This window comes from Schistosoma haematobium, chromosome 3 (assembly GCF_000699445.3).
Source record: "Schistosoma haematobium chromosome 3, whole genome shotgun sequence".
Classification (NCBI taxonomy): Eukaryota; Metazoa; Platyhelminthes; class Trematoda; order Strigeidida; family Schistosomatidae; genus Schistosoma; species Schistosoma haematobium.
Genome location: NC_067198.1, coordinates 41,950,451 through 42,022,539, shown reverse-complemented (window position 1 = coordinate 42,022,539; position 72,089 = coordinate 41,950,451). Strand labels below are relative to the sequence as shown.

Below are 72,089 nucleotides of genomic sequence, written 5' to 3'. Positions count from 1 at the left end.
TGGATATATATATTTTCCCCTCGTTCATTATCGTACTTCATACTTCATCATGACTGAACAGATACCTAAAGTGCTCAAGCTTAAGACTTTGTCCCCACCTTCGTTTCAACTGATGCCTTTCTGGCCCGACAGCACCAAAGCCTGGTTCTGCTACGCAGAAGCCGACTTCCACGAGCACGGCGTGATCGACACACGTGCACAATTCCTCGCAGTAGTCAAGGCACTACCGCGCGAATTCAACAGGTACGTAACACCTAGTATGTTTACTAGTGATGTTTCCGATCCTTACGAAATCTTAAAACGCTCGATTCTTAAACGAGGAGACCTAACCGATCGACAAAGGTTAGATCAACTCTTCAATAACATCGACCTGCAACACGGTTCTGCGACGGACATGTTGCAACGGATGAGAGAGGTAATAGGCCCAAGAACTTTCGACGAAGGTCTATTCAAACAACTCTTCTTGTCAAAACTTCCCCAACAGGTGCAAGCAGTTCTGGTCTCGTTTCAGAACAACGCCTTAGACGAGCTAGCTGCATCTGCCGACCGCATTTTAGAAATTACGAAACCTTCTACTACCGAGGTATTTTCAGTCAAAGAAAAACCTCAAACGACTCAGAATGACATAACCGACTTATGTCATTCACTCACGCGTTGTCTTAATCTTCGTACCGACCGTAAGAGATCGCGCACTCCACGTAGAACCATTTCACGTAAGCGATCTGTCTCTAGACCACGAGAGACAGATAACCCCGACTGGTGCTGGTATCATAACCAGTATGGAAAGTTTTCCAGAAATTGCAGAAAACCCTGCAATTTTCCCAACACGAAACCGACTGATTCGAAAAGCAATTCGGGAAACTTCCAAGCCGGCACGCGTTAACGGCAACCGTAGCCGGCGAACATAGCCATCTGTTATACGTCACAGATGTGACAACGAGAGTTCGCTACCTCGTCGACACTGGCGCAGAAGTTAGCGTTCTCCCAGCAAATCCTAACGACCGACTTCACGAATCGACCCTAAACTTACAGGCGGCAAACGGAAAACCGATCGCTACGTATGGCAAAAGGTACGTTTACCTTAACGTGGGTTTACGCAAACCCATTCACTGGAGTTTCGTTGTTGCAGATGTTTCTATGCCAGTCATTGGTATGGACCTTCCACAACATCACAATCTGATCATCGATACGCGCAAACGGAGGCTAGTAGACGGAAACACTAATTTATCCGTTTGCGTAACTTCCTTCTCTGGTTGCAGATTATCCCCAGTCACAATTAAGCATATGATAGACCCACTCTATCAACCACTACTCGATAAGTACCCTGGGATACAACAAACTCAACCGAAACTACCGTGTGTAACCAGCAATGTTACACATCACATCACGACTACAGGACCACCTGTATTCTCTAAAGCATGACGACTAGCTCCTGAAAAGCTAAGGCTAGCGAAAAACGAATTCGAACACATGATAGACTTAGGGATCATACGACCATCAAATAGTCCATATGCATCTCCGTTGCACATGGTCCCTAAAAAGGACAGCAACGATTGGCGTCCAACCGGTGACTATCGGCGATTGAACGCGAAAACCATTCCCGATCGTTACCCGTTGCCTCACATTCACGATTTGACAGCTACCTTGAAAGGTACAACTGTCTTTTCGAAAATCGACTTGGTTAAAGCGTATAACCAAATCCCTATGGCTACTGACGACATACCGAAAACAGCTATCATAACTCCCTTCGGACTCTATGAATTTTCGCGAATACCTTTCGGTCTAAGGAACGCTGCTCAAACATTCCAAAGATTCATAGACGACGTTTTTCGAGGTCTCAAGTTCGTACATGCGTATGTTGATGACTGCCTAATCGCAAGTCCGGACAGAGAAACATATCTCAAGCATCTGGATCTTGTTTTCGAACGATTACAAAAACATGGCATTACTGTAAACGTTCAGAAATGCCAAATTGGAATCGACTCATTAGACTTTCTGGGACACACTATCGATGCTCAAGGTATCCGACCCCTTAGAACCAAAGTGGCGGCCATTCTGGATTACCCAGAACCGACCACCGTCAAGCAATTACGCACGTTTAACGGCCTCGTAAGTTTCTATAGACGTTTCATACCGAAATGCGCATTACTTATGAAACCTCTGACCGACCAACTTCGTGGAAATGCGAAATCCATTAACTTGGACGACACTACACGAAAAGCATTCTCCACAGTTAAGGAACTGATTGCTCAAACAACAATGCTCGCACATCAGGACACCGAAGCACCCATTAGTATCGCAGTAGACGCATCCGGCTCGGCAATCGGTGGCGTCTTACAACAATGGGTTAACAACTCCTGGCAACCCTTGGCATTTTTCTCTAGAAGGTTGCTAGACACCGAATCGAGGTACAGCACATTCGGTAGGGAACTCCTAGCTATGTATTTTGCTGTACGGCATTTCCAACACTATATCGAAGGCCGTGAATTCACTCTTTTCACGGACCATAAACCGCTCACTTTCTCGTTAAGCTCTCCTTCTGACAAGTACTCTCCCCGTGAGTCTCGACAACTGGACTACATTTCGCAGTCTACTTCAGATATTCAACACATCTCTGGAGCAAACAATGTAGTTGCAGACGCCTTATGTCGCATAACTTCCTTGAACAGTTTCCAAGGAATCGACCTTCTTAAACTCGTCGAGCTTCAAAAAGAAGACACTGATCTTCAGCACGAGTTATCGTCCACAACACTTAAACTACGCATCAAACAGATGGGAACAGGTAAGGAAACCTTACTTTGTGACACATCTACAGGTAGGGATCGCCCAATCGTACCGAAACATTATCGACGCAATGTCTTCAATACATTGCACAAACTTTCTCATCCAGGTGTTCGTGCAACCATCAAGCTTATAGCAGAACGGTTTTGCTGGCCTGGCATGAATAAAGACATGAGGGAGTGGGCACGCTCCTGTGTAAGCTGCCAAAAATCTAAGGTTATCAGACACAATAAATGTCCCTTAGGCTCATTTAAAACTCCCGATGCTCGTTTCGACCATGTTCATCTGGATTTGGTAGGACCTTTACCAGATTCAAATGGATACTCTTAACCTGCGTTGGCCGTTTCACTCGATGGCCAGAAGCAGTACCTATCAAGGACATCACTGCTGAAACAGTGGCTCGCGCCTTCGTCGAATGATGGGTAGCAAACTTCGTCTGCCCTTCAACCATCACTACAGACCGCGGACGTCAGTTTGAATCTGAACTTTTCCGTCGTCTGACCACACTTTTAGGAATCACTCGCTTCCGAATGACTGCCTACCACCCACAAGCAAACGGGTTGGTAGAACGTTTTCACCGACAACTAAAAGCTTTACTATCAGCTGCAAACGTTTCACAGTGGACGGATGCTCTTCCACTCGTCCTATTAGGTATCCGCAATGCAGTGAAAGCTGACATTGGATACACTGCGGCTCAACTCGTTTATGGAACGACACTTCGACTTCCAGGAGAATTCGTGGATCCTTCATCCTTTTCAATGAACATGGATCCAACCTCCTACACGAACAGGCTTACAAACTCAATGCGTTCAGTTAAACCTGCTTTCACTCGACCTCAATCAACTGATGTTTTCGTCCAACCTGACTTACGATGTAGTACACACGTTTTCGTTCGTCCAGACTCGTATCGACGACCATTCGAATCAGCATACGAAGGACCCTTCAAAGTTCTTCAACGTGAATCTAAGTACTATATAGTCGATAAGAACGGAACAAACGATAGCATCAGCATCGATCGCTTAAAAGCAGCGTATTTAGAAGGAAATCCTATTCACGTCGATTTTCCTTCGGTACAATCGCACAACACGACTCCTACACTCATAATTCCTCAACCGACAACCAACACTAGCGATGATACTCCAAATGTATCTGAAAATAAACCTAAAACGACGCGTTCTGGAAGGAGAGTAAGATTTCCAGAACATTTAAACGACTACTGCACGTAAGGCACTACTCGATATTTTATATTATCTCGATTTTTCTTTTTACGATATATAATATTTAGAAAAAAACAATTTTAATATGCCTATATATTTATATTTTTATTTAAAAGAAAACAAAAAACAAAAAAAATTATTTTTTTAACGCTATTACGTGTGCTTGAGTTTATTTTCCATCTGTGTCACAGCTAGAGTAGGGCTTCAAAATCGGAAAACCTGTGAAAACCTGTATATCATGCATATTTTGTTCGTTCTTGGATTTTCTACTCGCCTGCGATGTCCTCTGAGTTGTTCCGATCTGATAAGAAAACAATAGAGGATATATTATTTCCAAAGTCATTTCTGTACATGATCTATACATCTATACATAGTAAAGAGGTCTAGCTATTCAAGCCGCCCTTTGTATGGTAAACCTCATGGTTCTGAAATTGCACAGGTAGCTGCCCTCTGAACTTTTTCCAGGACATTCGGGTCACCTCTTAAACGGGGGCTTGCAGTCTGAACGCAGTTCTGAAGCTTAGTTCTCATTAAGGTTGTGTATACTGTAGTGAATATGGTAGTATCCAACTTAGTGAATGTCCTTTTTAGAGCCCAGAGTGTTCTAAACCACTTAGCTGCGACCTCTCAGCAGTCGGCCGTGATCTTAACATCGTGACCCACTATTCCCACAAGGTCCTTGTGAGACCAGGCTATAGCTACAGGCACTTCCCCTATGTTGTACTTATTCAACATGTATCCCCAAGGTGCACGCAGGCACACGGCTGCGTTGATAGGCAACAGTCACTCTTTATACCAGCTAATCACAATATTTAAGTCTGAAGTGGGCATGCATCTGTCTCCGGTTTTTTTCTCTCCAGAGTTTTGCATTATCACCGTATATTGACATTGGGGACTGAACTATACTCAAAACTTCGTTCAAGTACACTATAAAAAGTAAATTACCTAAAACAGAACCTCGCGCTACTCCGCAAAGTACTGGTTTCCAGGATTAACACTTGGAATTTATTCTTACTTTCTGTCTACGACCTACCAAGAAATACTGAAGGCGTTTTAGGGGAGGTCCGGCAATGCCTAGATTTTCCAGCTCGAAGAGCATTCTATTTGTTGTTACCATGTCAAATGTTTTGCTGAAGTCTATGTAGACAACATCTACTGATTTTTCATTGTCTATAGTCTCCATTCATCACTCCCTTACTATAACGAGATTTTTTGTGCAAGGTAACTTCTTCCTGGGACCATGTTGTTTGCTGTTTGATAAGCTGTTGGTTTCCATTAATGTCAATAGGTTTTTTTGATTATTCTTTCCAGAATCTTTACTACGACACCGGTAAGACTGACAGGTATGTAGTTTGATGCAAATTGTCTTGATCCTGCTTTGTGTATTACAGTGACGACTACATCCTTCCAGTTCGTGGGTAACTCGCCTTAGTTAAGTGATGTGTTGAATATCACAGTTGGTGAGGCTGCAATATATTTTGCAATTTGTCCCAGGATTTTTGGATGTAGTTCATCCGTTCCTGTTGAGTACATCGTTTCGATCGAAGCTCACAGTGAGCAGACGATTTTTGACTTTGTAGTTGGGTCGAGCTCTTCGTCTAGAAGAGGCTCCTGAATGGAAACTGTCCCAAATAGTTTGCGATAGCCTCTGCTTTTTCCTGATAATCCTCTATCATTTCAAATCCACTCTCTCCCGTTATTAGATTGAGAATCCAGTCCTGCGTCCTGGTTGTGTAATTTGTGTACGAGCACAGTTTCTTAGGCTGCTTGATTATAGATTGGGTCCACTGCATTCCACATCGTTGCTGAGCTTCCCGGATTTTCATTATACACTTATTTCTGACCGACCTTCAGCGTTCCATAGTGTTTGCTGTGCTAAGGCTGATGGTGATGTTCCAATATTTTTTCCTTTGTCTTGGTGAACGTCGAATATCGCCGTCTATCCAGGGATGGTCGTGCTTCTCCTTCTTCTTCTTTGGGATTGTTCAGGGTACAAATGGTTGAGTTACTTGGTTGTTTATTTGTCCGAAATGAGTTCATGTCTTTTCTACTGATGCCTGTGAGTCAATTATCCAGTTTTCAGATCAGGCTGTAGAGTTGATCGCCTTTATGTCTAACCTCCTTATGTTAGGACGGGTCCGAGCAACTATTTGATAGGCTCTCTCAGCTATGAACTTGAATAAGACGACTGCATAATCATTTCTTCCTAGACACGGGAAGAACGTTTTTTAACTGACATCATCACTGTGTGCGAGGACTAAATCTAAGAGAGAAGAGGAGTTTCGTAAGTCATTTCTGGTGAGATCTTTAATGTGCTGGAATAAGGTCAGTGCAGTTGTGGTTTCTAACAATTTGCAGTCAGATGATGTTGTCGATGTCCCTACTTCTAAGTTTCACCAGTTTATATACGGCGCATTAAAGGCACCTACTATAGGGCTTTTGCCCTTATCATACTAGGACTTAAGTTTGCTTAGGAGTAAGTCATCAACTACGCATTCTGGACTTTGGTATACTACAAATAATTCAATATCTAGCCGTCTACATTTCAACCTGCAACGCACCAGTTCACATATCTCTGAATCATGTGTGACTGTTTTGACACCTCATATGGTCAAGGTACGTTTTGTGTTCAGGATAACCCCACATCCCCTATGGTCTAGTCTATCAGCCCTGTTGGATAAAATATCAGTCAACTGAATTTCACTATCAAACACTTCTGGAGTTAACTATGTTTCTGAGACAGAAACATAATTCGGGTTCTCTATATCCACCACTGTCTTGAGCTCTGCCATTTTATTTTGTAGGCTACCAGTATTTGTGTAACATAACTTTCATTTTTTGTAGAACTCCATTACCATCCAAAGTGGTTTGGGAATAGTTTTGCTCCGAACTTTTACAATTTGAAAACCATCAAGTACAAGTTTTTTCACCGTTTAGGCGGCGCTCATTTATTTCTACTTCTACCGACTGTCTCTTAATAGAGTCAACCAGGCTGAGATCCTAACGGATGTATATTCCGGATCCAATCAGCTTACGTGAGTTTCCCGGCATTAGGTCTCTTATTCAGCCAAAGCAAAGGTAGCCTTTAGGAGACGGATTTTCTGAGTTCTTTCAAAATCCTCTTTTTTCCTGTCCTATAAGGCTTATAGATGCTAACTTCTGAAACTGTTTCTGGGAGCAGCTTGCTTGTGGGAGACCTAATGTGGTTGAGGTTATGCTCAGATCTATCATTTTGTTCCTTTTCGGAAGATTCTCTTAACTTATGGAAAACGACTGACCTGTCAGGGAGATCCTTCTAAACACATTGTAGAGTTTTCGTTATGAAATCTCCTCCCTGAAGTCTGATTTGGCGTCGAACACAGAGGTCTCAATGTTTTCTTACTTTTTTTCTGGGTGTGACTGTAAGCCAACGATTTACCTATATACGCCTCTTGATCACATCATCAACACCTCTCAGGCTTTTCTCCCCCATAGCCTATTTTGCGTTTATATGTGAATCCGGAACTGAGACCGTAGATTCACATACCGTAGAGCTGCCTGTGATTTGTTTCTTCGCACTGTACTTTCTTTTTCATTATGACAATGTCTGTCCAGCTATGTTTAGCAGCTTGAAGATGCCACAGGCATTTGGAGGTTGACAACGCTCTAAACACTAAAACTTACTATGAATCGTACTAACCAAGGGAAATCAAAAGATAGAAGCGAGTAGGTTTTAAGATATATTTGACAGACTATCAATATATCAAGGACTAACTGATCTAGACTGACTAGCGATTGAAGGGGACGTTGAGCACGGCGTTCTCATTCGTAATCTGGTGCGGATGCATGACCAAGCTCCTTCAGCTAGGTGAGTCTGTAGAATTATGGTCTACTATGATATTAGTACCGCTGTAATAATAGACTTAGTATTAAAAATGTAGATCTGTCATGATGTAACTGCCTAATCTATAAGATCTGACGTAGACGTCATATTATTATCTACACCAGCTCTTCTTGTCGTAACAACCACCAATATATGATGAAGAACATACTTGGGCTAGTGATAGAACAATATATTTAATATGAACAAAATGCATATGTTAACACTCAGTAATGATCACGCCAGCAAGGCCGAGCCATGCCATCCGATGAATTCGAACTAACTCACTTCCTTTTTCTGTCTTCTCCATCTTATGGTTTTTCTCTGCTTTAAATGTTAAATATCTATTTTCCCAGTTATCTCATGTCCAGATTTTAGGATTGTGTGGTTAGGTCCTAAGACCGCTACTAGTTCAATAAAACCAGTGTGGTCAGCATCCAATGTCAAAGACATACAGAGCTATTTATTTTGGGGATTTATTTACAAGATCAATCGCCCCGAAAACCAGCAGATACTTTGTCGAACAGCATGCTTTTTATAGGCAACATTTTAGTGGCTCTCTGCACCCATTATATGCAGCCGATGTGAGTCCGGTGGACACATTGTGATACCATTTATTGTAGTTGTCACATTTCATTCCATCATCGATCGAAAAATAGCATTCAGGTCTGACACAGAGATGTTTTGCTTGCGATATAAAATCGTTTAGTGATCATGTGTAGGGGACAATAACGAAAACTGATCTATAGAATTCGTGTCTTTTAAGGCTTTACAGGTGATGGACACTGAATACACAAAAAACAGAGGTTTGTATATTACTGTAAATAACAACAATCCGACTTCACTAGTTACAAGAAGACCTTGGCATGTTTGGATACAAACGATACCGAGATATACTCGATGGGGAGAAAAAATACCACTTCCCTTCTTTGTATCTGTACTCAAAAAGTATATATGATAATTTACGATACTTTTGAAGATTAATTTAACCGAGATAACTTCAAACAAAACAAAAACAGTAGTCTCGATGACGAATTAAACGATCAATACCATAAAATATATTCAGAAGAAAAATACCACTGTCCCTTTCGAATAGCACGCTCATAGTGTGCATATTTCTCTTACTCTTATTTACATATAGTATTGAACTGTTCATTTAATCATTCAAATGATTACTGTCAAGTTTACTACACTACTTTAGAACAACTACAGTTGAGTTTCGAACGGCGGTCAATTCAAACCCAGACAATGGTGGAATTTTAAAGGTATGAGGCCACAGATAAACCACAAATCCAATGTTTTGGATATCAAATCGGAACTTTTTGACCTCTTACGACAACGAAAAAGCCTGACAGTAAGTGAAATTTCTATCACGAACATAAAATGGAATATTAGGAGACACTAGAGGCATTAGAACGTCAAATATATCTGTTTGAAGGCAGCTATCTTGATGACACGGCTCCTTATGGGAACATTATCAAGGGCTGGGATAGATATTTGATGGCCAGCTCAAACCCCTTGGTCACTGGTAACTCCAACTTGTCATTTTCCAGGACCGTTGGGGATAAACGCGCTCGGAAATTCCGAGATTCCGATCGTCTTTTCTCAAGGTCTTCAGTCACTTCAGTTTCAGTAAGACTAATTCCTAACGAGCTTTTGTTCTAGTCTTTAAATTCACAGAATGAAAATAATTCAGGCAAGTGTGCTTGGTGTTTATACGTCAAATTCTAACATGTCGAAATGTGATGTGTCTTTGTAAGCTGTAATGCATTGAAACTGCATAATAGGGTCGACATTTTTTGTTTATGAATGACTGTTTTTCAACTCTTTTTTCGGTATTTGCATTTTTTTGCAGTTAGGTTAGCTAAAATGTGTCTAGTTTCTCTTACCTACACAGGGACTTCTAGAACAGTATTCAAGAGTTCATGTCATACTTCAACAAAGATTCAGAGAAATCGTTCCATGCCTATGAGAAATTCCTTTGGGATCGCCTTTATGTCAAATAGTTAGACATCAGCTGATACGTTCTTTCTGTTAAAACGCGACTATTAACCGTATTGTTATTTTTCACCTTGGTTTTCAACAGTCTGTTGGTCAGTAACGGTGCTTAAGTTGCCATAATTAGCTTCTTAATAAGTTTTAAGCTCTTTACGTCTTGAACAAATATTTTGGGTTCAATGCTCCCCCGTATTATTTCCTCTCTAATCATTCTCATTGTTTAGTACTTCCACCGTCATTGGTTCCATAATTATTCCAAATCCTTTACTATTTATTACTTGATCCAGATATTCAGGTGTTATGTTTTTGGAACTTGTGGGCTCTTTTTCTATTCAATATGGTCTGTTATTTAGCTTTTCTCATTCACTCTACTATCGCACTATACAACACATTGTATAAACAGATTTAGTGTGTTCAAAAATTTTGTCACTCATCTCAGTCAATAATAATGTGCTTAGAGGGCTAGTTTACATTGTGATTTATCCATAATCTTTTTCGCGATTTACTTATGAAGTATTAGTGCATGCGTACCTACACTTAGTATTCAAGTCCCTTTCCATTGTTGACTAACCTTGTATCAAGGTTAATGTAATTACTGTGAAGATAGCATAAATAAAAGTTTCTCTGCTTCACTTTGAATGCTACAGTAATTAATAAGTAACACTACGTTCTGTTCATTTTGCAAGTTTCTCAAAGTAAATGTTGAGCAGTTAAATCTTATTAATACTACTTTAGTTTACTTCTCAAGTATCCAAATGATTTTGCATTCTAAATTTCCTAGGAGTTCCTCCCAATCTACCTCCAGTCAACCAGCTTATTTCAGGACACTACAAACAACCTTCTCCTAATTTCATGTCCAATGGGTTTTCAGGAAATCAGTTCTCCCAAATTGGCAAGAGTTTTTCGGGTTTCAGTAACGCATCACAATCTGGTAAAAAGAAAAAATCTAGACAGCGATAGACTCTACTGAAACGACTCATAAATTGGTTTCAGAAATCTATGATATGGACAGATGAATAACAGTATTATAGAACTATATGGATTCCTCATCTTTTTTGAGTACAGTCACACTCAAAAATTACAATATTACTAGTATTCTGTTGTTTGATTACATTATGTAAAAGTATCTCATCAACATTGATATCTTTCTAACCTTTATAGTCAACTAATATACGTCGAACCACTATGGATTTTTTAAAGAATAGCCTTGGGATTAACTATAGTCGGGTGCGTATCACATTCTGTCATAGACACCATTTTTTCACTGTCTACACCAGTAAGGCAAGTCAAACTTGGACAAAGATGGACGCCTAAACTCTTGTTTTGGTTAATAAGTAAAGTTATGTCGTTCTCCAGGTTGTGATAATTTCCAACTGCTTAACCTTTCTCATACTTGTTCACAATGGCTTTACAGTGGTGTGGTAACTCGAACTGATATACGTACGTACCAAGTTCTACGTTGTTACTGACAGTGGGTTAGAGTCTTTATTTTTCTATTAAGAATTCAGACATGCTCCATGCAAAACGAATTGCATATGAGGTAGCTGCTTGTAAAGATAATTTTGTGCATACTTGCGATATGCATTAACACAGAACTCATGTTCCAGACGATATTTGACTCGAAATAGACTGGACATTATTACAATTTTCGACTTGGGTCACTTATGTTTAACCTTGGGTTTTCAATAGTATTATACATGTTACAAATGTAGACATTCTGTTCAGGGTATTTAGACTTACATAACAGGCACGAGGACCATTCAAAATGGAAGTCTTTTGTTAAGAGAATAGTCGAACAGTCAAATGCAACATGGTACACATATACATCAGTTCAAGCTTTCACAACCGAGATAAAAAAATTTTAGCGACACGCAGAGTGGAGGTAGCGATAGTATTAGTGGTGATAAAAAAGACTAGGTATCGAAAGCTCGACTCAAGGAAACAACTAGTGAAAGAAAAAGGATTACGAAAAATTTAGGAACTAGAGGAAGATAGAGTGGAGACACTCGCGTCACTGCAAATGACTTCTCACGATTGATCATTATGACGCGGACCCTAAGCACCTGTAGGCCGATTGTCACTGACCTCAAGCTGGTGCCACGCTTTGGTTCGGGCGTCCCTAGCTCTCTTCCAACCTAGAAAGGAGTAAACACAAGAAATCTAAAAGGAAGAATCCAGTTTGTCAAGCTTATTTGAAATATCCTAGAATAATGGTTAAAACTGATTACCGGCTTGAAAAATAATAAGCAACCGTGTGACCTAATTTACCCTTATCTTTGGTGACTTTAAAATTGAGGTAATATAAACGTCGAAGCATTAAGTAAATGTTCGTAGGTAAACAAAAAGATGTATCTCACTAAGGCAAGTCGGTGTGTTCCGAAGCTTTCTATATGGAGGGTTTACAAAAACAATGGCAGCCTCAGTTCGCACAAGAAGTAAAATGAGTTACGAGGTGAATTTGTTCCATCAACATAATAAATACTTGTCTGGTTTTCGGATCAGAAGATGACCACTTCGTAAATGAATGAAATGTTGTCCAATCAGTTTGCATTTAGTTAGGATGGGAGATTCATGGTGATCATATAACTGTCAGCCAACTCGAGGTTTAAATACATTTCAGACGACAGGGATCAATAGACAAGATTTTCTAGGTACTCTTGATTGCTGTCCAGGTTTAGCGGCTAGATTGTTTGAGACATTAGTTTAGCTTTGGAAACTGAATTGATGCCACCATAATGATGGCCACCGATTTTTCCAGTTTACAAGGATGAAATCCTCTTGTAATCAGCATAGAACAATGTACCTGTCTAACAGTTTTTCAGGTTTCCACATAGTTACGTCACAATGTCTTACGGTGTTTTTCACCATGTATTTACTGGTTAATGCCAGTAGAAGTAACTGTCATAAAAAACGTACAACTAAATGAAGGCGAGAATGAATAACTACAGATAAGGGTATGAGGTTAACAGTTGGTTTACTAGGTCCGACTGCCATTGTCGTTACATTTCATTAGATAATTCCGAGATGGTAAGAAGTCGAAAAATCTAAGTCCGTATGAAACCACAGCGGAACACACGATCAGCACAATAGAGGCGCGAACGAAACTACTACGATTGTTGGTTACAGACACAACCAAACAGATGGTCGACCACATGGCAATCAAGAGCCAAAAACTTCGGGTCTCCAGTCTTGATTTTCTGCCTTTATTCATTTGCCTATCAGTGAAACAAGTTTTTTTAAGTATGTCCATGTAAATAACCCTTTCAAGATTGAGAGTCTTAACTTTCACTGTCATCCTCTTCTCACTAGTATCCTACCACCAATCAGAACAATGGTACTGAGAAATGAAGGCATCTTACATATTAAATTCTACAGCTTACGGTCTATAAATTGGAGAAATGGTATACTGACGTAGATTGTGCGTTTTCTCGAACCGTTATAAGGACCTAGTTAGGTTTTTCTAGTCCCACAAAGTCTTAAGCTAGGTGCTAGGTATCAGGCCGCTTTTTGATTAGCTCTTCCATAAAATCTAATGCCACAAGGTTAGGGTTTGTTTCAGGATTAAGTGAGGGTTTAAAGAAATTGTCGAATCAATCATTGCATGCAACGCATATGAGGTGTTAATCATAACCAGTTTGCTCTGTTGTGGTAAGAAGTGGCTTTTTTTTAACCATTCTAAACGTTTAGAGTATACTAAGGTATTTCTAATGCTGATTGTATATGGCATTCTGTTTTTGCGCAAAAGCCTGAGAATCGCGTTCTTCGTCCCGATTAGTTGGTTTCAATATTATGCTTTTACCAAGAATCCTATTTTTACAGTTCACTTTTAATATTGACACATCGACATGTTCAAGGCAATCGTAACTAAAAACTGACGCTTAACTGCCTAAGTTAGTAGTTTACGGTAATCTACCTTATGGTCTGTAGTAGTTACGGGAAAATCAGAATAGTACGCACATTCAGTTCATTGATGAAGATATTGAACGACGATTATCAAATAAATATCTAGAACTGTTATTTAAGAAAAAAAAGTTTGAAGAGACGCATAAAAAACTCGGTACACATTACTGACAATATGTAGTTGGTTAATTTTCTTTTATTTTAAGAAAAGAACACAAGACCAAGAAAGAGAACAATACCGACATAAAACTATTGGAAAAAATCATCCATAATAGATGAGAATGTGAATAATGAACAAAAGAAGGGAAAAATGGACAAATAGTTATGAAAAATAGTAATAGACTGACCCTATATGAATAGAAATGAGTTCTGAGTAATGTTCTTGATATATAAATGTATGTATGTATAGTCTTATATTTCAATCAATCTCCCATCTCCAAATTATTTACCTTCCATTAAAATTCTAACCGTCTAATTACTATTACATGTAAGGAGAAATGTAAAAAAAAACCCAGCTTTACAAGATGATAAACAATACAGATACGAATTGGTTCAAGGTAAGAGTAGAGGGGAATAGTGTGCATACTACACACATACTGACAAAACTAGTTTATGGTAGAAATATGGAAAATTAAACTGTATCCTGTGTAAATAAATGTGTATTTTTTTTTTAATGAAAAAATGAGCATATTTCATACATATATGTATATATAAAACCAGTTGATTTCAATTGAATAGAAATAAGAATTTCAACAAAGTTAATGAATAAATCTAAGCACAGTACAGAAACAAAGATAGATAGAAGAAAGAAGAAAAGATAGATGGATAGACAGAACACAAAAAAAACCCAACATGATTGCTTATATTATTCTGCAATATCAGCATTCATATGCACATATAATTCCACATCATAATGATATCACATCACAGTAAAAAGCCAGGCAGCTGCCGGTATTATTTATTTTTGGGATAAAGACAAAGAGAAGAGAAGATAAACAAAAAAGGAAGGACATAAATGTTGAACACATGATACAATCATAAGATTATATCTTATGAGTTGATCATAATATGCGAATTAAGCCATTCCATAACCCTCACTACATTCACGTATAGCCATCAAAAGTCTTGATCGTAGCTGCTCGTAGCTTTCATATGCTGGCAATACAAGTGTGTTAAAACTGTAAAAGGTTAAGAAAATATACAACAGATGAGCGCATATATATATATTAAGGAGAAATACATAAGTTTCTAAAACAATTCATAATATAGGGCTGAGTAAATTATAATTACTTGTTCTTCATTAGAAATTCTTAACTACTTGAGTATAACTCTGCTTTGGCACTGAAACACAGATAAGTTGTTTTCACTAGAGGGATTATCCTCTAGGGATTCCGATCTATAAATTCAATCCACAAGCAAATGGGGAATCGTTGGAGATGGTAGTTTGTAACAAGAGTAGGATTGTATGTCATTTGATCACTTAGGAACTTTGAGTTTATGCGAAGCATTAGTTTGAAACCAAGGCTTCCCGGTTTCCTTAATTGAGATCTACGTATTCGACAGATATGTTCAAATATCAAGTGAATGCTTTTATCGTCTTACTTTTAGACAGTGAAGATTGTAAACGTGCGACTGTGTAAGTGCATTTCGCTGAAGTAGATGAACTCTCTCAGGCTATACTATGTAATTCGAACAAAGTAGTGAATAATAAGTATATTCAACCAGTTATCCCCGACCGAAATCTCAGCACGGATACAGAAGGTTCGACTAGCTTTTACCAACTTGCGTCATTTATGGCGTAGGCGAGATATCCGTCTATCAACCAAAGGATGAGTTTACTGAGCAGCAGTTCGTTCCGTCCTACTTTATGGCAGTGAAACATGACCGGTAAGAGTAGAGAGTATTCGTAGGTTACTAGTATTTGACCACAGGTGTCTTCGAAATATTGCTCGTATATCCTGGGACCACCGAGTAAGTAACGCACTTGTCAGGAAACGGGTACTACGTAAGGATGGCAAATCAATTGATGACGTAGTGAAACTTCATCAGTTGAGATGGCTGGGACACGTGTTACGTATGCCCAACAACCGACTGCCTCGACGTGCGATGTTCAGTGGTATAGGAGTAGGTTGGAAGAAAGTAGGGGCGGCCAGACCAAAACATGGCACAGATCCATGAAGTCACTGACAAGTAGACTGAGTCATATTGGTAGGCGTAGACTACCTGGTTGGGGACCGCGAGATCATAGCAACCGATGGTTAGAGACCCTGAATGACATGGCTCAAAATCGTTTGCAATGGCGCAGGTGCATACACTCTTTGTGTTCTCCCGAATTTTGATCTCCTTGTCTCCTTTTTTTCTCTTCCCAAATTTACTTCACTGTATTATACTCTTTAAATAACATCTCCAAACACTAATTTTCCTGATTACTGCTTATACTCTTATTACCTCTACCACTACAGGATTTGAATCGACCACTGCATCTCTGTGCTAATGTGGTGTGGCAACTCGAACTGATGTACGTACGTACGAAGTTCTACGTTGTTACTGACTGACTGACTCAACCAATTATCTATCTTGTTAATTCGATAGGCAGAGATGAAACATATTTAGTCATGTTGTGATTGTATGAACATTAATCTTTTGTATCATATGAGTCTAGAAAATTTCAACCAGCATTCAGCAAAGACGTTCTAAAAAACTTTCAAAAAATAGTATTACTATAAAAACAATTTTCGTAATGTGCTTCGTAACTCATAAATATATGAAGCAATGATTTACTGTTTAAATCTCTATCACTTTGTTTCCATTTCCAAGTTCAGTATGAAGAGCTGAGTGGTATTACGACCCATTCAAAAATGTGTTAAGATTGTTGAGTTACATTAACGCATGTTAACTGTAAAGTTAAACTTATCTTCTTGTTAATAACTGTTTGTCAAGTTGAAAAGGTCAGCTATAAACTGAAAGGATATAACTGTGTGAATAACTAAAGTAAGTTGGAATGAATCAACTCTAACCATATGCTATTATCATGTAAAAATTTCGCTGAATAGTTGTTAAAGTCTAGATAATAACCAACAGAACAAATATCTTTTGAAAAGAATACATTCATTAATTTTTATGACAGAAATCACAAATTAGAGACCAATAGACACTTACCAAGTATGTGCAGACGGTAAATAATTAGTACTTGAAACAGATGAACGACTAATTTGAAATTTAGTAGGACCATGCATTCCTTCTAAATTCATAAATCCACCTAACGGTACTTTACTAGTACCAGTAACAAATTGTAGAAAACGTGCTAAATCTTCTTGATCAAATGATTCTAATGCTTGCCAAAACCATTCAATTTGTGGTGAATTCGGTTGATATTTTGAATAAGTTGTATTAGCCTTCAAATCAACTAAATCAATGTTAGGCAAACCACTAATCAATAATTCTAGTTCTTGTTCATTGAATATACTAATCATACGTTTAGGAATGATATCATAGAAACCTCTTAAGAAAGCATCAAGTTGTTGACGTATAGCACCAGTCATACGTTCTTGACAAACTAAACGAACATATTCTTTTTTGTTATTCTCAGTAACTGCTACATTTCGACCGTTTTCAATCAGGTCACGAGTTTCTGTTTTGCCAAATTCATTTATCTAAAGAAGAAAAAAAACATACGTGGAAAAACAAAGCTGAAATTAATAAACAAAAGAGTAGTAAATAGCTAAGAATAACCTAAAGTAATTGGAATGTTACGGATACATGTTTCACATGACATTTGAAGGTTTACATCACAGACGATTATTGGATCAAGGAAAAGCTTCTATGTAACATATCCAGGATGGCCTGTACAACATTCTAGTGAACTTATTACCTAAAAATGTGTTATTTGACTATTATCAATTTAACTGTCTTTCATTATAACCTCGTTAAAAAGATTAATCTTCTATCTTTTTATCGCCATTGTGAAAGTGTCGCTATGCTGTGTAATGGTTGATCAGCTTGTTCATAATGACAGGGAGTGAAGGAGTTGAGCGTTTCAACCATTTCACATATGTCTTCGAAGCATCATTAGCCATGATGAGTTAGTGAATTTTCATTGAATGTAAGGTGACTGGGATATAAATTACGTATCCCTGACCATCTGGTAACTCGATGGGTGATGATGGCTTAAGAGTAGATTGGGGAAAAATTAAAAACAACCAAGCATAACATTAAACTGGGCCATGTAGGCAAATTCAAACTACCTGGTCCGGGTCCGTACAATTATCGTAGCCAATGATTAGAGAATTTGGGTGACAAGGTTGAGAACGCTTCAAAATAGTTCAGGTGTATTCACTTTGTCTTTCCTTTGATCCTACATTTTTAAACTATTTTACAGATCTTATTCTATGAGCATGAAAACTATAACCTGGAAGCACTAGACGGCCGTTTCGTCCTAGTATGGGACCCCTCCCATACGAAACGACCGTCCAGTGCTTCCAGGTTTTCCATAGTGGTCCAGCTTCAATTGACTCATGATTTCAACCTGTGAAATTTCTAAAACTCTCCACAAAACCCATTCTGAAAACTATAACCACTTATACTATTCTGGTATCTCGCTATGTTGGTGTGAATCGATGCATGTATTTGTCACGTATTATATCGTGTTTGACATGACAAAACAATAGTCATATTAGCAGTATTTTATCAGCCATATTACAATCAGCACAAATAAGTCAATTTTGATGATGAATTCAGTAGAAATTAAAAACAAACCAACTGTTTGATATACTAAATCCCTATGATGTAATAGATATACACAACTGAACATTCTATACACAGTATAATTCGAAAACAACATTATTATATCCCTACAAATAAATGTACATCTTACAATGATATCGGCTTTAATATTATATTATTTATTTTAACACATATATATTGGTACAGGAGTGCGCCAAATATATATGCGCCACACAAAACAATGAGAATTTAAAAAGAAAAAATGAGGAACGTAAAAAAAACAATAATGAAGAGATTGGTGTAAGGGAGTGTAGTAATAATCATAGTCATAATGGGAGAACGGAAAGGTACAATCAGAACAAATCTTTCAGTTAAGGAAGAAACAACCACTTTTTATGAAGAAAGTAAAAGGTTACAACAGGATCGCCACTGGCTTCTATTCTGAGCCATATCTGATAACGTCTCTAACCACACTGTCGCACAATCTCTCGGACCCCAACGAGGGGGTCGTGAAGGTCCAACACAAGCCAGCTTTTTGCAGCTTCCTTTCATATCACGACACCATGTCATGCACTGACCACCTCTCTTCTTTCTCCAACCAGTTCCAGAGTCGGCAAATAATGCACGACGTGGGATTCTCTGGGACGACATTCGTAGAACATGTCCAAGCCACTGAAGTCGGTGTTTCAAGATGGTGACACCAATTGAATTATCATCTCTGTGCCCGAACCTCTGCATTACTAACATGATGTTGCCACTGGATGTCAGCAATCCTTCGGAGACAACGATGATCGGACACAGAAAGTCGTCTAATATTATATTACACACTCACAAATATAATAAAGGAATACAATTTAAAATATACACATACCTCAGTACTAAATGTTAGTTCATAACCTAAATCAGATACATCGTGACTTAAAAGAAATTCTAATCCTTTGAAAAACTCATAATCTTCACTTTCTAAATCAGAGCACCTGTAGATGAGTGAAAATAATAAAATGAAAAAAATAATTATTAAATAGGAGATAAATTTTCTTGATATCGACAACGTCGCATTGCCCGTAAACTTAACACATACGACATAATGCATAGGCAATAATGAGAAATTGCCACACATAAAAAAAAACACTACATGTGATGAGTACGGACATAAAATGACACTAAATGTAACAGATTAACCGATTCGATACAGCCATCTTGACTAAGAAAGCCAAATTGAAATGGAGACATTGGAAAACGAGGTAACTATCTCTTAATCAATATCTGATGTAAACAAGCAGTTGACTTTCATTAAATAATCAACTATAAAACTAATTTCAAGGTTGTTTATAGAATCTGTTCAAATCAAACAAGAACCTAAAACAATAGAAAATTTAGCTATTCATAGGAGGAGACCTGACTTCTGTATACAATGAAATATATTCTATCTTTGCCTATGCGAATGTACAGTTTGGTAATATATACATCAAAGAGATCTTAGGCGTGGACCAAAAAAACACAAACAAAACAAATCGCGATCATGATTATAACTCACACAAGCACAAATGAATGTTTAATCTTACCTGACAGGTACTCCTAAGATATGTTTGTAAAACGCTCGTGTGAAATAGCATTCCAGAAGTTTATTATCATTAATAGCTTTAGCGATAAAACGTCCGACAAATTTGAAATAAGACAAATGATTACTATTAATGTAAGAGCTTGGATTAATTGTGTATGTAACCCGATCTGCGGGAGAGACGCGGAAAAGGCAGTAGTTTGGATTGAAAATTTCTCGACTCATTAATAAAAACCATTCTCTCAATGGACCGCCAGCATCTTGACCTTCTTCGTCTAACAGGTATGAAAGAATAAAGATGTAATTACTAGTTTGATGAATGAACGTGTTGAAATATAAAGTCTTTGAAGTAGACATAATGAAAATTGGGTAACGATGACTAATATGAAAGTATCTAAGCGTACTCTTGAAAGCTACAAATTATAGTTGTAGGTTAAAAAAATGGTGAAATGCAATGCATTAGAGTGACCTAAAATGTTTTGTTTCAAAATGGAGAAGTATCGCTAACAGAAAACCAATTATTAATTGAAAAATAATGTCTGGCATTGACCAAAGAGAGAGAACGAGCTCTGGAATGTCTGGATAATTACGCAATAAAATCATACATAGGCTATACATCTGACAAGCATAACAAAACAACAAAACTCACTTTGGAAGCGAATCACAAACTTATGTTTCCATTCACTCACGGATCTTCTGTGTAGTCTGGCATAACTATCTTCGAATATTCGATCCCTTGAGACAGTTATTGGGTCATCGTCGTAACGATTACTGGATGTTGAACGATTAGATAATGATTGTAGTTGTTGTCGGAAAAAGCGACGTTTGACGTCAAAATCAAGCACTCGGGGATAAGCCAAAAATACAGCGAAAGGTGATTCACCTATATTTGCTCCATGATGGCGAAGAACTTGACTTAATCCACGACGATATTTATCTGCAAATTCAATTATAGGATTTTTAGAAAATGGACTTTGAGATGTGGTTGCCGAATTAGTTGAAGTACATGCTGTAACTGTTAAATCCTCTCCTGTAGTAGAGACATCAGGTGATTGAGGTCCACCAAGATCAAAATACAAGTGTGAGAGATGATCAGTCGTTGATGATCTATTAGTATCAAGTTCTGAATGAGATGTAGAATCAACACACATATGTAAAAGTGGCACCATGTCGATAAGGCTTAGTGTACCTGAAGAACACGAATTAGTACGACTAGATCGACTGTTTGTGGAACGTTGTCGAAGCAGAATAGTGTCTTTCACCAAATGGACATGAGCCAAACAAAACACTTCTAGAAGAGGTTGCAATAGTAGAACAGCATTTTGATCATTTAATGCCTGAAGTTTTTCAAATGCTTGGCACAAATGGTCCCAGAATTCGTTCACACCAGGTACAGAAGTTAACAGATCATCAGACGATACAGGGATTAGATTCGAACCAACTAGTGAACTGTCTCCAGCAGCAATACGTAACATTAAACCCAAAATACCACGAAGACGACATTGATCATTGTTAGGACATGTGAAAACTTCAGAAGAATTCAACTGTAGGTCAGAAAACTTGGTAGCAGTCTGAGAACGTGAATCACTCGATACAACTACCATTTGTCCGGGTATACCAAAGCGATCAGGGAGAACATCATAAGAAGAAATACGACTTATCTCTGAAGGATAACGAGATGAAGACGGTTTGGATGAATCGTGTGTTGGAAGAGAGTCTAATGCTTTACCTTTCAGTCGCTTATCAACTTCAGACACAAGACACTGAAAAGAAATACGATAATAGCATTAACAGAGAATTGAAAATACGGGGGATTTTAATATATTATATTTGATAAATGAAGTAAGGATTGACTAAATAATTGAACAGAGGTTAACTATTGACTCAATTAAGTTGACAAGAGTTTATGAATTGACAAATGCTACTGACAGAAATTTATTGATAATTGTGAAAAAAACTGAAGATAACAAAACAGATGTATCTACAGACAATAGAAAACCAATATTTATAAATCTCGACTTCAAAGGTGATAATGTCACAAGCACAATCGATAGGAGGCTTAACAATCCAATAACCAGAATTTGCCCAGGGCCAAACTATTAGCTCTGTATAAAGCATGTTCAATGACCCAACCAAAAAATGAAAGTACTCATGTCATGTAACCGCCAACTATATCTATAAATCAACATGTACCTATCAGAACGGTCACAACTTTAGATGTAAAAACGTAAAAGTCAGCTGTTTTAGTCAATTTAAAGTGAAATAGTAAAACGTGAAAAGACAGATTTGCGCAAGTTCCTATTGATAAAAAATCAATATCAGTGACCCATGCAAGCTATGTTACAACACTAAGTTTATAGTGCAGTTAGAATTCATTTGGTCTCAAATACAATTTGGAGTATGGAGTTCACTAATTATCGTTAAAAGTTATATATGAGTACAAGAAAGTAAATTTCTCATTAGATGCTTTTACTGACTGTTTTGAGAGGAGAGTGATTTCATAAAAGTGAGTAGTTGTTAAATTTGGACACGTCTGAATAAGGATGTTGAAATACTTTAATTTCAAGTAGGGAGTGTAGACAGGTTCGGGAGTCCCGAACAGACGGATCCTAGTAATGTTTCTTCGTTTATTACTATCTACGTTATTAGTCATCGATAAACAATGATTAATACCTGCAACTGATCGGATATATTTGAGATCAATTGACCCGCTGTAATTGACAATAAACGAAGAATTAATTCCTTCATATTTTGATTTGCTTGAGCCAAATCAGTAATCAATTGTGTGGTCATTATACGAGCAGTTTCAGAAAATTTAGGAGCTAATACAAGTTGACATAAAGTTTCAATGACTTGTGGTCTTAGTGGATTCATTAAATTATTCGATGAATTGGATACTGGTGGCTGTGTAGAAGATGATTGGTCTTCTGGAATAGAAGTGGGGACACTTTCTGCAACATGTGAAGATTGTATATCAGTAGTAGATTGATGTGATGATATATCTGTTGGATTCTAAGTGAAAATAAACAAATAAATTAGGATTAATAAAAATTGTCAAAAAAGTTTAACATGAATGGATAGTGATTTGACGTTTAAAATTCGATTTTCATGATATAAATCAAACACTAAAACATAACATTTCAGAGCCGCGTAGACTAAATTTACTAGTCAATTGAAACATGAAATTGCGGTGTTGAGCTTTCATCACTCGTTCATAACTTCTACAACAGTGAAAATAAAATAAAGTAACAGTATAAAAGTATACCTGGTCTGCGGCCTATGCTCCATTAGGAGTAACAGGCGTAAGTAATAAAAGTATACAGTGCATCAATATGCTATATCCATCATAGATTTTCTATAGTGTGGATGCTGATTTGAGACATGCTTCACTTACTTTCGTTCGGATAATCAGATAGTATTACTAACCCCAACGCTAAAGGAGTAATCCAAAGTAGTGTGCACAAGATATTCGTTGAGTTATATTATTCCTTTAGGACATTTACATAACGTTCAGACATTAATTTACTGAAAATTCAATAAAAGCTTTAGTCGAAGAACAGTTATAAGTTGATAGAATTATGTTGTAATGAACGAACACTCAGATGTAGATAACCAATTTATTGTTTAATGCAAAATTACAGTGTCTTCGTAAAATATGAAAACCATATACTGAGTACATCATTTACACATCTTCCATCAGTTGTCTGTTACAAACTTCATCCTTCCTGTTGCTATTACAATTACTCGCTGTTTACATTATTGTTCTTTAATTCGATCTCAACGTTCTGCTGCCAGGTATTCCACTTCTAACTGGTGTTACATATCTGTCAACACAAGTAGCATACACCATAATGTAACTGGAAAATTCATCGAGAAAATCATATCGCCAGGGAAAACTATTCACAAAGGATTAGGAAATGTTATTTAAGCAATTACACATGTGTATTACAGATTACCAGTTGATTAAAATAATTTATTCTTAAAGAGTTAGTATATGAAATTGCGGAAGCCATCGCAATCCATGTTCACAAACCTGACCTTTGCATTCAAAAGAGATTCGTACAACCACTTTCCCTGCCCTGGCCATCAGTTTAAGATTTCCTTCAAAAGAACTATTTTTCATACTTCTTCCATTTTTTTAACTTTTGTAATTTTATTTCTGTTGCTTTTGAACTTAACAACTTCTCAACATTCATCTCTTGATTCTTACGTAACTACCATCCTATTGACCATCCGTTAAAATTCTGTTCTTTATTTGTTTCTTACATTACGCAACTTAGCAACTTCTTGATCACTATGAATATTAATAATCCTCTTTCTTCCAATTAATCAATGTTAATTTAAATGTCATTATGTAATTATTACGTAACGTATCCACTCGATGAGTATTATATTATTATTGTAAAACGTATATATATTAGTGTAGAGCCATGATGAAAAACTAATTGAAAAGAAATTTCTTCGCTCAATTCGTTCCTTCTTTATTTACGAAATGGCAAAATGGGAATTTTCACTATATTGAATAGTGAAGTGATGATTTGGTTAGTTGGAACACATGACTTTCAGCAAGTAAGGTCATAAGTTTAAAATCCACTTCATTTGGACAATCGTTACATAAACGATGAATCTCAGAGATCAGTACATAAAAATTAGGAGTTGAGTTAGATAAACATGGTATACACTTCTCTTACCTGTTGATTTGTATCAGTCAAAATAGTATTTACAGTGGTTGGTGTAACAAGATTAGTTGGATGAGTTGAAGCCTGAGCAACAGATATATTGGAATGAGATCGACTAAGTAGGAAATCTTTGACAATCCCAGCAAGAATAGTTATGAGGCGTTCTTGATGATTTGGACGGTCGTGTAATAATTGATGACAAAGTAATTCAGATAAAGCAGTGAAACAATTTACGGTCACTGGTGTAGTATTGGTAGTAGTAATAGACTTGGGACTATTATTGTTAGTGCATTGTGTTTCATACGTTACTTCTTTCATGGAATCATTTTCCAATGCATCTGCTACAAGTAGTAATATTTTGCAAAGATAAAAAATTGGCACGAGAAAACAATAATAATAGTAACATTTGACGAAGATTTTTGAATTTTAAAGTTGGCATGATAGACATATTTTAGACAACGATTAAAACCAGGAAACATTAAATAACTGCTTTATCATAGTATTGGACCTCTCAGTCTCACCAGTAAACGTAAAGAACTTGGGTTCAATCCCTGGTGGTGTCATAGATGAGTATTACTGATAAGTCGCATAATAGAGCGAAACAACAGTTTAGTGCTTTCTGATTACCAATGATTGTTTAACAAAGGTTAGTCTGTGATGTACGTTATCAACAGTAGTAATATTGAGTAAAGAGTATGTTTCGGATACTATAATAATCATAAGTAATACATTTTTAGGTAGTATATCAGTTTCGTGGACTTATTTCTTCTTATTATTATTCTTCATAAGAGTTACATTTCTCTGCACTGAATACAAAGCTATGACAGAATATAGTGTTTAGATTGAAGGTGAATTAATAAAAATTGCAATAATGAATACTGTTACTACACTGAGATTTGTCCTAACAATTTTATCTCGGTATGCTAATGGGTCATAACAACTTGAACCGATGTACACATGTATCAGGTCCTATATTGCACATAGATTAGATGAAATATAAATTTTTGACAATATACTGTCACGACTAAATATTATGCTACGATGAAAGTTGTAGGAAGGAGATCAGATTTTAAACCTTTACCATTGAAAGTAAATAACAAACTGTTGACATGACTTGTGTACATTCCGTACTGTATACTATTCGGCGATGATAAGAGTTCAACCTTGCAAAAAAAACTCGCTGTCATGGCTGCAACCCACAAGCTGGACTTCTTTGGATTGGTGTCTCTCCCACAAATTTAGACTGTTCCAAGTCCCCTCTATGGAAAGTATGCACAATTTTTCACATGAAAAAATATTTAATGGTTATGTCAAATGCTTAGTAATTCCATGACTATTAGTAGTTTGTATACTACTGTCTGTCGAATCAATATTTCTCTTTGGACTGTTAACAAACACAAAGTGTGAAACTTTAACACCATTCCAATCACCTTTTACACCCTTTATTGCATCCGTAATTAATATTTGTTAATTCACATTTGTCCTAAACAAAGTCACTTGGAATTTATGCTTACCCAAATAAAGTAAAAATTAAACTTTCTTAAATACAATTATCACATAACAATTTGCACCCATCTAATGACGCCTATGCTGTGTGTGTACTGTACTAATTTTCAGATTATAAAATTATTATTACTATGGAGTATAAAATCTCACTGTGATAAATGCAGTCTAGGTAGAAGTTGGTTTAAAAATAAGGGAAAGATACATCAGATAAAATGTGTCTAAAACATACAGCACATGGTCAATAAACAACTTTCGATGCATGGAAGCATTAAAAAAGTAAAAAAAATGAATCCACAGTTAAATGTTTTTTTTTACCTGAGTATGATGATGAAGTAGTCTCAGTGGTTGTTAAATTAGATGATTTATGACATGGATTTATAGATGTTTTCGATGTAGATGACGAAGACTCTTGAGTTGAATCAATTGCTTGTTGTTTGTCAGAAATTGAAACAGGTCTTTTTCTTGATGAAATTCTTGCTCGTCTAACTACAGGTCGTGTGGTAGATCCAACAGACAATGGAGTTATGTTAGATTGGGAGAGGCGATTGAATATATCCCAGAATGATGTGAAAGCAACTATTTACAAAACATAAGCAAGCAAGCAAACAACAATGTGTAGAAAACGGTAATACAATATTTAAAAAAAGAATTTTCATTAGTGTTTTAAGAAGAAAAATACTTGGAAATCAAGTTAGATGTTGGCATCTGTATCGAATAATGAATGTCGACTTGATATGTGGAATGGTATTTCAATTGATGAGCATACAAACTCAGACTAAAATGAGTTGTTAGTATTAAGATTTTCATTTAGTCGATCAGCCAAAAATTAGGCTTCTTGGATGGATGACCTGATATTGACCGTAGATATAAGTTGGTTAATTTAGATATTAGGTAGTAATGAAATGGCGAATGGGGTTTTTATTCTATTCGGGACTTGTAAACCGAAAAACACACAAGCAATTAAAAATTGAATTTCAATGCAGAAGTGTACGCTTCTATTGAACATAACGCTATTATACAAAAGAACGTGCAAGATTACAATAAGCTGCTGTTTTATCACGAAACGATAAGTTGTGTGGGATCAAATAAATAACCACAATTGGATCCTAGGTGTGTATTTTAAAGATTAATGATATATACATGAAGCATCCACGGCTTCAGCGTTAAAATTCTCTACTTTTAGTTATACTACACTAAAGCAGAATAAATCGATGTGACGGTACCTAAGAGAATAAGTATCATCTTTACTTTCACAGCAAATAAGTTGAACTACTGAGTTCAGGTTCTATATCTCTTAGACTGTGAAAGAAACAGACAATTTTGTCGGACATCTCATATCACGACTATAATCGTTTAAGCAAATATTTATAAGACAATAGCGAGAACAAGTGATACTACACTGTTGCCTAAACAGAAGTAGGCAGAGTAGGATTAAAACGCGAGACGTGGTAGTTGAAGGCTGGATAACTTAACAATTGATGCACTGTTCCACCCCTAGTGGAGATCGAAGTACTATAATAGTGATATTTTATTAACGACACATTTAAGTGAATAGCTATTTGATGTCAGAAGATCTGCATGATAAGTGATATTTATTTTTACACTAAAACTGGAAAATACTTACTATCAGTGCTATGAGAAGTCCCAGCAGACTCTGACTGACATGCTTCTGAAGGATAAAAATGCGATGGAAATGCGCGGGTTAATTCGTTCAGAGTTTCCAGGAGGACACCAGCAACAAAAACTGCTCCTTGAGGATGTATAATATATCGAACAGGAGTCGATGAAGACGTATCTTTGGAACAAGTGGGCACAACAGTATGAGAGTCATTTTGAGGGTAAGTTGTATGGATTAGGCTTTGAGGAACAGGATGGAATATCCGTACCCAGCAACCCAAGGCAGCTTCAAATCCAGTATGGAATAATGTGTTGTTAGACATGGGCTTCGTAGAACATTGGAATTCACTTTCAGAAGTAGGAAAAGAGACCCCACGATCGTGTGAAGTACTCGGTATTGGTTCACATTCCTCTATGGACGGCACAAAACTAGAAGTTAACTGTAATTGGGGAGGAGGTTTTTCAGACAATCCATTAAACAGAGATATGATGGTGTTTACAATCCAATTTCGTGTAGCAGAGTGGCATGACAGATTACGCAGAACCTAGAAAATTTATCATTTTACAATATATAATTTACCAGGTCCAAGGGAATACAAAACAACAAAGATATTTAAGCTTAGTGCCAACATTTGCGTCAGCCAGGAAGGACATGCAATCCGGATTAGTTACCAAGTAGAGCTTTATATTCTATGCTTGATTTATATTCGTTATTCCAGGGTTATAGAATAAGTTACTCACATTATGTGAGGGAAGAAATAGGTATGTACGGTGATAATTATACTTAACAGTGAAGCATTAACGTTTACTGGGATAAGTAACCTACAAAACTTATCATACAGCTGCTTATGACACATAATTGTGTGTTCTAGTGTCAAATATTTTACACACAGTCATGTTATTTTTGAGGGGATCGAAGTCCATTCTACCGGCTAGTTGTCTTACTTTTTGATGTGTGTAGTTAGGGAGCCTTGGATCTATAGTTCAGCATCATCGTGTCATTATGAATCACATGTCGACCAAGAATTCTATGCAATCACAAAATCTTAGACCAAAACAGGAATCAACAAAATGACTAACACACTAGGACTTAGTCAGATAGAGACAAAAGCGGGAATGAAAGTATGTATGCAGTAAAAGACATGGAGATCAACAGAATAGGCAAGTTCATTACAATAGAAAAATCACACCAAATATTTGAAACGATAAATCTGTCGGATAAGAAATAAAGTAGATTTAAAGGTTATGAAAATCTAGCTATATAAAGAACCTGTTGATACAATTGTTCAAGCAGAGACGATTAACCACTTACTTTCTTCACCGTTGGCACTATGTTTTGTCTTTGATTAGAACATGAAGAACTGGCTACAAGCAGTACTATTATACATGTTAATCCTTCATGATCAATTAATTCACGACTAGATAAACCGGCCATTGCACGAACACCTAAAGCATTATTCAAACTTAATGAACCATCTATATTGTTAGGATGAACTACAATTTGATCATTTGAATGAAATCGAACAATCCAACGTCCTTGTCCACCAGCACCTAGTAATCCAGAAGTGGTGGTGAAATTACGCCAAAAGTCTTTAGAAAACAAAATAGATAAATAATGTTAGAAAAGAACAAAATTGTTGAACAAAATCGTTATGAATATTCAATAAAATTTGGACGAACAGTTAGGTAGAAATTGGGCGCTGAATATATATATATATATATATATATATATATATATATATATATATATATATATATATATATATTGAAGATGAAAATCATATTGAAACAATTCCAGTGAGTGAAAATGAAATAATTTGTCCGGTAAGCTATTTCGAACTTCCCTCCAGCGGTGAATATACTCGATTATATTGACGTACAAAAAGTTGGGACTAGTTAAATTTCAATTGCTGGGATTATTCAAATGCAATCCTCACATTTCATGTTGGTGAAAAGTTGTATATATTTCGCATGATTTCACGTCATAGTGAGCTAGACAACTGATATATGCAGCTTATTAATGTAACAGATTTTTCTAGTGTGTCCACGAAAGAGTATAACTGGTACCTGTAGACTAATTTATTACATATTCCGATTGTTTACAGTAAACAAGATGTATTCACAGTTGTTTTCGATTTTAATTTCATGAGTACAGGTGCGTTATTGTTTACTGTTTGCAGTTTCGATGTAGGGATAAGTGAAGCTTTGCAAAAAGTTTAATGTGGGTAGCTGAGTGAAGCATGATTAAAATGATGAAAACCATTTTTTTTTCGTATTTCATGACACTAAAGCTGTCTTATTCGAAACGCTTTCTTTCTAAAAATTGCAGGTAGACGAGTTTTTGACATAGTAAGTAAGTGAGAAATTGTGTGATTGTCATGAATGATTTCACGTTCAAGATCAAGCTCCATCAATCACAACACATTATCAACTAAGCAGTGAAAAACAGCCATGCACGATTTTTGAATATATTATAGCCAATGGATGATATTTTGTGATCTGAGGAACGAATCTTAACGAAAATTTAACAGTCACTCACGATAAGGTCGGGAATCATTGGAATGAGCTAAAATACCATTTTGAACAGCACGAGCATAACGTTCTTCATGCTCTCGACGTAATCTGTTAGCTTCAACGACCAAATATTGGGGGAGTGTTTCCAATTGTGATTCTTCCATATCAGCCAATACTTCACGAAGTACAGAAGGTGGCAGAGACACAAGAAATGCAGTATTACTGTCAGTTGTATTTTGCGTAGATGGCGGCTGAGTAGTAGGTTGTTCAGTTGAATTAGTTTCACCAGATGTGGTTGTAGGGGGTTGGGTGGAAGACTGTTGTTGTTGTTGTTGCTCTTGACGAAATTGTGCTAGAACCTAAGGAAATAATAATACTTATTGTTATCATTGTAACGGACCTATAATCGTACAATTTGTCATATTCAGAACAGGTCTCGAAACCGATTTCAAAGTCTTCTGGGTTGAATAATTCGTAACCTCTATAAAAACGAGTCGCACATTTTAATGTACAAAATATATGTTAGACCACTCCTAGAATATTGTATATTTATTCATAGTAGTTTTCGCATAAAGGATAAATTAAGGCTGGGATCCGGGCAGATACGAATAACACTTCGCATTTTTGGGACTGATTATATATATATATATATATATATATATATATATATATATATATATATATCGTATGCATTTAAGATTGTTATCTATATCAACCTGATCATGCCTGTAAACTAGCATGAACTCGATAATTATTATTTTTGGAATATATGTCTATAGTTAATGTAACCTTGAAACACAATCGCATAAAGGCGCGATTCTGAGATTATAACTATCAATAATATAAATAACAATGATGAGTATTAAAATAGACTGTGCAATATGAAGCTAATTGTAGTTTACGAATCCGATTATTAGTGTATTCACGAAAAATAAATAAAAATTAATGTGAAAAACTTATTTCATTTAAGATGAATAAACAGCGATGTTATACATCGTATTGTAAAGTTTCTCAAGTTAAGTTACTTTGTTTAGATTGTCAGTTACAATAAGTGAGACATAAAATGTTGTCAGGATGAGCATTAGATTGTAAGAATCACATCCTGGCACCCTCTTATAAACTGATTAGCTCTCCGTTAGTACTAATCAGTCCCAATGTTGGGAAAACATCTCTCCCTCTCGAAATGCTCTCAAGTGGCCACATGCGTACAACCACTGCCAGGGAAGTTGTACTCACTGCCTTCTCGTGGCGGGAGTGTTGTTTACGAAATTGAGGGGACGAAAAGCGAATATCTGATGCTTTAACCGGGTTGGTGGATACGGAAAATCCACCTAGGGGAGTTGGAAAACCCTGATTACAAACCAATGGTGAATATGGGCTCCAGGATCCTAAGGAAACAAATAGCGTATGAACCTATTGTTGATCACCGGTTACCGTGGGCCCGCATCTCCTTACATGGATCAGACCTTCAGGTCAAAGGCTCAGAGTGTGACCCCCTAAGAAAGCTACCCGCTCCGTTTCGGGCATCCGAGCAGAATCTGAACCCTCACATAAATCGAATGAGTTATGTGACGCATATCTGTTTGGTGCCTCCTTGTACCAATGCTTATGTGTTTAAATGAATAAAAAACAGAACTGCTCTTACTGATCTGTCGTAAGTGACTCCGGCTTTAACCATATTTAGATTGATCTCGTCAATCACGACTACATCAGTATCCATTCATCTACCCAGATACACTAACTTTTCAACTATTTCTAACAGCTCATTATATAGTGTAAGTGTAGGCGTAGGATCCTATCAATTTCGTAAAAGCACTTTGGATTTAGAAGGTGGAGTATACGTGTTATAACTACGGGCATTGCTTACCAACCAACTAAATGTTAAGGATGGAATAGCATGATTATCATTACCCAGTAAGTAAGACAATATCATCCGCATATTTAAGATCGAAAACTATTTGCAGAAAACAGATCTATGCCACTGGTACCTACTTCAAACTATTGAACATAAACGGAGAATCCTAACACACAATAACTAAAATAAGTGAATTTATGTAGAAATACACCACGAGACATAGCAAATATAAAAATAAACACTGTATTCAGAGGGTTACCTCTTCTTGAATATGAGGTGGAAGTCCAGTCAACCATTCTGAATTAACATGTACTGGTAAACTCATAGAATTAATTCGTTGTTGAACTTGTCTTGCATAACGATGATCTGCAATAACTTCTTGTCTCATTTCTTCAGGCAATGCATCTAAAAACGATGGATCCATTCCACCTTCCACTAATGATTGAATAGTTTCTTCATCAGTCATAACAAGTGATCTTGTTGGTGGTCCAGTGGAAGTATTAGTAGTAGGAATGTCATTAGATGTTACAAGATTTGATATATTTTCTATAGGATTTGCAGGTTCTGGTTCATTTTGAACAGGTAAAATAGCTGGATTTGACATAGCTTAAATATTAGAAAATGATCATAAATATAAACAACAACAGTAATAATATATTCTTGAAAAAAAAAGATTACACTGAGATAATGATTTGAGAAAAGGTATCTCTTTTAGTCTATAGTCAAAACTATGAGACAAATATTAAGAAATGAAATTTCGCTACAAAAAGCATGATTTGTTTTTCAAAATTTTTTTACACGGTTTAGTTCTAGTAAGCACATGAAGAAACCTATTGAATTATCAATATACAATTAACAGAAATTATTATGGTTACTTGTTTCAAGCATAGTATTCAGAGAAAAATCCTTTGTATAACGCTTATATCATCTACCGCCTGGTTTATTAAGGATTGTATCTACCCGATACCTTTAAAAACTGTTATCGTTCTATAAGCTCTTAGTTTAAGTATTGAACTTCGTCTACACTCAGTTTCAGCCTATAGAGTGATCAGATCATTAACGAGAGGATTTCTAATTCTGTGAGATATATGAGAGTAAATGTCACTTCCTGGCTGTTTATGCCATGGAAAGGTATTTCTTATTGAGGGACTTGAAAATAAAACTCTTAATAGTTGGTGATGTTCACAATATAGAGCACTTAGCCAAGAATGAACAAAATGAATACCGTCATTATACTAAACTCAATTACAATACAAGGTTGTCAACAAAATATTTGTGGCTTTATGGGTAAAACATTCGACTTTTAACCGACAGATCACAAGTTCAAACTCCGCTTTACCTACGTACAGTCAAGGTAACCGAGTAGTATTACTAGCTGTCGCGCTTGAAATGTGGCTCAAAATAGAGTACATAAACATGTAACTAGTAGTGGAATTGAGAATGAGAACATAATGTCCTTTCTGTAGTCCGTACGTGTTTTACGTGTCATTGATTCGATCGATAATACGCTGCTCCATCATAATCTGCAGTCTCACCCGTTACAACACAAATCATGTGGAATGGATTTCAAATCTGGGACTAAGTGACTGGAAGTCGAACCCTCTAACCATTGAGCTCCAGAGATAATACTGCTAGAGATCAAGTTAGCGTGTAAGATTATAAACAAATGGTATATAGTTTTGAGATATGAAAAAGAATTCATAATAACTTACACACATCTGATGAAATCGATATTTCAGATGCTTCACTAACACATACATCTGGATTAGTTTGATTAAATGTAGGTACACTATCGATAGAAACAACAGGTAGTTGTTGTTGTAAATCCACAGAAGATTCTTGAGTGTAACCGGAGTTCTCAGACGTTGACACGCAAGTAACAAGAGGAGTAGCAAATGTTACAAATGTTTCTGTAGATTCATTAGCATTATTATTAGTAGAAGTCAATGCTGGAGCTGCAACCAGTGGTTCATCCGGAGAACTAGTAACTACAGATAAGCAGACTATTTCGTTTTCTGAAATACGCAGATTGTATAATTCATGACGTTTCTGTTCGAGTGCTTTATAAATATGATGACGACCCAAAAGAATAAGATCCATAATTTCATGCCCGAATAACATTCGGGATAGATTGGTCCATCGTCGATAATGGGGTGGCAGAGCATAGCCTGCATAAGGAGTTAGTCCTCTAGAACGAATATCCATAATTCCTTGTTGATTTCGACTAGTTTGTCCTTGAGAAAGGAACCTAGAAAATACAGCTGCGCTTAGAGCGGAATTAACAGGAGAAGGTTGGTCTTCAGCTAGACTTGTTAGCATAGTCCATACCAGTGCATCGGCTTCTGGTCCAGAGCGATTATCTCGAGCATTGGCAGTAACTTGACTGAAAAAGTGACTACTACTAGATTCATTATTTGCATCTGGTTCTAAATCAGAATTAAATGACCGATTGAATGAGGTTTGGTGACGTGAACAACTACTGGAACTTGAAGAGAGGTGAGATAGAGTTGTGCCCGGAAATCGATGACGGCTGCCATAAGATGGTGGAAATTGTTGTTGAGGGATCGTTGGTGGAACATAAAATACACGATTTACTGGTGACATAGAAACAGCATCTGCGATGATTGGCCGACTTAAACCTAAACCGCTAACATCAGTAGCAAGTTGACTTCGAGTCAGACTATTAGACCCTCCCGAACTAACACCATCTGGTTCCGATTCAGCATTAAGTAGTCGGCTAAATGAAGTATGATGGCGTAAACCAGTAAGACTGGAGGAAAGATGTGGTCCGGATGAACCTGTAATCCGATGACGTGTACCATAGTGAGGAGGAACGTGTTGTGGTCGCGGTAGAACGCCAAATACACGTAAGCCACTAACGTTATTGAGTGATGTATTGTGACTGGATGTTCCAGTGTTTGTGTTAATTGTTGAAAGACCAACATTAGCTCCAGCGGTCATCGGTACCTTAAGTTGTAGAAACACAGAAGAATAGTACTACATAATTTTCAAAACGTTCAATTGGAAGTCAACATTTAGTAAGTAGTGAGCAATTTTATTTGAAGGCAATCAGACATGAACAAAAAATTAGGGGGCGCGAATGTGCCGGTTTAAGTTGTAATACAAACTAACAGCCTAGCAAAACTAATACAAGAAAGTAATTAACATGGCCATTAAGACTTTGAGACTTGTAACGAATCCTGAATGAGAAGAGACGCACGTCATTGTTAGCCATATTCCATCTATTCTACAAAGAGATTTTACCATTTGGTTAGTTATTTGTGTTAAACGCATGGAGATTTAGTGAGATAAGGAATATAAGGTTTAACATGACCACTTGAATAACAGAAAATTAAATTTTACGAGATCTTCATAGCTTTTTAGTTCTACGTTTATACCTAATGATTTATTATGGATCAGACCTAACAAATCTTGTAAGCGAATGTAATAGGAAAAGTGCAAAACGATATAAAAAACAAACCTGAAGTAAAGGATGCTGATTTGCCAGGGTTGCAGCTGGTAATGCTTGAATAGATTGAGAATTATTAAGACCTGTTTGATTATTTGAAGAATAAACAAAATTTACACCAGATCCCAAACGAGTTGAATTAGTTCCACCTACAAATACTGATGCCTCAGGACCGAAACGGAATATAGTAGTACTTGTCGGTAGGTTAGATTCACCATCAAAAGGAATGTGTCGGGAACCATGACGAGCAATCAAATTCGTAAAAGCGGGTAGAAGATAATCCCAGTTACCGGTAGAAGAACCTCGCGACTGGACATTTAAGGTTGACAGATTATTTGTTCCGAGATCTCGAAAACCATTAGATGAGATTACATTCAAAGGTGGAGCAACTACTCGACGGAGAGTCTCTTCGACCACAGCTGCAACTGAATGGTTTCCATGAGACCCACGGTTTTCATTGGGAAAGATAACACCAGGTATATCAGAAGAAATAATCGCTACATCATCTCGACTAGTATCATCGTCATCTCGACCATACGTATCTATATCATCATCACCAAAGCTCCCATCATCGTCCACATGCGTATCGTCATGAAGTACAATATCGGCATCTTCATTATGCAAGTTTCCACCATCGTCATGAGATTCAGTATTCTGATTGCGATCACTGTTGGCTCGACTAGTAGTAACGGTAACAGAAATGGAAGCGTTCGGTCGACGACGACGTGGGCTAGACAAACCAGAAGGTTGAGTACGGTTCCCATGTCTGCGACTTCTACTAAGAACAAAAGCAACCTCCTCATCTTCACCACTAACATCAACATCACCGTCATCACCTTCAACATCCGGATCATTCTCACCGTCCTGGTCATCATCATCGTCATCGTCGTCATCATCATCATCCTCTTCGTCCTCATCTTCTCCAAGGACATCATCATCTTCCTCCTCTTCTTGACTATTATTACCTTCAGCACCTTGGCCGGAACTTCCTTCATCTTCATCATCATAAACAAATATCACAGATCTAGTTTCTTGATCTCCGTTGCCTACACTACGCCAAGGTTGATGGACGTTTTCATTGTGATCAGAATTAATGACCATATCGGCCTGGGCAGCCAAAACATCATTAAGAACGCGATTAAGATTTGAAGAAGCACTACCTTGTGCAGTGCTAGATAAAATCAAACTAGGTCTATCGAAAGCTGAATCTACATTTTGCACAGGGTGTGAAAACTCCTGTTGATCGGACATTGTAACATCATCGTCATCATCATCATCGGAATCAGTCTCAAAATCTCTGGAAGTATTGATAGTATGATCCGATCCAGGAATGGTGGAAGATATGTTAGTTGTGCTTCTGTCAAGGGAGACATCAGTTCTTTGTTCAGATGATGGTATGGTATTAAGCATTAGATTCTGTGAGGTTGAGTCGGTAATAGTTGAAGATGTTTGTATAGTATTAGTGAGTCTCATTTCTACATCACCTGACTCTTCATTTGAGGCTGACGGAACATTAACTTGTCGTCCCGTAGAGCTATTCGTAAGTCGTTTTCCTTGCGAATTAAACTTAGTGTATTGACGATCTACTAGAGTTAAACTTTCTAGAGAGTGCAACATAATATTAATTGTGAACTGTGTGTTAGGTAAATTGCAGTCAACAATAGCAATTAATTTAGCAATATCTGCTGGTATTCTTCGTTTATATAACAAACGTAAAACACGATTAATTAGAGGAGATGGCAATGATAGTATACGCATTAAAAACATCATATGAGATGAGATTCGATCATTTTTCATTGGAGAGATAACTTCAGACTTAATATCTTCTGGTGAAATAGGGTAATGTTTAGTGGCAACGCGACCAAGTGATGCTTTAAATTCATTTATAATTACTCCTTGAATGGATTCACTACTGATGAGTATTAAATTTTTCAACAATGACATGGTAGATTCGGCTGTTTCAGAGTTATTTAACAGATGATTAAATAAGTAGGAGATAAAAGAACACTTTGATACATCGGTGTTTGATCTTCCAGATGTATGCTCCATGGAATGTTTGTGTTTATACATTGCGACAAATTCAGCGACAGATTTGTAAGTACCAACTAAGTCAATCAAGTATTGCATCGCATCTGATTTGCCTAAAACTACAAACCCGTTTTGTTTATTAAATTCACCATGTGTTAAACGAATTGTAGAGTTTTCCAGTGATGACTGATCTGAACGACTATATGTATTAGCAGATTGTACATTTGTGGCACCGCTCCTCGAAATAACATTTCTTGTATTAGATATTGGAGGATAAACAGATTCTGAGGTAAAACCGTCATTTCCGGATGCTTCTGTTACCTGCAAACGAAAAGACAATCAAATATACAATGTTTACTACTGTACAATATTAAGATTCTAATTATATACGTCAGCTACTGGGTAGTACATAATCGAAAATTGACATTTCATCCAGGAGATTAAAAGTAACAGAAAACTTATGAAGAAAATCTTTTGTCCCGATTGAGAGAAGAGTGGCAACGAATCGTTAAACAATCTATGGGGTAGAAATGCAAATATTTTGTCTTATATAGTGAACCGATTCTTATGTTCACACTGTTTATAGATTTTATTGGCGGCAATACTCATAACAAAGTATAATATATACATACATTAGATGAAAGACAAATGATTTTGCTTCAATTGTATGGTGAAACTACAATAATCATGATACGAAAAGGAATAACCAGAATTGTTCACGGACTAGTGCTCAAATAACAATAAATTTTAATACACTAGTAAAAGAACAAGAGATAATTAATGATTGATCGTACAAAGTACAGTTGTAGACTATGCAAGAGAGTTTGCCTAAAACATTAAATATAAAATTAGCAAATGATAGACCCTTCAGCTGAGTAAAGTAATAAATCAAAGGTTTACAACGTATAGTGAGGAACGTGACCACTAATTTAGCTAGACAATAATGTAAAGAAGAGAAAAACTGATCCCTTTATTTCACTTATTATTTAAAATTGACATATACGAAAGTATTATCTTTGGCGATTTAGCTGGGATGGTTGTAAATTAGTGGCATTAATTATGTGCATGTACGAAACTTCGACTAAAAATGTTTAATCAGGCAAAGGGTTACATTCACATCATTAAAATAATGGTATTTGCATTAGTTAGGAGATATAGAATGATTTTAATTATCCAAGTATAAAGATGTGTCATATCTGACGACATATAGATCTGCTCGACAAACTTACTTCTAAATGTTGGAGACCAGTTAAATTGTGATTTCCTCTAGATTTCCAAGTTGAACACATAATTAAATCCATTAGCTGGGTAAGTAAATGCTTCTGATGTGGACTAAGGGGGAATGATATAATTGAAGAACGGTCAGTAACAGCAGTACCAGGAGGATTAGCTTCTTCAACGACATACGTCTTTGGATAAACTTTACCTGAAAATAGATGGTAAGATTTTTAATTAACAATCGTGACAATCAAAACGAAAAAACAGACTAACAAAATTGCAACTGATATGAAAGTTTCAAGTTAGATGCATGTGAGTAAATGCTATGGAAGTGCAATACAATAAACTCATCCACAGTGAATTGACAAATATATAGTGGAAAAATCATCACCCTGACAAAACCTAGATTCCGAATCACTTGCAACAATGATATTAGTATACTGAATATTGAGTCAGGTGACTGAATGATGAGAAACAGAATTCTTAGGATCAAAGAAAGCCTGACCTTTTATAAGTAATGTATCAACTGGGGGGAAAAACCTGTATATATGCACAAATTCACTATTTTTATGCAAACAATCATGTACAATATACTCAAACTACTCAACATGTAAGTCGGAAACTTTCGTCAGAATTAAACAATTTTCAATTTCACTTGTTCGAAATCCGGTGAGAAGCGAAATAAAAGCGATAACTTCCACTTTCTAGTTGAAATGTATACAATGAGTGTGAATAAAAAAATTATTTACAGATTAATAGTTACCTTCTATATCGCTATCGGCCAAGGATAAACTGAATGTTTCTGTTGCTAATCTAAGAGCACGTTCACGATCTTTAGCAAGCAACGGTGTACATAAGCTCAACAAATAGAACAAATCTCGACAAGCTCTAGGACCAGCATCGATTCCCATAAATACATTAGGCATACCAGATCTGGACATTCGGATGTAAATTTCCTTCATTATTCGATCAATTGTCGAAGTATCGTCAAAAATCTAGAGATAAAAATAAAATTATATATTTATAACAAAGTCATAGGTATCTAATCCTGGCTCTTACGGGGATTGAGGGTGCAACCTTCGTAGTTTACTAGTATTTGATCATAGGAACAGTTTGCGTATGCTAGGACTATTGATTGAAGAAAGGTACTAGGAAAAGCTGGTAAATCGGTCGATGAGGTAGTGAATCCTTATCGAATGAAATAGTTGAGACGTGTACTACGGATGCTAAACTATAGCTTACCTCGATAGGCGATGTTGATAGGAGTGCGAGTAAGTTTCGAAGAAGCTTAGGATGGCCAAATAAAACTGTGGCATTATTTCATGAAGTTATTGACAATTAATTCGAGTGATTTTGGTATGTGTAAACCATCTGATTGGGATCTAGGCGATAACGGCAATCATTGGTTGAAGAGATTGAGTGGTCTGAGTTAAAATTCATCACAATGGTGCAGATGTACTCACGCGTTGCTATTCCTAAGGTTTTAAGTTTTAAATTATCTTAAACTATTCTATTCCGTGAATTCCTCTCGAATCGCAACATGCTTTGATAACATTATAACTACTACTTTGGTACTAATCTTGATACTCTAATTTCTCTAAGCTAATTTAGTGTGACAGCTAAGGCAGATGAATATAAATAACATGTTCTACGTCGCTGATGCATGACAGGTTTAAAATCGATATTAGGACATTATTAGTCAATCGATAAGTTTTATGTGAGGCGATATACATGGTAAAATCGCATTCAGGATGAGATCAATAATAAAATGAATGCATTTGAGCAGGAAGTAGTAAATAGGTTGACGAGAAAGGAATCCATTAAATGACGACAAATTTTTAAAAGAAACTCACTTCGGAAATCAAAGCACCGACGAAAGATGAGAATTCCGGAGAAAACTCTCGCGTATGTGGATATGAAAATAGAGTTGTCAAGAGATCCGCTTCAGCTAACTTATCTGCATTTTCATAACTTGTAAAGCATAAACGTAGTAACAACCTGAACATAGCGTTTAAACAGTCTGAAGGTAGAGGCGACTGATCATCAGAATGTTGATTTTCGGAATGTGATTGTTGTTCTGAAGATGATAAATTTTTGAAGGTACGGAAATGTGTCAATAATGCATGACATAGTTTTGAACGTTCTCTTGCATTTAAACATTCTGGTATCTTTGTATTCATTAAACTCAATTCATAAGGTGTCGCTAGAAAAAACAAATGATATAGCCATTCAAACTATAAGTATGGTGTGTTTATAGATAGTTAAAGTTTGTAAATAAAGAAACAAGACACGAGTACTTCAAGAAGACTTAATAGTAACTCAGAGACAGTTATTCGCACAGGATGATATATTTATACCATAAAAAGACTCGTTTGGCTATTGCCAACTTACATCACCTATGGCGAAGGCGAGACATCCGTCTATCAATTAAGGGACGAGTATACTGAGAGTAGAAGATACTCGTAAGCTACTAGAATTTGACCACAGATGCTTCAGAAATATAGGTCGCATCTGCTGGGATTACCGGGTAAATAATAGTGAGGTTACATGCGGGGTGTTAGGGAATGATGGTAAATCAGTTGATGGGGTTGTGAACCTTCATCGACTGAGATGGTTGGGCCACGTGTTGTGTATGCCTGAACACCGATTACCACGACGCGCAATACTGACTAGTGTAGGGGATGGTTGGAAGTGAGGGGCAGTCAAATCAAAACGCGACATCAGTCCATAATGTCACTAACTTCTAGCTTGAGCCATGTTGGTAGATGCAAATTACTTGGTTGGGGTCTGCGTGACTATCGAAACCAATGGTTGGAGACTCTGGGTGACATGGCTCAGAATCGCCTACAATGGTGTAGGTGTCTGCACTCTTTGTCTTCTGTTAAACCGTGAGATTAAAATTGCTTTAAACCTTTCTTTCTATCAACTAATTCTTTCTTTCTGTATTATATCCTTATATGCAATCTTTCTTTAATATATTACTACCATAGAAATAACTACTATGAATTCGATGTTCATCGTGTTATGCCAACAAGGTATGGAAACTTAAACCAATGCATATATGTACCTGGTCCTAAGTTTAGGCTGACTGACTGATTATCTAACACAAAAGACAGCTGCGTACTAGATTGTGCGCTAGATATTGAACAAATAACGACCTCCACACTGCTACTCTCGGTCTTGTTTTATATTAGGTAATGTCAGAATAACCGACAAATATCGTAAGATAATTGGTGAATACTGTTAGCGGGACATAGACTGGATTAAAGCATGCTCAATGCACGATTGCCTTGGTGCACGCTGATTGGCTAATTCTTATCCAATTACCGCTAGTCGATAGTTGTAGAATCTTCTCATGTAAAAACTATAAATATACTAACGTTTTCCCTATTGTGCTTCTTACTGGCACCTTACTTTCATCTAACCTTGTTATTTGGAATATAATCTCTTTCCTGTTCATCCGTGTTCTGGTTTAGGGACTTGTCGAGTGAACCGGTGTCCGAGAATACTAAGTAATAAGACTAGCTGGGTCATAACCGTAAGAAAGAGATTATAACAAATACAATTAATGATTTATAAATGTTACGTACATTTTATAATGATAAAAATAAGCAATCAGTAAGGAGAACTGTAGTACAAAATTTCCATGACTTACTTTGTATTGACGACGCTTCATCTGCTTCTGTTATCTCAGAAACAGATGGGAAAAGCATAACAGGACGTCTATGCATACTGACAAGATTTATTTGTGTCAGAGTTGGAAATTCAATAGTATATGGTCGACGATTAATATCACAACATGCACATAAATCACCTTTATGAAAACTTTTATCAATAATTCGTATACTTTCATTAGTATAAGGATGCCAAAGCATTGCTTGATTATCAAACCAATGCCAATTATGCGAAGAAGCATACAGCTTGACACATTCTTGACGTAAACGTAGAGCCTGAAACAAAAGAATTTGAGGAAACGTGTAAATGTTATTGTGAAACAGCAGTTGTATTAATGTATAAGTTTCCATGCCCCTTGTAGAAACGTTTTAAAAAACAATTATAATGAGAGATGAGCGAAAAGCTAATCTCCACTCATGACTGATCATTTTCTCTGAACATTATGCACAACTAGATATAATTACAGGAATATGGTCTTCGATGGCGGGACTGTGATTTATGAACGGAACAATCAGATTTAACATAGAGATTCCTGGGTTTTGATCAGAAATTCATTAGTCCATATGGCGAAATAACATTGTAGTATTACAGCCGATTTAAGTTCATGATGAAAACCCTAACTCACGATAATTTATAACCATTTTAAGACCATGGTAGGTTGATGGATTTTCTCAAGGTCACTTTGGCGTTATTCAAAGGCGTCCATAAATTATGGTCTCACGAACAAATATGGTAAATGACAGTATTGTACGTTAACAATAATATTTAATAATGTATAATACAATAAACCCAACATTATAAAACTGTTGGAAAAATCTCAAGAACCTGAGAAAAGATAGGAAACATTAAGCCCGATTAAGGTTCAATGGAAAGTCCCAGAAAACTGATGGACAATGTGTCGTACCGTAATTGGATAATTACCTATTTCGTCACTAAATTTAGCCTATTTCAAAACGATTCTAGGATAGTGATGTCACCTGTAAGCTTACAGATGCCGTTTTTTTCCTACAATTCACCTAACATTGGAGGTAAAGCTTCCTTTCATTCTCTCCCCACTTCTCTTCCGTCAAGAGCTCAAGTTTACGGGTTATCTGGAAGATAAAAAAGCGATTACGAAGCCAATATCGAGTATTCAATCACCAGAAGTAACGGAAGCTTACTATGAAAGAATGAATGAAACTGTGATGCAAATTTATGATATATATATATATATATATATATATATATATATATATATATATATATATATATAACGTCGAATGTGAACAATAACGGATACTTTAACATGAAAACTAATATCTTGTAAAAGAACATACTTGTATACTTCTCTCATACTGATCTAATACAAGGAATGCTAAAGTCAGTGTTTTGTAGTAATCAGATTTTGAAATGGCATTCGAATTGTAAGATACATCTGCACTGAATTCGTCCACTTCCATTCGGGTGTCTTCTTGGCGAGCACCACAACTACTACTATTAGTAGTAGTAGTAGTAGTAGTAGTAGTAAGTGACTTATTTAGAATATCTGAATCGGATACAAATTGAATCAATACACTTGGAAGTTTATGACTCCAAGCTAAACAAGCACAAACTAATGGAGATCTGGTGAATAAGAGAGCAATTAAATGTAATCCAACAGTTTGATGTTCTTTCTCATAATTTGTGAAGTCATAATTTTCATTGTCAGATTTATTGGGAGTTTTATTAGGTGAAACACTAAAATATGACTTTAGATGTGATGTGACTACGCTAAATAACTCATTGATGTATTGTTCATGTTCTCCGCTGGATATAAATAGTTCAGCAATTTGATGGAGAATCTATAAGAGATGGGGGAAAAACATAAAATATTAAAACTGGTGAATAATATACACAAACTTACTATCTTAATAATAATGAGCATGCGTTCACTAGAGTCTGTTTGTCAGGAGTATTCTCAAATCCCTAGTCAGATGAAATTTAGTCATACAGGATTAAAGCAAGTAACTGTGAAGACTAGGGTTGAACTTGTGAACTACTTAGGGCAACCCATTGAACTGGGAGGTTTGAAGATGACTCTAGGCTTGATTTCACCCTAAAAGTTATGGGTAGACTATACTAAAGATCTCAAAAATAGTTTGCATTGAAATAAACAAATAAATAATCTTCAGTTAGTAAAATGTTAGACAGTTTCACAAAATGATACTAAATACACACAGTTAACACTATCAGCATCCTATGATCCAGTCAATATTAATGATTGGGGAAAAAATAAATCGGCTTGAATATTATGTAATACAAAGAAAGCACATGAAAATAGTTATTAATGGGGAGGATTTGTTAGAATTATAAATTAATGCTAACCTGGTAGGACTGATGACATTTAGCAATAGCATAACATGTCTTGAAGACATTTTGCTTAAGAGATTCACACGCTTCATTATAAGTTTTCTCATTACATAATTCCATCATAACGAGTGGAAATTTAGATATATTGGATCGTTTTATAGTTGAAGTGTCCTTATTGCCTAACGACGAGGTGATTTCGTTATCAGACAAAGTGGGACATTCTGGATTGATTCGTGATTCTATATGTTCACTGGTACTAAACTGGAAAAAAAAAGTACAGAAGGAATAAAACTCAGTTTAAGCCGGAAACAAAATGAGATTATTTAAAAAGCAGGTGGAATAATCGTGTGAATATGAACTACAGACAAAAATTAAAATTCACCATACATAATAACATTGGATGTAACCTAGGAAATAATATGCTGTTTGATCCAATTTTATCTTCTTGAGATAACTCGGTAGAGTGAACCTAATCATTTAAGGACCTACATCGGATTGTGAACTTTATGCACGCTGATTTTTTCATGTACGCAGTCGATAAATCACGAGCTATGCAATCTTGTCATAAATACAAAACTTAAAGACCGTGTGCAACAGGAAACAAGATACGTGTGCAGATCCAGGTGACGTTAACATATGGAAATAACAAATAAAAATTTAGGACTATTTGTCTAATGTTACATCAGTTAAGAATATTTGTACATTAAGAATAAGCATGACAACATTCGTAAATTGATCAGTACAACATTTACCATAAACAAAAATTTTACTTCCTTTATTAACATTATAATATTTAGAAATTTTCCGAAAATACAAAGATGATTCCAACTATGAATTAAAGTAATAAAAATTCTTACATTATCAATAAATTCTGTTACATGTTCATAAACATCAGTTTGGAATTGTGAATTATCGACATTAGTTATTAATGGACTGGATTCATTAGCTCCATGACCAGCTCCAAGTGTACGTCTACGTTGAGCTCTACGTGATGTTCTACCTCTTCGTAACCCAGAGATAAAGGAGGGATTGGCATTTTGCATGAGATCATGTGGAGAAGTTGCTATTACAAGATTTACAGCTTCATTAGCATTCCAACCAGTTTGCTTTGGAAATGGAAGAAAAATGCATTTAGATAGAAAATACTAGATAGTTCTACTATTATTTATATATTAAACACATATACTGGTACAACTGGGCAGCGAAATAAGTATGATCCCCTCCCCGAATGTTATAATAGAACTGACGGTGACCACGCATTTATAAATACTGTGACTGAAGTTCTACTCACTGACTTTTCAATCCAGGGACGTTTTTAGGAAGGTGAGCGGATGAAAAGTGAACGTTTGGAGCTTAAACTGGGGTGGTGGATACGTAGTTTCACCTGAGATAATTTAGAAATACTGATACCAAATCAATAGTGTACATGAACTCCAGGAACTTGATGGTACGTATGAACTTACTTTGGCCACTGGCTATCAGCGGACTGAATCTCCTGACGTTAGACCACCACTTTGTACATCAGACCTTTAAGTCAAAGACTAGAAAATTAACTGCTTCGGTTCGGGTGCCCGAACAGTGTTCCCAGCACACACAAATATAATATTCGATGATAATGAAGAGAATGGTACACTTGACCAGGTAGATAGACTGATCAGTAGGAAGCATAAATTAAACACGAAAAAAAAAGCTATTTTCTATTTTGTGAACAATGTATTAACGTATCGTTACATACCTCTAAAGCGACAATAGCTAAATCACGAGCAAAACCCATTTCTTCCATTAAACGAAGGGCTTCATGATCACGTATCACATTATCTGGCGGGATTGTATCAACATCGAAATACATATTGAATGGTGGATTATCAACTGCATTTGATTGACTCATTGCTTGATCAACCGAAATTGGTGTAGCAGACGGATCCTGCGTAATTGCAGTAGATAAAGTTTGTGAAAACGGAAATTTTTTCCATAACAAAAATTTTAATTTCCCGAAATGACTAAACAATAATTAGTGGTTCCATATTGTAAAACCTCAGAGGACCGTAGTTACCACTTAGTATTTAAACCTAGTTTTACGGTAGGAATAAGTAATACGAACAAATGGTACTTTTCATGAAGTATAACCAATATTAATGGTTAGCTTCCTTAAAACAAAACCTCTACTGAAGGGACAAAATATATTTTAGTTTGTCTTTAACCTATTTGGACAGAAAAACGAACACAATTTGATCATAAATTTTCTTGAATTATATATAGATGAAACGTAATAATTAATTGAATGAGGAGGATAAAAATAGGTCAAAAGAGAGGGTTAAAATGAAGAACATGACAACAACTGAAAGTCGACATGACGAAAAGAAAAAGAAAAATACCCAGTAGGTTTGAAATAGTGAGTGATCTCTTCAGTCAGTTAATCTGAGAACATGGTTCTACCGAGTTTTTAATATGTCTCCACATCAATTGTGATATTTTTCAACAATATATTTTACAATAAAAGTTAGACGTCCGTCATCAATACTTAAATAATAATAATAATAATGATAATAATAATAATAATAGTAATGAAAGCATCTCAGAACGTATGCTGAGATCTATAACACACAGGATGATTAGTCCTAAATGTACACGTAACCCCACATACATATATATTGGTATATATACGTAAACACAACATGGAGCTATTTTTTTCAAAAATAATAGGTTCGTTGCGTAGGAATTCCAACAAGTGATTACACAAAGTCTTATTTATGGACTAAAATAGTAGAATTCTCTGTAAATGGATACATAAATATATGTGGTGTATGCTACTTATGTATGTAATACCGATCAAAAGTGGAATGCTTATCAGCAGAAGATTGAGAAGATCGAGTTGAAGACAACAGGAATGTAAACAAAAGTAATTATAATAACAACAGGAATGAAGGAACGATGAAGCTTGTGTAAGACAACTGATGGAAGATGTGCAGATGATGTATTTCATTAACGGTTTACAGATTTTACGAAGGCACTGATTTGGCAATAAACAATTAATTGGTTATCCGCACCAAGTCTTCGTTCACTACACATATAAATAGGCTAGATGACTGATTGATGAAAGACTGGAGTATATTATCTTTTCAATTAAGATCAACGGGTTCAAACGCTCAAATAATGTCAGCAATGCCAGGATGGGTGTTGTTCCTGGTCTGATAATGGTATACAAAGTGCTACGAGCTAACCCGTCAGATTAACTACTTGAGTGAAAAAACAAGAGTGAAAGAGAAAGTCTATTGGACTACCGAATAAAATGCATATTCATTTATATAAATATAGATCTAACCCCCAGAAAGTCAATCCATTTCTTAACCAATGATATGCATTTGTCCTTCAGGGCACTAGAGACTGACATCCGGTGACCTCACTTAGTTGCTTCCGATTGGTTCACTACATAGAAAATCTGAACACAGCACTCCAATAGCTATAATATAAAAGATTACTGTATACTGGAACGTATGAATAAATTAACAATCGTTAAAATAACCAAAGATACACGTTACCTGTGAAGAAATATCTGTTCCTTCCAACGGTGATTCAGTAGGTGCAATCTGTGGCTCATCTAATCTAGTGGAACTGCTGATAAGTATATTTGGAGCTTCTTGTAGCATAGAAGGTTGGATAGGTTGATGATGTGTACTAGGGTTTATTTCGATAAGATTGTCAGTAGATGGTAGATTATTTGTACGTCCGTCTACAGTCTTATCCCACTATTTAATATAAAGAAATAGAAATGAATCTATAAACAATTTTTAGATGAAATAGAAATTAACAAAGAGGTGTAATACTGAAGAGTGATGGAAGATCTCAGTCTTCAACAAATTAGATCATAGAACAAATATGTATATCATGAAGCAGACCAATCTTAATCAAGAATATACTTAACAAATTCCAGAGCATTCTATTATACAATTTTATAATAAGTAAACAAACTATGCAAACGATTATCGTAAAAAAAATATTTGGAAAATGAGGTGAGGAGTTACGGGAATTTGAACAGTTTTAACTGAAGTGAAGTGAATGACAAACAATTTAATTATCTTGTACACTTGTCAAAAATTACTGAAATATATATAAATATTTATGCATGACTAGTTAACTTGTGATAATTCGATTAGCAAAACTTTTTATTTGTTAGAACTTTTGGTTTGTGCGCCCTGCTAATGTTTAACGTAACGATACCGCCAATTAAAGAGCAGTGGATTATCGATCGGACCAGTGACGCATAAAAACCGTACGAGCAATCTAGAGTTCTTATCCGTCCTTCTTCCTGCCTAGCCCAGCCTGTTAAGCCAGGAACACCAGTCTCAGCCTCTGCAATATGAATCATTTATTTCAAACATACCGGGTTTATATACAAACCAAACAGACCACATCGTACCAAAAAATATGAAACAACATTTGTACAAGAATTAGACAGATGTGGCTGTGGATGAGGGAGGTAGTAATTAATAGACAGGGTATAATTCAAGAATGGTAAATCGTATAATAATAGTTCATAGGTCAAAATAAAGCTCATAATAAGAGGGACACGGATATGAATAGTTTAGTTACATAACAATTATACGATAAAAATATACATATAGTATTGGTCCATAATGGATTTCAAAAGTTACCACTCATTATGTTTATCGGGACGTAACATTATTGAATGTTGAAATGAATTAAAACACAAAGCAACACAAGAAATCTAAGTTTTGACTGAAGAAATCTAGCTTACGTACTGTGCTTAAAAGCACAAGGTATAGAAACGTTATTCGATAGTCGGAATGTATGTAGCCTATTGGTTAAAAGACATATCCTGAAACCATTGAACACTAAAACCTAGGATTAATAAAACTGTAAAAGAATCACAGATATTTATCATTAGGTTTGTCAAAGTGTATTTAAAAAAATTTATCAAATGAGATAATACTAATATGTTCATAAGATCTGATTGTGAGAATTTATTATCATTAGGTTATATTTCGAGAAATAAACGTTCAATTCAGTCGATGGTTCCATAAAGTGAACGATAAATGTATTGGATTAGCATTCATTATTTTACGACGACTCATCTGGTGGAAGTCTTAAGGGCAATTACACACAAATATCTTCATGTTACAAGTATATTAGAGCATTTTTATAAACATGTTTTGGTATTTATGAGGTTTAAGAATGGGAAGTATTACACTAATAAATGACAGTAGATTAAGGATAATTTGGTGTGTTTTTTCTACATTTAACCAAAGTATTAAACTATATTATATCCCACCCTTTGTCGAAATTATACCGTAGTGTATCTTCTAAATAAAATGTCTTTGAAAAACAAGTGTACATGACTAAGCACAACTTTCGATAGTTTAACAAATATATAAGATTTTAAAGAACAGATATAAAACACAACAAATAATTCCTATGAAAGACTAAAAAAAATCGACATGAATATGCATACTTACACCTGATGAATGAATAGCATTGGTGGACTCGTCAGACTTGATTAAACGTTGTTTATTTTCAGGATTGAAAATGTATGGCACAATGGTGACCAACATACTGAGTAAATGTTCAACAGCTTTACGACTGAGCAAATCCTAACAACAATAGAATTATAGTTTAAGTAAACGATAAGATAAACAATTGGAAGCTACATATCAATAAATTTGGGTCTGGAGGCATAACTGAAATAAGTAGGTATAAATATGGTAGAAAATAAGTTCTATATTCTTTATGACAATACAGAAAATTATACAATGCAGAATTTTATTAACTGAAATAATATACAAAAATTGTAGAACGAAAAGTTAACGGAACGGTGACATCAATAACTACAACGTTACAAACTTCAGTACTAACCAGTATCATAGCTGTCTAATAAGATAATAGTTCCGGAACGACTAATTCAATAGTTTTGATTAGTGAGTTGGATTGTATCCAACGCAAGCGAAACAAAATCCCGGAAGGAACCTACTAAAGATTAGCACAAGTATTTATTTAAAAGATAGTTAGGAAACTGTTGCAATATGGAATCGTACACAAGTGTCGACTGGTAACAGAACGACGAAACTGTATTCTTGGATTAGTCTCATACTGAGGATCCATGCCAACCTAACGTCTAATTCCGAAAAACTGGATCAGAATATTTTTATCTGACAAGTTAACCAATATGAAAAAGGTGCAAACCTGTAAATGATGAATATATACTTTTGGAAATGTAATTTTTAACATCACTGAAAAGGCGCAATTTATGTAGTGAGAAAGAAAATTGCTAGTAGTGGGTTTCTGTCAGCTACACAGTAATAGGACAGTATTCATGAGTGTACATAAAGAAACACAGCTGATTACTGTTTATTTTAAAATAAATTCATTCTGTGATAACAAACAGATTGTTTCATTAGAATCATATTCTAAACAATAAAAACAATTACATGAATACGACACTACCTGCAAATCTGTTCGAGAACACAATTGTGCCAGTGCAGGTATCATACATTGATGAACACGTGCAGTTATCTTCTTCACGTTCATTGTATTTGCTTCAGTGTCAGTTGTTCGATTAGTATCTGAATTAGGTGGAGCACAAAAACTTGCATTGCTCATACGATCTGCACATACAAGCCACTCTTCTAATACAATTGATAACGGTTCTAAAATTCAACATAATTAAAATTATTGTTGAGTATGAAACATATAGAAACATGTGATGTAGTGCATAAATTTGTTACTAAATATAAGGTATAAATAACGTGTTAATCCTCACCACTGATATAATATTACCAATTGGTAAATGTAATACCGACACATAATTGGTTGATGACGTAGTTTAACAGAGTAGGTTGTTTATTGTTCAACTAATTACCCATTGACTTTCAATTACTATATGTACGATCATGAAACACTTGAATACCATAAACCGTCCATTCCTATACGGTATCCTTCTTTCAGTTAGATTCATCAATATTCTTAGAATACATCATTGTTATTCAACTAATTTGCCAGATACAGATTAGTGTCCTTAGTTTTGAGCTACAATATAAGCGTGTGAAGTCTAGTAATACTATGCGGTTTCCCAAACCTCATAGTAGTTAAAGTGAGGTTCGGACGAGCGAACAGGTGGTTGGAAGTTGAATGCTTTAACCACTGAGTTATCGCTTCAACAAATCATTGAGGTAGGTAGCAAACATTTTATTGGTTACTAAATTGCTTCTGTGAACTTATGTAAATCGTTTGAAATATACGTAGAAAAATGATACTTCGATATTTGGAATAAATGCAATCAAGTTACATCGACTGTAAAACCATGATCAATGAATAGAAAATTCTTTTTGATTTGTGTTCGAAATTCAATTATAAACATGAATAAATGAACAAGGTGAAAATATGTAGTGAAGTAATTAAGATTTTAATGAAGTCATTATCCTGTTGTTTTTTTTTACAAAACTCAACGTACTTCGTATAGTTGGATCATCTAGATCAAAACTGATCAGCTGACGAAATAACCTGTAATGTGTACACAAAAAAAGAATTGCTTTAATTAAAGTTACAAATTAGACTATGTAATAAAGAGCATTAAATCTTTGAAAAATATGTTTTAAAAATAAATGGCAAACGCTGGATAACGTTTTATTCCGTTATAACTGATTTCTTAATTATTTGATCTCGTTTATTTTAATTCACATGTGCTTATTATTCTTTATTATATTAGTGAGAATTTTCTGTCCCGTAACAAAGTTTATATTGGGTAGTGGCTTTTTTTAAAGATTGGAGTTGAATGGAAATAAATTTCATTATGTGTGGGGGAATATTTATGAATGAGAAATGTGTTAAACTCGAGTAAAAAAGCCCTTTTCTTACAGATTTTTTCCTTAACCATACATCAAATCGAAATACAACATTGTGGCGATAGTCTGCACACTGTTCAGGAATCATGGGAACACCGCAATTACAGATATCGGAGCTTATTATTAATCCCATCTATTGTAGCCGCTCAACTATAACTTCTTTGAAATCCACCGTAAACCGATCGTACATGTGTACTGGATACTGAAATAGTCGCCGTGACGTTTAGATCGCTCAATCGCTTGTGATTGGCTCGTCCACTAATTATAGTCCCTCCGCCTTTCCGCATACGGAACAGTTGAATCATCTAAACGCTTCCTTTTTTCGAAATCATTCTGTTTTTTATATACAAACATTTCGTTCGTCATATTCGTGTAGACTATAACCGAGCTTTGATTATAAGTCTATGACTATGAGGGTAATCATTATCAGAGACCGACACTCAGATATTCCCATTTATGACGACTGTCAGCAAGGACTAAACTTGACTCTACAGTGTTCATTCATTTCCGCTCGTTTTCATTATGGTGAGATTGATTTTTATTTAAAATAAATCAATATTCAAATAACATATGTACTTACCCAAAATAAAGAGTTATTCCATTCAGCCTGAAGAATGCATTAATCATTCCTAGATCTGAATTCCTTTGAACTGAATCATGAAGTAGAAGGTTAGTTAGTCGAACTGACGCATAACGAATAGCATAGTTTAAAGATGCAGTTGCTTTGTGATTACGATTAGTGGAAGCTGGTTCCCATGTATACATGATGGAAAGTACATCTACAACTTGAGCCAGTGCACGTGATTTCATTTCATTTGGAATTAATTCATTAGGAAATAATGTGGTTCGACGACGTCTGTAGTTAATTTGTGTGCGATTTGAGAAAAATCTCCCAAGAGCAATAAATAGTTCCGTGACAGAATTAATAAGAAATGCCGTTACATGCAGTATTCGATTCAACGGTTTGACAAGTTCTGAAATATAAATAGATAACGATCATAGAACCATTTTCTGAATATTTAAAAACGATGCTATTCCAAGATTGTATAATAATCAAACTCGTGGAATATAAGTTACTTATTTAACACCTGAGCAGCATAACATTAAAATGTGGTAATAATAATAATAATAATAATAATAATAATAATAATAATAATAATAATAATAATAATAATAATAATAATAATAATAATAATAATAATAATAATAATAATAATAATAATAATAATAATAATAATAATAATAATAATAATAATAATAATAATAATAATAATAATAATAATAATAATAATAATAATAATAATAATAATAATAATAATAATAATAATAATAATAATAATAATAATAATAATAATAATAATAATAATAATAATAATAATAATAATAATAATAATAATAATAATAATAATAATAATAATAATAATAATAATAATAATAATAATAATAATAATAATAATAATAATAATAATAATAATAATAATAATAATAATAATAATAATAATAATAATAATAATAATAATAATAATAATAATAATAATAATAATAATAATAATAATAATAATAATAATAATAATAATAATAATAATAATAATAATAATAATAATAATAATAATAATAATAATAATAATAATAATAATAATAATAATAATAATAATAATAATAATAATAATAATAATAATAATAATAATAATAATAATAATAATAATAATAATAATAATAATAATAATAATAATAATAATAATAATAATAATAATAATAATAGCAAACCTGGATGTTTAGATATGAAAGCAGATTGACCATCGGTAGTAGGGGAAATCGATTGAGTAATAAGAGAATACATGTGCAGAGCCTCTACAAATTGTGGCATTGGTTCTGATGGAATGTTTATAACTCTATTTGGAACAGTAGAATTTGAATCGGATGATTTAGAAGAACTACTAAGTAAATGTTGAGGTATTTTTAATCCATTCAACATATCAGATTCATTTATGTCTTTGTCGCCAAAAAGAACTTTTAAGAGGATTCCAGCTTCCCAAGAAACTCCTAAATATAAACGCCTATAAAAATGAGAAACAGAAATCTATTTAATGAGATAAATTTAGTACCTACGATTCTCAACATATATCACTGTAAAACACCATATAAACAAATCTAAATTAACAAATAGATTTAATCAATGAGTGGATAGCTTTTAGTTTCTTCTCCTATCCCTTCAAGAATGATAGGTCATTGGACTCATTATGGGATGTGATGAAGCTTAAAATGATTGATGAGGTTGACAGTATTGAGAATGTAAGTCTACTAATTACCATAATATGTTATGATGCTAAGGATAGGAATATTTTGACTAGGTGCAGAGAACATAATATTAGTCCATTGACTGCTGATTTAAGTCATGTCTAAATCTCCAAGCATTCAGTTGATACTTTATAGGGCAAAATAATCAATAGTAGGAAATTTAAAGTGACATTTAAAATGGGTTATAGTTTTCCTGATGCATTCATGCATAACCTTACACCACAACATGGGTTTTAACAGAAATTTACATTTTTGACTTTGATTTTTCAAACTGTATGTTTAACTTTCAACTGAAACTGATAGTTATTTCGACCGCTTTATTTTTATTTGGTTAATGGCCACTCGCTGATCTAATATGGTGTGGGGTATGAGTACCAAATAAAAATTGTCCCAAGATATAAGTTGACGACTGAAAATGAGTTGATATATGAACTAACATTAAGTGAACAAGGGAAACTTGTATGAACATTGTAGACATAAATGTAAAATGTAAATCTGAAATGTGAGATTACAATTCAAAGTGAAGACTTGTTAACTGAAGAAAGTTAGGTTTAAAATACGACTAAACTACCGAGCTCAGAGACAAAACTAAAACAAAAAAATCCAGGTTAGTTGGAAAACTAAGTGTCATTAGCGAACAAATTCATCCTAATTGGTAAAATTTTAGATGAAACAACACATCAATTTCGATGAAGTAGTTTTTAAAAACTTCTTTTAACTTACCCCAATGTTTTCAAACAGTTCTGAGATAACCAACTACTGGCCAATGACATACGAATTTCTGATTTAATATGCTCAATCATTTGTACTAAAATGCAAACTACTGAAGCGATTGTCACCAATTCATGCAACACTTCTCGTTCACCAGACAAATATTCACGTAAGAGTATGGAACTCATTGGATAGTTAGAAGTGTGTAAAACAGATAGTCTATCCAATGAAGATTCCAAGCACTAGATGAAAAAATATATTTAGCAAGATGACGATTATATTGACAACGATATTAACCTTTTATACATTTTTTAGAAGTTATAGGTAATTGTTAGCTCGAAATATCAAGCTTTACTTAGAAATAACCAGTGGAATGATGTGCAGGAAAATACAGCAATATGATTATCATTGATAAAATCATGAGAAAAGTTACCAGTCTTCTTTGATTCAACAACGAAACCAGTTGTCAAAATAGTGTTTATACATTGGGAGTTTTTAGTAGTTATTTGTATAATTTGGGTTAGATCACATATTGCTATGAGTTGTAAGATTACCGAAAAACACGAATTATTGAAGCAATATTTCAGTCTAATTTTAGACTTTTCAGCGATGTACAAACAAGGCTCAAACGGAAATTAAACATAAAACCTTTCTATTCATTGGGATATTACAAATATATTAGTTACTTATAACAATCTACTCAATGCTCGATTTATTCGAAATTATCAAATCAAATCTTGGTAATGATACCTATAAAACCTTTAAATTACACGGTGGATAAAATGCCAATTATACATTAAATCAAAGTCCCGTAGCCACTGTTTCTAAAATTCAGTCATTTTGTGGCATAAAATGGAAACGATCATTTAATATATTTAATGAGTAACTAACTTCAGATTTGGGAAGAAGAAATGTCACATGGGTTTAAGGAATATAAACTAATTTAACGCTATGTGCATTATACACATTTACATTTACCCTATTCCTATTTCAAGCGACTACTAACAAATAGAAGAATATTCAAAACTGATCAAGTACAGTACATTTATTATGAAGTATTTGAAAAGGGAGATAGCATAGGACACACATTGAGAAAAGCACCGAACTGTGTCACAAGACAAGCCCCCACATGGAATCCTCAATGCCAAAGGAAAAGAGGAAGACCAAAGAACGCATTACGCCGGGAAATGGAGATAGGCATGAGAAAAATGAACAAGAATCGGATGGAACTAGAAAAGAAGGTCCAAAATAGAGTGGGTTGGAGAATGTTCCATTAGGAGTAACAGGTGTAAGTAAAGTAAAGAAAACAGAGATTCGCAAAATATAATATGTTCACCTTATTTTCTATTTCCATGATTTACAAAACAACTCAATAATTTGAACAATTATTAAAATAATACAACGAAATTATTCTTTATGGATAGAAAATAGAAAGATGACTCAAAAATCATATTAAAGTAGCAAATATAATATTTTTATCCTTACAATCTTGTCTGTTACAATTACAATAATTATCATGTTTCTAAAAACTTGTGAATTAATTACATTGTATTAGTACGAAAATGTAAAAGAATATCAATAGTAGATAAGTAGTATCTACGCTACCACTTAATTTTCATCTATAGTTAACTAACCTAAAACGTTTATGTATTTAGTTACAAGCCAGCCATACTAAATGACTGAAAGTATGGCCAAGTAGTCAGCAACAAATTATCAAAAGTAATAACAATAAAGGTGCTTGAATATCTAGACTACCTGTTCCTGTCATCTAGATGTTTCAACAAATTATCTGTTTTTGTTTGCTTTAACACATCATTATATCGATTAATCGTTTATGAAAAGTTTAATAATTAGACATTCTAGCTAACTGTTCAAATTTTTGTACATTGTAAGAAAAGATTGCAATACTCATGGCACTAGTGATATAGTAGTTCATTTACCAACGTCATAGTTCGAACCCCTCTCCACCTAGTTCGATTTGAGTAACCGTTTAATATTATTACTCCTTATACTTAAAGTGTGATTCATTGCTAAGCACATGATGAATGAGTTAAATTGTAGAAATCTATTCTGCCTCAAACCGTTACACATAAAATACTACAGTAAATGAATATGGACAATTACTGGAAAGTCACGTTTATATTTTCAAAACCACGTATATATATATATATAATATTTGAACACATAAATATTGGTACAAGAGGGCACAAAATATATATGCGCCACACAAAACAACGAGGATTTCAAGAGAAGGAAAAAAAGGTAAGGAGCGTAAAAAAAAAGAACGATAACGAACAGATTAGTATAAGGTAGTGTAATAATAATAATAATGGGGGAGACAGAAACGTACAATCAGAAGAGATCATTCGGTTAAGGAAGAAGCAACCCCTTTTTATAAAAAAAGTAAAAGAAGGTTACAGCAGGATCGCCACTGGCTTCTATTCTGAGCTATATCTGATAACGTCTCTACTCGAGAACGTTTAGATAGAGCCGAATTTCCACCATAGGCGAGCTGCTGTATAAGTCGAAAAATAAGGATAGACAGAGTGGGAATAAAAGAGAGTGAATAAATGACGTAGTAAATAATAATAATGTGAATCGTTTGATTGTTAACTGAAGCAAGAAAAGTATTTTCCATAATTATAGGCAATTCATCATATGTATATATATATATATATATATATATATATATATTGTATATGAGGCATGATTACGACTAGAATTAATACTAAGTACAATTCAATAATTCCATTTGAGTATAGATAAATTAACATGTGATTTACTTTCATATTATATACTGTACTTAATTTATTTCTTCATTAAAATAAAAAAATATTTTGGTTATGCAAAAAGAAAAAGAAAAGAAAACAGTTGTTATAATCAATCATAGTAACTAAACAACTAAATAAATGTAAACTGGGTTAAAATAAGAAGCGTGGCAATAAAACTAGAATTGAAGAGAAAGAAAAAAACACTTACCAAAATAAAAGAAAAAAAGTTTAATTATATCAGTTAAGATTGATCAAATTTATAAAATCACATCAAAACAGTTTTTTGCAATACGATAGGAGCGATGACCTCAGTGATTAAGGTATTCGATTGTCAATCGATAAGATTTATCTACTTCAGTTTTGGTTAACAGATTGGGTCTTATACACAGAAATTGTAATTATAAACTAAGCGTACGAATATGTGCCTAGTAAATGGGTTGACAATAACACATGGGATGGTAATAAAAAAAGAGTAACTATATATAAATGTCTTACCTGAAACAAAGGTTTAGTTACATCGGTTAAATTAACCGAATTCGCTAAGTCTTCGAAAATTTTACACAATGATGCACAAGTAGCAGACACTGGAAAATCATACGGTAAACCAGGCATACGAATTAAATCACATAAAGCTTGTAGTCCACCTTGACTAACAAATTGTGGGCACATTGCTTCAGTAGTATGAGATCCGAATGGTAAAAGTTTCTCAAGAAATTTACACTAGAAACAAAATGATAATAAAAGGTGAAGATTGAATTACTCATAGTGGAAAACGACAAGTTTTTAAAAACTATATATATAAGTGACAATTCAGTTGACAAACCAGTTGGGTTAACAATATTTAATCAGTGAAATGATAGGAAATATGAGAATTCAGACGCGCTTACCAGTGATATTTACCGATAAATTTCAAAACTTAGTCATTGAAAAAACCAATTTCACATTGTAATATTATTGTCTACATTAAACAACTAGGAAATTAACGATGATTTAGTGAAAATGGATGCTCAGTTCCGTTAGCACTTCACCGGCAAGACAAACCCTTAATGCTGAGTAGATTAAGGACTCCCCTCTAGATTAACAAGGGTTATATTTACTTACGCCTGTTACTCCTAATGGAGCATAGGCCGCCGACCAGCATTCTCCAACCCACTCTGTCCTAGGCCTTCTTTTCTAGTTCCATCCAATTCTTGCTCATTTTTCTCATGTCAATCTCCATTTCCCGGCGTAATGTGTTTTTAGCCTTTCTCTTTTCCTTTGGCGTTGAGGATTCTATGTGAGGGCTTGTCTTGTGACGCAGTTGGGTGCTTTCCTCAATGTGTGTCCTATCCACTTCCAGCGCTTCTTCCTGATTTCTTCCTCCACTGGGATCTGGTTTATTCTTTCCCACAGTAAAGGGTTATATTTAGCTGTACATATATTTGAGTCTTGGTTGAGGTTTTTTTCTTCCAACTTGATACAATGTTTGATTATTAAGCATTTCAGGATGTGGTGGTATGTGAACAGTTAGTTTGGTTAGCCCATAAGGTTATGCGATTTGCTTTTAGATTGGATTTTTATACCAGAATGCGCCATTACAGAGAACAGTATGATATATAATTGAGACAGATAATACTTGTTGTATTAAGGTAGGCAAGGAAATGTTAAGACTAAATTGAATTTAGCCTTCCTGAAGTTGTAGAATAACAAATGACATTCCAGTGTACATATACAAATGAGTCAATTCAGATACGCCACAAGGACACCAACAGAGGATCAAGGAGAGCTTATACTTTTGATTTTTATTACAGTAAAATCTTTGATAAAATAACCCACCCGGAGTTACCACAAACTTTTTAAAAGTGAATATGACATATAAGTAGGCTTTCATGTATTTGCTACGATATTGGTACATATTTTCGCTTTTAGATTCTTAGTCTATCTAAAATAGGAATTCGTCACTAAAATTACCAAGGGATTGTTTTAAATTTCACAAAACTTTCATCAACATGGATTTACGAAGAGGGAATTAAAATTGAAATAGTTGGTTTTCGAGAAGTTTTAAATAATTCGAAATATACCTTCAAGTAATCTGTTAAAATATATTATAGACTTATCAATATTATAAGGACTGATATATAATCATCAGAAGAAAAGAATCAACTTACCATATTCAACATGAAGTCAGGAAGAAACACACTAGGAGTTACAGAGCTAGCTTCAGTACGAGCTGTATTAGCATCATTTGTAACTGGCACCTTTTCACACTCAAGAGAAGATTCCAAAATAGCCATGGAAATTGATGCTCCGGATACAATGGTACCAGCCTGTACAGTTTCAGCATGATTATGTGCTTGTTGGCTATCTTGATTCACATCAATGTCACTGTTATAATCATCATCTTCATCTTCGCCTCCAGACATCACTACATCATCTTCAGTTGCACCAATAACATTTTGGATATTATTCAGACTTAAAGGAGCACTTGTAATGGATTGACTGATACTACCTGAAGAATCTTGTGTCTGATGGATTGGTGGTTCACTGGCAACTTCTGCAAAACTACGTAAGCCGAAATTATTAGGATTCCTGGTAGACCTTGATAAGATATTGAAAACTGCTGGATTACAAGACACACTTTCAGGTGGTAATGTTGCTGGTGTTTTTCCAAGACTTACAACATGACGCAGACACTGAGAGAAAAACAAGAGGAATTACAGTTTTTACTAACAATATCTGTTAATAAACTTCTCTAGCACAGTCTAAACAACCAAGTGGCAATGCCAGGAAGATAAACATTATAGGATAAGGGATATTCTTACAGTTTAAATTAGGAAATGATCTTAACTATACGACCAATATAAACCAGGAAACATTGAATAAATAAATGTCTCATCCTATTAGGAGATATCTGAAGCCAAATTTACATTCCAGCTTATGACACAGATGGTGTTTGGGCATTATATGTGAGCTGAAATCAATGGAACACAATTACATTCCCATGTGTGAAACAACTCCATAAGTCAAAATAAGCGGACAATTATGTGAAGAAATTTATGCAGTCGAAATTACAAAACTTGTTACAGATTATCTTACCAAGAAAATGATAACAGTAATGCTTTTCACATTAGTATTGAAGTCATCATGAGAAACCTGACTTATTAAACTTGAAGCCATCACTAATCTAGTTTTCTTTCAAGTTCTCAAGAATAAGACAGAATCCAATGACTAGTATGAATATTGCGTATTAAAATCATTAACTATGATTACCTACAGATACAATGATTGAAATTAACAAATGTAAAACAGTATTGAAATTTGTAAACGATTCTATTCTAACTTCATTCATATTTAATGAGATCATAAATAATTCAATTTAAACTATAAAGTAGTATTACACCAAGACAGCTCTTTTTTTCAAGAGCATTAAGTTAGAAAGAGTGAAATCGTAAAGTTATAAAATATAATGGCAATATCTAAAAATAAATTTATTAGCTAGTAATATATTACATATTACAACTAAAAATAATTATTTTTATTATAACTTACAGAAATAACACATTTAAAGACAACAGGTTTTAGTTCAGTATGTGATCGGAGTAGTTCTTGTATGGCATTACTCATTTGACTCGCTGTTAAACTATTAGATAAATTTTGACCGGAATTACAATTCATATCGTACGGTATCTGTGATATAAATTCACGGACACGTTTAGTTTTCATTGTTGTAAGATAATCTGGTGAAACTAATGTATTTAAATAACGATTAATCACACCACTTGATAAAATAGCTTCAATACCACGGGAATTCAAAGCTAAAGTACTCAATAATGCTGGCAGCTGTACAAGAAAATCTCGATTTTGAGGTAATGGTTGTTCAGTTAAGGCTTTTAAAATATCACTTGTAATATTCTTATCCTGTATAGGAAACAATAAACAAATTTAACAGCTTATAGATGAAAAACAAATAGATTTAGAATATACTATAACAGAAAAATATGTAATAAACACACACAATACTAGGCATAGTGTTATACATTACCAAGAGCAACAAACGTAGTACATGTCTGCATTGATGAACATGATTACCTTTGATGTTAGCCAACAACTTTGACAATAATTCTGTTTATTCTAACAGACCTTTTTAAATCTCAAAATTTATTAACCAGAAGATGTAAGGCAGGGTTAGTCCCATCAGATGAGTTGAACCGATTTCGAACTAATTTTTCGATATATACTAAAAAATCTCAGACTGATACTCTAGTGATGTTAAGGATATGAGGATGGTTGTCACTTTCCTGTTCCTTACATCGAATAAAAATGCTGCTTATCGAAATGACAGAAAAGAAAACTGAATTAGGGGTGTTGTTAACGAGCTGAGAGTGACCGGACTGTCCTATGAATAACTACTCGAGGTCATCTAAACAAAACCTTCCAGTGAGTGGTCTTTAATATTTTAGAATAAAACTTTTAAAGACTTATCGCCGGCGATAGGAATAATTGGAGGAGTGAGGCGTGGGATTTCTTATAGCTAGAATTTTCTAACGAAACACGATAATCTTGGGTATCATACATAATGGTCAACCATGTAACACTAACTGTGTAGTATAAGAGAGTGAAAAGAAATATGATCAGGTGAGAAAACTACAAAAACCTAGCACTGACTGATCTAAGAAGTTTTTGTGTAAAATCGTTAAAGATTTCTTTCCAAACATAGAAAATGTCTCAATGTCTGAACAATTCTAACCCAGTTTTATATATGATATAGAACTCATAGATTAACAAAAGAACTACAGTACACATTATATAGCTGGGAGATGGTAGGTCATCAACACAATAAATATATGAATGTATACAATGTAAAATAATTCCTTTTTGATTGACAGATTAAAATGTTTAGACATTCATACAAATATCAAACAATCCAAAACTCCAAGTCTACATACTTTATATAAACAGAGGGAACTAACAAGATAGAAAGACCAAAGAAGTTGATAACAGTTGAATGCTAAGTAACACAGATAGAAAAGAACTAATGACAACGTAAATGTTTATTTTCTGAATCCCACTATAAATGATTCCGGGTAACTTCGTTTTTTTTTCTGAGACTAAACCATGTATATTTACATTTATTTTTACATAAAATGTTCAAGAGACAAATACGATATTAGTTCAGCAGATAGAGATTATATTAAGTAGACCGGCCACAAGTAAGCAAAATTGGACAGAAGACGGTTTCGCGCTATCACAAACTGCTTGAAGCTAGACTAGTGTGCCGCTGGATTCTAAGTCACTGGCTTAGAGGTTAAGTGCTCCCTTTTGAAATCGAAGGCCCCGGTTTTGATCCCCGGCAGGGTCGTGGACGTATACGTGTTCGTATTGTCCAGCTCATAAGCGTATCTTACAACAGGGATCCACTAGTATTTATTCTGAGTCAAAACAAACATCGCTAATTTTTAAGATCCTTGGAACCTCATTTAAATATCTTTCATTTTGATGTGCCATGTCATAAACTGATCACTTCTTTGCTTTTACCACCCACTTGAGAAAAATAGACGAATTATATACGCAACGATAGTCGCAGGAACAAAATGGGTAAAACATGTTCAGATTACCGACCCTTTACATTTTGTTGATGAAAAGTACATAGTATATTGGTAGGTAGCTTAGATCCCGAGCGATGATTTGTAGAAAACGAGTGTGTGTACAAAGTTTACATAACATGAAAATCATACAAATAAGTTTATGTACCTGCATAGTTGAAATTCTAGATGGATATGTATACAGGTAGTTGGTAATAGTTTCCATAGCGAAAAGTGACAAATGTGGAGTGAAATGGGTGGAACCATTGAGGAAAATTTGACGCAGGACCGAAGGTAGGTTACCATCCATTACAGAGTGAACTATGTCGCCCCATTCCGCGTCCAAACAAAGTCGCTTCAGTAAATTAAGTATAGACTTCATAAGACCAGAGCGCTGTGTATTCAAAGTCTGTTCACAATCGGAAACGCTTGATTTCTTTCGGACAAATTCCAATCAATAGAAAATAAACGAAAGGACAAAATAAATATAAAAGAAACAAGAATGTAACAATACAATGAACAACTTAGGTGTATTCACTTTATTAGCAATCAGAACTAATGCGATGCCCTATTTAGGGTAATTATACATGAATAAAACAAAGAACGTCATGACTAAATGTAAGGGTCAGCCTATTCTGTAAGACGAAGTTATAACACTTCTCAAATTGAAGTTATGCTTTGAAGCTGAAAAAGTTTGTTATCATGGTTCTAGAAGATGAAGTGGAAAGGCGGACATGAATGAATATAGGAACTCAAGATTTAGTGAAAGATAAAAAGTAGATGCATTTGCGCCACTATGACTGACTTTGAGCCACGTTGTCTAACATCTCTCCTCATTGGTCAGTAAGGTGAATCTCAACCAGGTATCTGCATATAACAACACAGCTCAAGTTAACAGTTAATAGCTTCGTAGGCCGATGGTCTTGATTTGGCTGCCAATAGTTTTCTTCCAGCTTACTTTCAGACCAGCCAACATTGCACGGCGAAGTGAGTGATGGTTGACCATGAGTAATACATGCCCTGGGCTTTTTGTCCGATAAAGATGCACAACATTAACGTCCGACTCGTCATCTTTCTTAGTATATATGCTGATATTAAATGAGATTTTACGTGACTAACTTTACGGCAGTTAGATATATTAGTTTCATCTGTTTTAATGTAACCAGACGGCTGGTTCATATAAATATGGCAGCGGCACAATTTCAATATATGATCAAATCCTTGAGAGCAAGGAATTATCATTAGGGTATTAACGAGAGTTGGTAGATAGAATGTTTGGTGGCAAACTGAGGAAAATTAGAGTTGATTGTGCCACATCCTACCGGTGTGGAAAAATATAATCACACGCTAATCAACCCTATCCTTATTTATTCTCCCTCAGTCGATAAAGTTATGGTAACCTGAGTAACGCTATGCTCTGGGATTTGCCCTAACAACTTGATAATTCTGTGCTAATGAGGTGTGGCAACTTGAACCGATGTACATGTGTTCCGTATTCCACGTTGGATATGACTGACTGGATCTCAGTAATTTATCCAGAATTCCGTACAGAACACAAAAAGCTATGACATTATTTATGCTTAATACTCTTCTACGTTTTTCCCCTCAAGCATTGGAGCGAAGTAGCATAACTAGATATTATAAATGGATAGAATATTTAAAAAAGCTTTGTCTAAAACAGTGACTTACATTACTTGGTGTAGAACTCTGAAGAACAACTTCAACTTCATAATTTAATCGATCGACCAAAATACTTACTACATGTTGACGACTTGAAGAAATACTCAACAGGATTTGATCAGTCACACGAACAGCACGTGTGACATAACTCAAATAATCGTTGTGTGGTGTATGCCAAGAAATAAGCTGCGTCATTGTGTCCAAAACACCACTAGAGCTAAGAGTTGTGTTTTGTGTATTTCCTAAATCTCAACTATTAACAAGCAATGTGAAAGCATTTACCTGGACCAACGTTTTCTTCATAACAAGCTAGATGATACAAGAAGGACAATAGAGCTGTTGTGAAATGCTGATTTGTGCTCCCAGCAGGAGCTTTTATAGAACCATCTACAAGACCTTGGATCCATTTTCTGGTCAAATTAGGTAAAATACCATGATAACTGGACAATCCAGTAGATCCAACCAACGACCCCCAGCTACAAATGAGCAAACACGCAACACAGTGATTTATTTTAGAAATGAAATTCAGAGAATAAATATTTGGTAGACGTTATTTCTAGATTACGTTTATGGTGTAGATCAACCTAAAATTTAAAAGTCTAGATATCACATTTGTAACTGGCATATTTTTTTCGTTCTCAAGTCTACTTCATTAATTTATCTATTAGTTGTTTTTTCCTGGGAAAGTTAGTATATAGACTAACTTTTCAAACCGTACTGAACTGTTTGCCAGGTGACATTAATTTCCTAGCAATATCTATCGGTGCAAAACCCGCTTCGCATATGTTAAAACCAAACATGTACAGTATAATATTCCTACCATTAACTTTCGTACCTTGACACTGATTGGGATGTTTGATTGATAGTATTGAAGAAGTTCGCTATTCGTTTATGCTGAAGAACCATATGTAACGCAATAAGTAAGTGTCTCATACACTGGTTACTGCAGAGCTTGTGCTTTAAAATAATGTAATAGTGATTGTCAAATGCTTTAACTTGACGGAACTGGCATATAAGTAAGTATTTTCCGTTACAGTTCAGTAAACTTAGCTCATTTCCTAGTTTTTTAAAACAGAAAACCAGATGACACGACTGCCTAGAACGAAAATAAAGTGATTAATCCTTCGTTTCTTGCCACTTTTCAGTGACTTCAAATAAACAGACAAATAACAAAATAACCTGTTTTAGGTGGCGTTTTGTTCTCTGGACGACATGATCAGCTGATGATGTCGTTCAAAAGAACGATGGAAGCTCCACGACAAACCATCCACCTCGGAGAACAAAACCACCTATATCATCCACCTGACCTACAAATCTCTACTATCTCAAAATGGTCTAAAAGGTTGACTACTTACTTTATGCCTAATCTGTGGGAATTCACTATAGCAGTCATTGTTCGAAGAGCGCATGCCTTGATCCCCATATACTGGTCATCTGACAAACCAAGTACTTCCACAAGTTCGTCGATCAAGCTAGGATACAAATGACGCTCATCAACCTCGAATGTATATGCTATAAAAATAAAGTTGCATAGATAAATTGCCATCATTGCGAAACCTCGAAAACAATATACTGTAACATAAATAATATTTACAGTCTCAAAGCTATAAAGCTTTCAGATCCATTCCAATTAGTGTAAATTTACATGCTTCGGTCCGGGCACTCGGGCAGTATCACAGCCCTCACATAAATCGAATGATTTATGTGACGCATATCTATTTGGCGCCTCCTTGTACCAATGTTTATGTGTTTAAATAAATAACATGAAAGTAACCAACGAAAAAAGCTTTTAGACAAGACGAAAAATCGGATCAATGACTTCTACAAAGAAAAAGCTGTAAATCAGGACACACTGAAAACTGTGAACGAATGGATGGACTGAGATAACTATAGGTACAGGATTTGGAATTATATTTTTACTCGGTTGTAATGTGCATGCATATATTGAAGATGTATCTTGACTAAATTCACTAACTTCCATGCATTCAGTGATAAAATTTCGACAGTGACAAAAAAACTTATCAGCATCTTTCTGACCTCAAAAGCCCGAATGTAACTGTCGTAGCGAGCGGCCTTAACAATCAAAATATGAACTGAGATAAACAGTACAAACCAGAGAAAGGATGATGGTAACCATCTGCCGTAAATGTACTTCGAGAACGATGTTTTCAACAAGCAAATAATATTTGATTTGGCAATCACCAACGTTATATAAGCAACTTAAGTGAAAACCGACAAAAAGCATATACAATGATCATGAGCAGAAACGAGTAACGAAAACAAGCGGTGGTAATTACATAATATTTAAATAACTAAATAATGTGGACACTGCTGCTTACAATTGTCACTAATGCAGTTTCAGACCACCGAGTAATAAGTCAGTCAATCAGTCAGTAACAACGTAGAACTTCGTACGTACGTACATCAGTTCGAGTTGCCACACCACCTTAGCACAGAGATACAGTTGTCGATTCAAATCCCGTAGTGGTAGAGGTAGCAAGAGTATAAGCAGTAATCGGGAAGATTAGGGTTTGGAGATGTTATTTAAAGAGTATAATCCAGTGAAATAAATTTGGAAAGAGGAAAAAAGGGACATGAAGAATTCAGAAGATTAGAATTTGGGAGAACACAAAGAGTGGATGCACCGACTAATAAGTCTTAATAAAATAATATCCTCGTAAGACGAAACGAAATACTTTGGGTAAAATTGCTACAACCAGGATTACAAATGAGAAAATGGCGAGACCATAATTTGTGGACGAACCAATCAGATGTAAGATAACGAGTCACGAATTTGGGCGCGGAATTTATTCATACATTTGGCGAAATAGAGTTTGGGCATTATAGCTGATGCCAGTTCGTGATGAAAACCCTAAATCTGATTTTAAACCCTAACCATCAACTGTAAATGAGAATTCTGACTGCTATGTAACCCTCATTTAGTCCTAATTAGTTGTTCACTTTCAAGGTCACTTCGGCGTCGCTAAAAAGTCGTCCATAGATTAAAGTCTCACCAAGAAAATAAAGTATTCAGAGAATGCTGACGAACAGCTTATGAAGTGACTTACAGAGAATGGATAGTGCTTGAAGTCTAGCACGTATGCACTTATGACGCTGTGTAGGGTCAGCAAAGTAAGTTGCTAGTCGAACACGGGAGAACAAAGCCATCTGTTGAGATACAGGTACAGGATGCATAACTAGCAACTCTTCCATTATTTCGGACGGAATTTGATTTCTGCGGTGGAGAGCTTGAAGCACAATCGTTCCGCCAGAATTTAAAGACCCCAAATGTTCGCTAGAACTTGGGTGCTGAGAAACAGATGAAGGGCCAGAAGGTTGTTCTGATCTGTATTCAAAATAGACATTTCCAGCCGTTTCTGGGAACTAGCAACAATATAATGTATGACAGAGGCTTACATGATTTGGATCACAACAATCTGCAAGTCCAAATCCATTTTCTGCTCCACCCCAAGTCTAATGTCATTTGTTAATTTGGAAATACCCACTTACTTCAGCGATTGATACAAGACGATCGAGAATCATCTGTTTGTTTGTTGGGTCTAACCTAATAAAATAGTTGCTCCGTTTGCTGAGAACATTATTTGGATGAACACACATTACCTAAAGTTGTACGATAGACCGAGAACAGCCAGCAAGACATCAAGGTTTGAAGAGCCAAACAAAGCAAGTATATGAGTCCAGGATCCATACAAGTATCTGTATATACTATGCTCGATCAAGTGACCAGTAAACTCCAAAATAGTCACCACATCCTCAACAAGAGAAGAGTTTCCCGGTGCATCAAGACGAAGCATCCACTTTCCAACTTTCGTTACAGCATTTTCCAAAATAGCATCTAATCGATCCAAAACGTCCGCCCAAAGTCCAAGTTCACACTTTCCGTAATTCCAAACCTTTATTCGCTTCAACTCTGAAATCAGCTGTTCATCTGGGCATACTGATAGATGTTTTGCAAGTAACATGCACTCATTTTGATCATATCCACACCGATTAACCGTCTTTTTCCTGTCAATCTTCATGAGCGTGTCAGATAAAGTAAATCTAATTGATGATCCTCACAGAATTTTCATCAGCACAAAATGAAGGTTAACGATAGGATATCAAAATGACACGGCAGGCTATGGACAGAAAATACCACGATAAGAAGGGAACATAAACAGACCGCCCAACTAAGGAACGAACTTAAAGTATTACTTCCAATCTCCAATATATACAAATCATCCGTGACAAAACAACGTTGAAGCGACTATTTATTTGACCTTTTGCCTTTCTGCCGAAAGATAATTCACATTTCTCAATCTTTTGGATTGCAGATTTCTTTTGTTTTTCAAGGATGGAGAGTCGAAGGCTTGATTTACTCATTTTCTAGTGATCTTCTGTGCTCGTCTGGACAGTTCCTGAGTAATTCATGTGTAGCTGTGGGCGATAAATTTTTGATTTGTGGGTTCAACGAGTTGATTACATGGTTGGAAAAGCTATATACTAAGAGTAATGTTTTCCGTCTTTGGGTTTGAACGTCCCTAAAGAATCTCGCGAGTTTTTCCGCGGAAGAAACATAATTGTCCAAGGTATACCGGAAAATGCAGACCCTACTCAATCAAATTCTGACATCAGGGAATGTAAATTCATAAAACAGTCCTTGAGGCTCAAACACATACTGACTCAGCATGTGACGAGACTAGCCAAGAAGGACGGTGATCTTAGACCCCGTCTAATGAAGATAACCTTCCCATCTTCCCACATGGCGGCTGCAGTTCTGGAAGCATTTCGTGCTGATAGACGTCGATTGCCACCTGGAATCCACATGCACCCGGATAGGCCATACGAAGTTAGGACCAAGAACAAAGGCAAGTTGGAGCTGACCATTCCACTTGTGGACTGTCTAAACGATAAAAAAAACGTGTAAAGGACAGGGCCTACCACCTCGGCAAACCTCACATAGGTGGGCTACCTGTCCATTCACATAAGTTTCATACAGAAAAACAGGACGAAGCTCACGCGTTCCAAATTGAAAGCATAAACTGCTTATATATGAACGCCGCGAGTCTACCAAACAAACTGGATGAACTACGTGAACTTAGCAACGCTAATAAGGCCCATCTGATAGGAATATCTGAAACCTGGATATCTTCTCAGTTCTCGGACCAAGAGTTAGCATTGCCTGGGATGACTTTGTTCCGCAACGACAGAAAAACAGGAATTGGGGGCGGAGTAGCCATATACATAAGCTATTGCTTGGAGGTGCACCAGGTTCACAACCTCGAGTTTAACAGTCTTGAGGAATCCATATGGTGCTCTGTAAGATTGTCTAGTACTTCCAGGTGTCTAGTCGGAGTCATTTACAGGAAGCCAACTGCCGACACCGAGTACGATAGTCGTATGCTGGAAGGACTATTCCGCTCTATCCGTCTCGGTTTCACACACATCCTGATTCTAGGGGACTTTAATCTCCCTAGAGTCAACTTCGCGGAACACACGTACACTGGAGGCGACAACTCAACTGAAGCTCGGTTCTTCAACTTCATCGATAACTTGGGCTTATATGAAAATGTGAGGTCGACAACTCGTTGGAGAAACAGTCAGACACCATCGCGCTTAGACTGTGTATTCACTAACGAAGAATTCCTAGTCGACAACCTCTCAATCCTGGCTCCTCTGGGAAAAAGCAATCATGCCGTCATAGCCTTCAGTTTTGTCATCAAAACTAAGCTAAGGTATCCCAACAATAATTTGCGTTGGAATTTTAAACGGCTGAATTTGCCAGCTCTACATGACTATCTACAACAGGTGGTTTGGGATGTTCACCCTCAAATCGATGTGGATGGTCATTGGGACTTCTTACTGCACACGCTCTTATGTGCTACAGACCATTCAGTTCCTCAAACGGTTCCCAAAAGCTGCAAGCCACCTACAGTAATCAAGAACCGTACCCTTCGCCTCCTAAGCCGCAAACGGCACTGTTGGGCGGAATACAAACGAACTAATAACGATGGAGCGTATAGGCAATACAAACATATCAGGAACACATGCACGAAGGCTATAAGAGAAGACAGGCTTCAGTACCAGACAAAGCTTATGGACAAATTGGCCTCCAATCCTAAAAGCTTATTCCGTTATGCAGCCTCTCTTCGTCAAGCCAAAATAGGAGTTTCTCAACTGCTAGGTCTTAACGGCCCGACCAACAACGATGGCGACGCCGCTAACCTTCTGGCGGCCCATTACTCTCAAACATTTCAACCGGCTGACATCAACTTTATTGACGAC

At 35.5% G+C, this 72,089-nt stretch overlaps 2 protein-coding genes across 3 annotated transcripts; one reads left to right on the top strand and one right to left on the bottom strand.

Moving 5' to 3' along the window:
• Positions 1-8,976: 8,976 nt before the first annotated feature.
• MEAF6 (Chromatin modification- protein meaf6) lies at positions 8,977-11,668 on the top strand. Its single transcript, XM_051213900.1, has 4 exons — positions 8,977-9,211; positions 9,253-9,489; positions 9,523-9,612; positions 10,637-11,668. The coding sequence occupies exons 1-3, from the start codon at positions 9,125-9,127 to the stop codon at positions 9,586-9,588; spliced, it is 390 nt and encodes a 129-aa protein (XP_051069919.1). The 5' UTR covers positions 8,977-9,124; the 3' UTR covers positions 9,589-9,612; positions 10,637-11,668.
• A 2,265-nt stretch (positions 11,669-13,933) lies between these two features.
• HUWE1 (E3 ubiquitin-protein ligase huwe1) lies at positions 13,934-69,989 on the bottom strand. Of its 2 annotated transcripts, XM_051213898.1 has the most exons (40): positions 69,426-69,989; positions 69,315-69,393; positions 69,222-69,278; positions 68,873-69,188; positions 67,160-67,316; positions 66,087-66,280; positions 65,814-66,046; positions 64,294-64,560; positions 62,092-62,460; positions 60,711-61,235; positions 59,059-59,283; positions 55,805-56,034; positions 54,551-54,840; positions 53,364-53,757; positions 52,393-52,442; positions 51,387-51,589; positions 50,402-50,536; positions 48,467-48,673; positions 46,663-46,851; positions 45,785-46,033; positions 44,943-45,188; positions 43,916-44,419; positions 42,580-42,874; positions 40,778-41,127; positions 39,688-39,919; positions 38,936-39,132; positions 35,691-38,027; positions 33,922-35,176; positions 32,469-32,815; positions 30,380-30,713; positions 29,153-29,430; positions 27,848-28,385; positions 26,539-26,799; positions 24,730-25,058; positions 22,712-23,050; positions 20,688-21,801; positions 20,043-20,313; positions 19,349-19,454; positions 16,915-17,408; positions 13,934-14,933 (listed from the first exon to the last, which is right to left on the bottom strand). In XM_051213898.1, exons 1-40 carry the CDS (start codon positions 69,842-69,844, stop codon positions 14,831-14,833), a joined length of 14,718 nt encoding a protein of 4,905 aa, XP_051069918.1. In that variant the 5' UTR covers positions 69,845-69,989; the 3' UTR covers positions 13,934-14,830. The 2 variants fall into 2 exon arrangements, with proteins under 2 accessions (XP_051069918.1, XP_051069917.1); XM_051213899.1 differs by lacking the exons at positions 13,934-14,933; positions 16,915-17,408; positions 19,349-19,454; ... (24 more) ...; positions 54,551-54,840; positions 55,805-56,034 and having other exon boundaries at positions 58,671-59,283; positions 65,814-66,052.
• Between the last annotated feature and the right edge of the window lie 2,100 nt (positions 69,990-72,089).

What these genes read in the sequence shown, in the direction of transcription:
- MEAF6 (XM_051213900.1), top strand. Translation starts at nt 9,125, where the DNA reads ATGAGGCCACAGATAAACCACAAATCCAATGTTTTGGATATCAAATCG. An exon ending in GACAACGAAAAAGCCTGACA is followed by an intron (nt 9,212 to 9,252) that starts GTAAGTGAAATT and finishes ATGGAATATTAG; the next exon opens with GAGACACTAGAGGCATTAGA. An exon ending in CTTCAGTCACTTCAGTTTCA is followed by an intron (nt 9,490 to 9,522) that starts GTAAGACTAATT and finishes CTTTTGTTCTAG; the next exon opens with TCTTTAAATTCACAGAATGA.
- HUWE1 (XM_051213898.1), bottom strand. Translation starts at nt 69,844, where the DNA reads ATGAAGATTGACAGGAAAAAGACGGTTAATCGGTGTGGATATGATCAA. An exon ending in TCCCACAGATTAGGCATAAA is followed by an intron (nt 66,281 to 67,159) that starts GTAAGTAGTCAA and finishes GCTCATTTGTAG; the next exon opens with CTGGGGGTCGTTGGTTGGAT. An exon ending in TACTTCATCATCATACTCAG is followed by an intron (nt 25,059 to 26,538) that starts GTAAAAAAAAAC and finishes TACTACTTGTAG; the next exon opens with CAGATGCATTGGAAAATGAT.